The 72089-nt window shown below is 35.6% G+C and overlaps 1 protein-coding gene across 8 annotated transcripts; it reads left to right on the top strand.

Annotated features, from left to right (window-relative positions):
* The first annotated feature begins 24751 nt into the window (after positions 1–24751).
* On the top strand, positions 24752–56095 carry sds22 (protein phosphatase 1 regulatory subunit sds22). Of its 8 annotated transcripts, none has more exons than XM_089093550.1 (9): positions 24752–24795; positions 39109–39197; positions 41798–41853; positions 43133–43329; positions 44419–44581; positions 45650–45766; positions 50952–51143; positions 51790–51971; positions 55301–56095. In XM_089093550.1, exons 2-8 carry the CDS (start codon positions 39152–39154, stop codon positions 51961–51963), a joined length of 945 nt encoding a protein of 314 aa, XP_088949676.1. In that variant the 5' UTR covers positions 24752–24795; positions 39109–39151; the 3' UTR covers positions 51964–51971; positions 55301–56095. The 8 variants fall into 8 exon arrangements, with proteins under 8 accessions (XP_088949676.1, XP_088949674.1, XP_088949680.1 ...); XM_089093548.1 differs by lacking the exon at positions 24752–24795 and adding an exon at positions 24922–25059; XM_089093554.1 differs by lacking the exon at positions 24752–24795 and adding an exon at positions 25199–25219.
* The last annotated feature ends 15994 nt before the right edge of the window (positions 56096–72089 follow it).

Below are 72089 nucleotides of genomic sequence, written 5' to 3'. Positions count from 1 at the left end.
TTCGGAGGGGCCAAATCCTTCAAACCCATTATTCTGTGAGAAAAATCAGAAAATTATGGGAAAATGAAAAAAATCGCGAGATTTCGGGGGGCCCCAGGCCCGGAGGCCCCTCTCCCTGCGTACGTCCCCGAACATTTTTGAACATTTTTTCTGATTTTGTGTGACCACCCGGCGCCCCAGAGACTCCTGAGCCTCCATTATAATACTTTTTAAGGCTTTATTATATCTTTTCAGAACAAATTATTATTTTAGGGAATTATTTCGGTGAAACAGTTAGAGACATTTGAACGGTGTTGTGAGGTCCCTTACCACAACCCCAAAGGGCTCCGATCGCCCCACTCCAACCCCGCAGGAAGCCCCCGGACAGCCAAGGTTATCTGGACCCACCAAGGGCCCCCCGCGCCCCCCATGCCTCCTGAGTCCCCCAATATAAAACTGTTTAAGGCTTTATTATATCTTTTCAGAACAAATTATTATTTTAGGGAATTATTTCGGTGAAACAGTAAGAGACATTTTAAGAGATGATTTTAGAAAAGGACTTGAGGGTGAAACTCTGTGGTCGTTATAATACAGAAGTTCCATTTGAACGGTGTTGTGAGGTCCCTTACCACAACCCCAAAGGGCTCTGATCTCCCCACCCCAATCCCGAAGGAACCCCCCGGCCAGCAAAGGTTCTCTGGACCCCCAAAGGACCCCCGGCGCCCCCGATGCCTCCTGAGTCCCCCATTATAATACTTTTTAAGGCTTTATTATATCTTTTCAGACCAAATTATTATTTTAGGGAAGTATTTCGGTGAAACTCTGTGGTCGTTATAATACACAAGTTCCATTTGAACGGTGTTGTGAGGTCCCTTACCACAACCCCAAAGGGCTCCGATCCCCCCACCCCAACCCCGAAGGAAGCCCCCGGACAGCAAAGGTTCTCTGGACCCCCAAAGTACCACCGGCGCCCCGATGCCTCCTGAGTCCCCCATTATAATACTTTTTAAGGCTTTATTATATCTTTTCAGAACAAATTATTATTTTAGGCAATTATTTCGGTGAAACAGTTAGAGACATTTTAAGAGATGGTTTTAGAAAAGGACTTGAGGGTGAAACTCTGTGGTCGTTATAATACACAAGTTCCATTTGAACGGTGTTGTGAGGTCCCTTACCACAACCCCAAAGGGCTCCGATCCTCCCACCCCAACCCCGAAGGAAGCCCCCGGACAGCAAAGGTTCTCTGGACCCCCAAAGGACCACCGGCGCCCCGATGCCTCCTGTGTCCCCCATTATAATACTGTTTAAGGCTTTATTATATCTTTTCAGAACAAATTATTATTTTAGGCAATTATTTCGGTGAAACAGTTAGACATTTTAAGAGATGATTTTAGAAAAGGACTTGAGGGTGAAACTCTGTGGTCGTTATAATACACAAGTTCCATTTGAACAGTGTTGTGAGGTCCCCTTACCGCAACCCCAAAGGGCTCCAATCCCCCCACCCCAACCCCGAAGGAAGCCCACGGTCAGCAAAGGGTCTCTGGACCCCCAAAGGACCCTCGGCGTCCCGATGCCTCCTGAGTCCCCCATTATAATACTTTTTAAGGCTTTATTATATCTTTTCAGAACAAATTATTATTTTAGGGAATTATTTCGGTGAAACAGTTAGAAACATTTTAAGAGGGTTGTGAGGTCCCTTACCACAACCCCAAAGGGCTCCGATTCCCCCCCCCCCCCCCCCCAGGAAGCCCCCCGACCCCCCAGGTTATCTGGACCCTCCAACGCCCCCCCGCGCCCCGATGCCTTCTGAGTCCCCCATTATAATACTTTTTAAGGCTTTGTTATATCTTTTCAGAACAAATTATTATTTTAGGGAATTATTTCGGTGAAACTCTGTGGTCGTTATAATACACAAGTTCCATTTGAACGGTGTTGTGAGGTCCCTTACCACAACCCCAAAGGGCTCCGATCCCCCCAACCCAACCCCAAAGGAAGTCCCCGGACAGCAAAGGCTCTCTGGACCCCCAAAGGACCCCCGGCACCCCGATGCCTCCTGAGTCCCCCATTATAATACTTTTTAAGGCTTTATTATATCTTTTCAGAACAAATTATTATTTTAGGGAATTATTTCGGTGAAACAGTTAGAGACATTTTAAGAGGGTTGTGAGGTCCCTTACCACAACCCCAAAGGGCTCCGATCCCCCCACCCCAACCCCGAAGGAATCCCCCGGACAGCAAAGAGTCTCTGGACCCCCAAAGAACCCCCGGCGCCCCGATGCCTCCTGAGTCCCCCATTATAATACTTTTTAAGGCTTTATTATATCTTTTCAGAACAAATTATTATTTTAGGGAATTATTTCGGTGAAACAGTTAGAGACATTTTGAATGATGATTTTAGAAGAGGATTTGAGGGTGAAACTCTGTGGTCGTTATAATACACAAGCTCCATTTGAACAGTGCTGTGAGGTCCCTTACCAAAGCCCCAAAGGGCTCCGATCCCCCCACACCAACCCCGAAGGAACCCCCCGGTCCTCAAAGGTTCTCTAGGCTCCCAAAGGGGCCCCCGGTGCCCCAAAGACTCCCGAGCCGCCATTATAATACTTTTTAAGGCTTTATTATATCTTTTCAGAACAAATTATTATTTTAGGGAATTATTTCGGTGAAACAGGCCCTCATAGGTGTTTGTTGTCTTAAACCTATAGTTTGGGATGAATAGTTTGCTATTTCAAGCTTTTCTGAGCTAAGGTTTCTTAGTATTTCATAGGTGTGTGTTGTCTGAAACTTATAATTTGAGGTATGTAATTTCCTATTTCCGACTTTTCATAAGCAGATTTCTTAGTCTTTCGTAGGTATGTGGCGTCTGAAACCTATGATTTGGGATGTGTGGGTTGCTATTTTTTGACTTTTCTGAGCTGGATTTCTTAGCCTTTCGTAGGTGTGTGTTGACTGAAACCAATGATTTGGGAATGAGTGGTTTGCTATTTTTGACCTTTCTGAGTTAGATTTCTTAGCATTTCATAGGTGTGTGCTTTCAGAAAATTATGAATTTGGAGGTGTAGTTTGCTTTTTGGACTTTTCAGAGCTAGGATTCTTAGTCCCTCATAGGTGTTTGTTGTCTGAAACTTCTAGTTTGGGATGAGTAGTTGGATATTTCAGACTTTTCTGAGCTAAGGTTTGTTAGTATTTCGTAGGTGAAGCTTCCACGTCAGTTTTAAGTTCACCAAGACATAAGAAATTTAAAGTTCAGTTCTAATTTTTCCATAGAAGATAGGAAAAGTTATACTATTATTGTGATTATTTTCTATGAAGATAGAAAGTTTCACTTTAATTCTAAATTTTCTTAAATTCAGTTCCGACTTTTCTTAAAGAGATGAAAAAATTTAAAGTTCAATTTAAAATTTTCTCAACGAAGTCAAGGAAAGTTCAAGTTCCCTACTGAATTTTACCAAAGAACAAAATTCAATTCTAATTTATCCAGAGAAAATAAAAATCTTCCACTTAAGTTCTTTATTTCACAAAGACATAAAGAAATTTAAAGTTCAATTCTAAATTTTTCAGTGGAAGATAGAAAAGTAATACCATACTTGTGAATATTTTCACGGAAGATAAAAAGTTCTAGTTCAATTTTAAATTTTCTCAATGAAGTGAAGAAAAGTTCAAGTTCCCTACTGAATTTTACCAAAGAACACATTTCAATTCTAATTTATCCAGAGAAAATAAAAATCTTCCATTTAAGTTCTTTATTTCACAAAGACATAAAGAAATTTAAAGTTCATTTCTAAATTTTTCAGTGGAAGATAGAAAAAGTAATACCATACTTGTGAATATTTTCCCGGAAGATAAAAATTTCTAGTTCAATTTAAAATTTTCTCAACGAAGTGAAGAAGAATTCAAGTTCTCTTATGAATTTTACCAAAGAACACAATTAAATTTTAATTTCAACAGAGAAAACAAAAATCTTCCACTTCAGTTCTCTATTTCACAAAGACATAAAGAAATTTAAAGTTCAATTCTAAATTTTTCGGTGGAAGATAGAAAAAGTAATACCATACTTGTGAATATTTTCCCGGAAGATAAAAAAGTTCTAGTTCAATTTAAAATTTTCTCAATGAAGTGAAGTAAAGTTCAAGTTCTCTACTGAATTTTACCAAAGAACACAATTCAATTCTAATTTCTCCAGAGAAAACAAAAATCTTCCACTTAAGTTCTTTATTTTAAAAAGACATAAAGAAATTTAGAGTTCAATTCAAAATTTTTCGATGGAAGATAGAAAAAGTAATACCATACTTTTGAAAATTTTCCCAGAAGATAAAAAGTTCTAGTTCAATTCAAAATTTTCTCAACGAAGTGCAGAAGAATTCAAGTTCTCTTCTGAATTTTACCAAAGAACACAATTCAATTCTAATTTCACCAGAGAAAATAAAAATCTTCCACTTCAGTTCTTTATTTCACAAAGAAATAAAGAAATTTAAAGTTCAATTCTAAATTTTTCGGTGGAAGATAGAAAAAGTAATACCATACTTTTGAATATTTTCAAGGAAGATAAAAGTTATAGTTCAATTTAAAATTTTATCAAAGAAGTGAAGAAAAATTCAATTTCTCTACTGAATTTTACCAAAGAACACAAGTCAATTCTAATTTCTCAAGAAAAAACAAAAATCTTCAACTTATGTTCTTTATTTTACAATGACATAAAAAAATTTAGATTTCAATTCTAAATTTTTCGATGGAAGATAGGAAAAGCAATACAATACTTGTGAATATTTTCCCGGAAGATAAAAAGTTCTAGTTCAATTCAAAATTTTCTCAACGAAGTGAAGAAGAATTCAAGTTCTCTTCTGAATTTTACCAAAGAACACAATTCAATTCTAATTTCACCAGAGAAAATAAAAAAATTCCACTTAAGTTCTATATTTCACAATGACATAAAGAAATTTAAAGTTCAATTATAAATTTTTCGGTGGAAGATAGTAAAAGTAATACCATACCTGTGAATATTTTCTCTAAGATATGAAAAATTTAAAATACTGTTCCAAATTTTTCATAGAAGATAGAAAAGTTCAATTTCTCTTCTGAATTTTACAGAAGAACACAATTCAATTCTATTTTCTCCAGAGAAAATAAAAATCTCTACTTAAGTTCTTTATTTCACAAAGACATAAAGAAATTTAAAGTTTAATTCTAAATTTTTCAGTGGAAGATAGAAAAAGTAATACCATACTTGTGAATATTTTCCCGGAAGATAAAAAGTTCTAGTTCAATTTACAATTTTCTCAACGAAGTGAAGAAAAGTTCAATTTCTATTCAGAATTTTACTAAAGCAAATTCTTTCTTGAATTCGCATCCTGGATAAATAAAAAAGACATTTCATTCAAGAAATTATGACAAATTCTAAGTAAGTAACAAACTGTTTCTTGAATCCTCCTCCTGAATGAACAATACATTTATTTCATTTAAGAAATTACGAAAAAATTGTAAGCAAGTAACAAACTCTTTCTTGAATACACCTCGTGGATACACAATGCAGAAATTTCATTTAAGAAATTATCAAAACTTGTAAGTAAGTAGCAAATTCTTCCTCGAATTCGCCTCCTGGATCAATAAAAAAGACATTTCATTCAAGAAATTATGACAAAATTCTAAGTAAGTAACAAACTCTTTCTTGAAGTTACCTCATGGATACACAATACTGAAATTTCATTTAAGAAATTATAAAGAAATTGTAAGCAAGTAACAAACTCTTTCCTGAAGTCACCTCATAGATACACAATGCAGAAATTTAATTAAGGAAAATATGAAAAATTGTAAGTAAGTAACAAATTCTTTCTTGAATTCACCTGCTTGATAAACAAAAAGAAATTTTATTCAAGAAATTATAACAAAATTCCAAGTAAGTAACAAAATCATTATTGTTTTCACGACTTAGATACACGATGTAGAAATTTAATTCAAGAAATTATGAAAAAATTCTCAGTAAGTAACAATTTCTTTCTTGAAGTCAACTCTTGGATACACAATACGGAAATTTCATTCAATAAATTATGAAAAAATTGTAAGTAATTAACAAACTCTTTCCTGAAGTCACCTCTTGGATACACAATGCAGAAACTTCATTTAAGAAATTATCATAAATTGTAAGTAAGTAGCAAATTCTTTCTTGAATATGCCTCTTGGATAAACAAAAAAGTCATTTCATTCAAGAAATTATGACAAAACTCTAAATAAGTAACAAATCATTTCTTGAAGTTACCTCATGGATACACAACGCTTTATTGTTTTCACGACTTAGATACACGATGCAGAAATTTAATTCAAGAAATTATAAAAAAAAAGAAAAGGAAGTAACAAACTCTTTATTGATTTTCATCTCTTGGATACAAAAAAAAAGACATTTCATTCAAGAAATTATGAAAAAATTCTAAGTAAGTAAAAAACTCATTCTTGAATTCGCCGTTTGCATTCACACTACAGAAATTTCATTCAATGGGACCTCGACATGAGATTAAACTACATACCATTTGCTTGCCTTTCCTTGGCACCTTTCGAAACGAGCGGGGATTCCCCACTGGTTCCTACACATTGCACAAAAAGTGACATCTCTGTGTCGTCTCTGTATCGTCTCTTTGATGACACACACATAGAGACGAGACACGCACAGACACGACACACAAACAGAGTCATAGTGAGAGAGATATCCAAAAAAGTTGGGTTGATCTAGGTTCACTTAGAGTGGCGCGCCACTCTAAGTGAACCTAGATCAACCCAACTTTTGGATATCTATCTCACTATGACTCTGTTTGTTTGTCGTGTATCTACGTGTCTCGTCTCTATATGTATGTCATCACAGAGACGACACAGAGACGACACAGAAATGTCACTTTTTTGCAATGTGTAGGAACCTGTGGGGAATCCCCGCTCGTTTGGAAAGGTGCCAAGGAAAGGCAAGCAAATAGCATGTAGTTTCAAAACGTGTTTAATCACGTGTAGAGGTCCCATAGAATGAAATTTCTGTATTGTGCATGTAAACGGCAAATTCAAGAATGAGTTTTTTACTTACTTAGAATTTTGTCATAATTTCTTGAATGAAATGTCTTTTTTGTATCCAAGAGATAAAAATCAATAAAGAGTTTGTTACTTACTTTTCTTTTTTTTATAATTTCTTGAATTAAATTTCTACATCGTGTATCTAAGTCGTGAAAACAATAAAGCGTTGTGTATCCATGAGGTAACTTCAAGAAAGGATTTGTTACTTATTTAGAATTTTGTCATAATTTCTTGAATGAAATGACTTTTTTGTTTATCCAATAGGCGAATTCAAGAAAGAATTTGCTACTTACTTACAATTTATGATAATTTCTTAAATGAAGTTTCTGCATTGTGTATCAAAGAGGTGACTTCAGGAAAGAGTTTGTTAATTGCTTACAATTTTTTCATAATTTATTGAATGAAATTTCAGTATTGTGTATCCAAGAGTTGACTTCAAGAAAGAAATTGTTACTTACTGAGAATTTTTTCATAATTTCTTGAATTAAATTTCTACATCGTGTATCTAAGTCGTGAAAACAATAATGACTTTGTTACTTACTTGGAATTTTGTTATAATTTCTTGAATGAAATGTCTTTTTGTTTATCCAGCAGGTGAATTCAAGAAAGAATTTTCTACTTACTTACAATTTTTTCATATCTTCTTTAATGAAATTTCTGCATGGTGTATCCAAGATGTGAATTCAGGAAAGAGTTTGTTACTTGCTCACAATTTCTTCATAATTTCTTAAATGAAATTTCAGTATTATGTATCCATGAGGTAACTTCAAGAAAGAGTTTGTTACTTACTTAGAATTTTGTCATAATTTCTTGAATGAAATGTCTTTTTTATTGATCCAGGAGGTGAATTCGAGAACAAATTTGCTACTTACTTACAATTTTTGATAATTTCTAAAATGAAATTTCTGCATTGTGTATCCACGAGGTGTATTCAAGAAAGAGTTTGTTACTTGCTTACAATTTTTTTGTAATTTCTTAAATGAAATATCTGTATTGTGCATTCAGGAGGAGAATTCAAGAAACAGTTTGTTACTTACTTAGAATTTGTCATAATTTCTTGAATGAAATGTCTTTTTTATTTATCCAGGAGGCGAATTTAAGAAAGAATTTGCTTTAGTAAAATTCAGAAGAGAACTTGAACTTTTCTTCACTTCGTTGAGAAAACTATAAATTGAACTAGAACTTTTCATCGTCCATGAAAATATTCACAGGTATTGTATTACTCTTTCTATCTTCCACCGAAAAATTTTAGAATTTAACTTTAAATGTCTCTATGTCTTTGTGAAATAAAGAACTTAAGTGGAAGATTTTTGTTGTCTCTGGAGAATATAGAATTAAAGTGTATTTTTTGTTAAAATTCCAAAGGGAACATGAACTGTTTAATCTTTTGTGAAAAATTTGGAACAGTATTTAAAATTTTTCATCTCTTCGAGAAAATATTCTAAGGTATGGTATTACTTTTTCTAACTTCCACTGAAAAATTTATAAATGAACTTTAAATTTCTTAATGTCATTGTGAAATAAAGAACTTAAGTGGAATATTTTTATTTTCTCTGGTGAAATTAGAATTGAATTGTGTTCTTTGGTAAAATTCAGAAGAGAACTTGAATTCTTCTTCACTTCGTTGAGAAAATTTTGAATTGAAGTAGAACTTTTTATCTTCCGGGAAAATATTCACAAGTATGGTATTACTTTTGCTATCTTCCATTGAAAAATTTAGAATTGAACTCTAAATTTCTTTATGTCTTTGTAAAATAAAGAACTTAAGTGGAAGATTTTTGTTTTCTCTGGAGAAATTAGAATTGAATTGTGTTCTTTGGTATAATTCAGTAGAGAACTTGAACTTTTCTTCACTTCGTTGAGAAAATTTTAAATTGAACTAGAACTTTTTTATCTTCCGTGAAAATATTCACAAGTATGGTATTACTTTTTGTATCTTCCAACTAAAAATTTAGAATTGAACTGTAAATTTCTTTATGTCTTTGTGAAATAAAGAACTGAAGTGGAAGATTTTTATTTTCTCTGGTGAAATTAGAATTGAATTGTGTTCTTTGGTAGAATTCAGAAGAGAACTTGAATTCTTCTTCACTTAGGTTATAAAATTTTTAATTGAACTCTTACTTTTTATCGTCCTTGACAATATTCACAATTTTGGTATTACTTTTTCTATCTTCCATTGAAAACTTTAGAATTGAACTCTAAATTTCTTTATGTCTTTTTGAAATAAATAACTTAATTGGAAATTTGTGTTTTCATCTGGAGAAATTAGAATTGAACTGTGTTCTTTTGTAAAAGTCAGTAGAGATCCTGAACTTTTTTCTACTTCATTGAGAAAATTTTAAATTCAACTAGAACTTTTTTATCTTCCGTAAAAATATTCACAAGTATGGTATTACTTTTTCTATCATCCACCGAAAAATTTAGAATTGAACTTTAAATTTCTTTATGTCTTTGTGAAATAAAGAACTGAAGTGGAAGATTTTTATTTTCTCTGGTGAAATTAGAATTGAATTGTGTTCTTTGGTAAAATTCAGAAGAGAACTTGAATTCTTCTTCACTTCGTTGAGAAAATTTTAAATTGAACCAGAACTTTTTATTTTCCGGTAAAATATTAAAAATTATTTTATTAATTTTTATATATTCCAATGAAAAATTTAGAATTGAAATTTAAATTTATTTATGTCTTTGTGAAATAAAGAACTTAAGTGGAAGATTTTTATTTTCTCTGTATAAATTAGAATTGAATTGTGTTCTTTGGTAAAATTCAGTATGGAACTTGAACTTTTCTTCACTTCATTGAGAAAATTTAAAATTGAACTAGAAATTTTTATCTTCCGTGAAAATATTCACAAGTATGGTATTAATTTTTCTATCTTCCAAAGAAAAATTTAGAATTGAACTTTAAATTTCTTTATGTCTTTGTGAAATAAAGAAATTAAGTGGAAGATTTTTATTTTCTCTGGATAAATTAGAATTGAATTGTGTTCTTTGGTAAAGTTCAGTAGGGAACTTGAACTTTCCTTGACCTCGTTGAGAAAATTTTAAATTGAACTTTAAATTTTTTCATCTCTTTGAGAAAAGTCGGAACTGAATTTAAGAAAATTTAGAATTAAAGTGAAACTTTCTATGTTCATAGAAAATAATCGCAATAATAGTATAACTTTTCCTAGCTTCTATAGAAAAATTAGAACTGAACTTTAAATTTTTTATTTCTTTGTGAACTTAAAACAGACGTGGAAGCTTCACCTACGAAATACTAAGAAACCTTAGCTCAGAAAAGTCTGAAATATCCAACTACTCATCCCAAACTAGAAGTTTCAGACAACAAACACCTATGAGGGACTAAGAATCCTAGCTCTGAAAAGTCCAAAAAGCAAACTACACCTCCCAAATCATAATTTTCTGAAAGCACACACCTATGAAATGCTAATAAATCTAGCTCAGAAAAGTAAAAAATAGCAAACCACTCATTCCCAAATCATAGGTTTCAGTCAACACACACCTACGAAAGGCTAAGAAATCCAGCTCAGAAAAGTCAAAAAATAGCAACCCACACATCCCAAATCATAGGTTTCAGACACCACATACCTACGAAAGACTAAGAAATCTGGTTACGAAAAGTCGGAAATAGCAAATTACATACCTCAAATCATAAGTTTCAGACAACACACACCTATGAAATACTAAGAAACCTTAGCTCAGAAAAGCTTGAAATAGCAAACTATTCATCCCAAACTCTAGGTTTCAGACAAAAAACACCTATGAGGGCCTGTTTCACCGAAATAATTCCCTAAAATAATAATTTGTTCTGAAAAGATATAATAAAGCCTTAAAAAGTATTATAATGGAGGCTCGGGAGTCTTTGGGGCGCCGGGGGCCCCTGTGGGAGCCTAGAGACCCTTTGAGGACCGGGGGCTTCCTTCGGGGTTGGTGTGGGGGGGTCAGAGCCCTTCGGGGTTGTGGTAAGGGACCTCACAACACCGTTCAAATGGAACTTGTGTATTATAACGACCACAGAGTTTCACCCTCAAGTCCTTTTCTAAAATCATCTCTTAAAATGTCTAACTGTTTCACCGAAATAATTGCCTAAAATAATAATTTGTTCTGAAAAGATATAATAAAGCCTTAAAAAGTATTATAATGGGGGACACAGGAGGCATCGGGGTGCCGGGGGTCCTTTGGGGGTCCAGAGAACCTTTGCTGTCCGGGGGCTTCCTTCGGGGTTGGGGGGGGGGGAGCGGAGCCCTTTGGAGTTGTGGTAAGGGACCTCACAACACCGTTCAAATGGAACTTGTGTATTATAACGACCACAGAGTTTCACCGAAATAATTCCCTACCTTTCAAATAAAAAGTATTATAATGGGGGACTCAGGAGGCATCGGGGCGCCGGGGGTCCTTTGGGGGTCCAGAGAACCTTTGCTGTCTGGGGGCTTCCTTCGGGGTTGGGGTGGGGGGATCGGAGCCCTTTGGGGTTGTGGTAAGGGACCTCACAAGCCTCTTAAAATGTCTCTAACTGTTTCACCGAAATAATTCCCTAAAATAATAATTTGTTCTGAAAAGATATAATAAAGCCTTAAAAAGTATTATAATGGGGGACTCAGGAGGCATCGGGGCGCCGGGGGTCCTTTGGGGGTCCAGAGAACCTTTGCTGTCCGGGGGCTTCCTTCGGGGTGGGGGTGGGGGGATCGGAGCCCTTCGGGGTTGTGGTAAGGGACCTCACAACACCGTTCAAATGGAACTTGTGTATTATAACGACCACAGAGTTTCACCCTCAAGTCCTTTTCTAAAATCATCTCTTAAAATGTCTCTAACTGTTTCACCGAAATAATTGCCTAAAATAATAATTTGTTCTGAAAAGATATAATAAAGCCTTAAACAGTATTATAATGGGGGACACAGGAGGCATCGGGGCGCCGGGGGTCCTTTGGGGGTCCAGAGAACCTTTGCTGTCCGGGGGCTTCCTTCGGGGTTGGGGGGGGGGGTTCGGAGCCCTTTGGAGTTGTGGTAAGGGACCTCACAACACCGTTCAAATGGAACTTGTGTATTATAACGACCACAGAGTTTCACCGAAATAATTCCCTAAAATAATTATTTGTTCTGAAAAGATATAATAAAGCCTTAAAAAGTATTATAATGGGGGACTCAGGAGGCATCGGGGGCGCCGGGGGTCCTTTGGGGGTCCAGAGAACCTTTGCTGTCCGGGGGCTTCCTTCGGAGTTGGGGTGGGGGGATCGGAGCACTTTGGGGTTGTGGTAAGGGACCTCACAACACCGTTCAAATGGAACTTGTGTATTATAACGACCACAGAGTTTCACCCTCAAGTCCTTTTCTAAAATCATCTCTTAAAATGTCTCTAACTGTTTCACCGAAATAATTCCCTAAAATAATAGTTTGTTCTGAAAAGATATAATAAAGCCTTAAAAAGTATTATATTGGGGGGCTCCGGAGGCATCGGGGGCGCCGGGGGTCCTTTGGGGGTCCAGAGAACCTTTGCGGTCCGGGGGCTTCCTTCGGGGTGGGGGGGGGCGCAGCGGAGCCCTTTGGGGTTGTGGTAAGGGACCTCACAACACCGTTCAAATGTCTCTAACTGTTTCGCCGGAATAATTCCCTAAAATAATAATTTGTTCTGAAAAGATATAATCAAGCCTTAAAAAGTATTATAATGGAGGCTCAGGAGTCTTTGGGGTGCCGGGTGGTCACACAAAATCAGAAAAAAATGTTCAATGTTCCTTTAGTACCTACGCAATTAGATTAAAAATGAAGATATTTATGCAGAGTTTCAAGTAGCTATGGCTAAGTTTGCTAAAAGACCAGTTATTTTCTTGCGAAAACACACAAAATCAGAAGAAATAACTGAACCCTTGTATAACCGAAACCCTGTACAACTGAACCTCCGTGCTACTCGACCCCATTTAACTAATCCCCGTGTAACTGAATCCGCATGTAACTGAACCCTCGTGCAACTCAACTCCCTCAAAACACTTTTCAGCCATTTCTTGTTAATTTTTTTTATTTCTAAACTATTTAAAATTGACAACACTGTGCAAATCATCACTTGTGTATTATACAGTACACATTCATTCCATCTCCTCCAAAGCACTTTTCAGTCATTTCTTGTTAAAATTATCCAGTCACTAATTACCCCTTTTTTTCTCCACCTTCAAATGTTCCTTTAGTACCTACGCAATTAGATCACCCAGTTAACACTAAGATGTAAATTGAGTAAGCCTCTCGCAATAACGACGGTTTTTTTTTTTAAATTGAGTACATTATACCATGGCAAGTTTTTTTATAAAACCGACCAATCAAGTTATTATATTGGACTAACCACCAGCTTTCTCTAATCGACTGACACACAAAAAATCGATTTCATAATAAAAAACATGTCTGCGAAGCCATGTAGAGTTCATTGTAATAGTCAAATGGCCCTGGTAACCCAATTACTTGAAAGTATACACACATATCCATGCCTCAGGCTGGAGGTAAGACAAATTACACAATCACGTTTTGTATTCAGTATTGCCTTACTACTAACATTCACTAGCGTTTCACATTGACACCCTTACTCTTTTCGAACACATGTGGGTTGAAACAATACGCCCTTTCTCAGTGATAAATCATGTGTGCAAACAATCGAAAAATTTCATAATTTTAAATTGCCAAATAATTTGCCCCAAATAACCGTATTCTTTATTGTCAGTATTTTATCAATCATCCTTACGCTTTTTTCTTTAAATAATTATTTTTCAAATTTTATTTCTCCTTCCATATAACTAGGATGCACACAGCGGATTTGTGTTTAGTTCGAAATACCCCTCAGCATCCGCTGAAGTTTTACATTTAGACCCTTACTCTTTTGTGATACAATCAGGTTAGAACATTTTTCCCTTTCCTAATGACAAATCCTGTGTAGACAATCAAAAAACTGCATAGCCTCTAAATTGTCAAATAATTTACCCTAAATAACCGTATTCTTTCTTGTCGATGTTTTATAAATCGTCCTTACATTTTTCTTTAGTTGATTCTTCTTCTTTTTTAATTTTCTAGTCTGTCCTCAATTTAACTAAAGGCTAATGCTGAGAGCGAAACAGGATTCTTCATATCTTTCCGCTTTTTACCTTTTATGCGATTTTGTCATTTAAAATGAGGTGAGACCTTGAAACCGTGCTATTCAAATTTTGCAGACTCAAGTTAATGACCGCCTTCTAAACCCATTTGCATTCATCAAAAGATAACCGCCCCATTTTTGTACAGTAAAGGGCTGGGCACACGTAGCTGATTTCGGGAATTGATTTCCAAAACAGCGCCGATTTTAAAAGAAATTGGCGTCGATTTCTAGTTTTTCTAGTTTTCGCTTACGAAGAGTATGAGGAAAAAAAATTTCTAGTTTTTGGAAAATCAGCGCTGATTTTCATCATAATCATCACAAAAAAATAGGGATACAAATAAAGTCAGCCTGAGGTATCTGTGGTGAAAGACCCCACTACTGAGCTGAGAACTAAGCTGAGATCAATCAAGCAACTATTAATAAACTCCAGTTAACTATTTGTGTCCATGATTTTTGGTTTTGAAAAATTTGCGCAATAAATTTTTCTTTCAACAAATTTTTCTTACCACTATCGTTCGTCCACTGATGCTGAAATCGGTTCCCGAAATCAGCTACGTGTGCATAGCCCTTAAGATCTCGTCTGCATAGCTAATTTTCGGTAATCACTACGTCTGGCCTTAAGAAATAATAGAATCGGGAAGGAGTACCCCCGGTAATATCGGAGAACATGAAATAGAAACAGTACGATGCCATGGGTCGGTTTTAAAAAGGCCATTGCGGAAAAAATAAAAAGTTATGACGAGGTTGTTGAAAGAGTTTAAGAACATCGGCCACTAGTTTATCAAGAATTGAGTTAGCTACGGGAAAACGAGCTATATAGAAAATATATCGGTGAACTTGAAAAGCATATTGGAGATTTGGAAGTTGAACTAAATTTGACTCACCCCACTACGCGAGTAGGAGATATCGCTTATGAAGAGCATGAGAAGTTACGGAAGAAGAAACACAAGCCTATGAAGTGGCAAATAAAATTTTTAACAAAGTACAATTGGAAGTTATAGGAAAGAATATTTTACTAAATGAAAAAAAATCTAGAGCAAAAAAATTATACACCTCCACGTTAGACAAAAAAGTAAAAAAGCAAATAGAGGAGGAAAGACAAGAATATATAGAGGCAGATAAAGAAACAAATCGAAAAGAAGTTAGAAAAGCCACTTCTAAAACGGTGGGGGAGGACGTGCCATTTCGTTGGGAGATTGAGGAGAAGGAATTGGCTTGGCTAACCCGTCTAAAGGAGGACATATAGACAACTTCGATAACAGATAGAGAAAACTTGCCATTTCGTAAGTGGCTAGGCCACATAAGATTGAAAATAAAATGCTCATAATTGATTTTTGGGGGAAACTTTCAGACAACAGAGAATTTCAGAACGCTTTTATGGAAAAAGAGGCATCAACAAGCACATACCAAGGTGAAAAAATCACTGTGCCAGGGAAAATGAAAAGAAATTTATTGTACGCGCTTTTCCTGGTAAAGTCCGAGAAATTCTGTTCCAATATGAAAAACCAATTGTCGGAATTCAATTCCCATTTGATGAAGATTTATTTAATACTACGGCAAAAGAAAAGAAAATTAAAAGGGAGAAAAGAAAAATTAAGCGGAAATACAATGAAAAAAGGCGGTCAAAGGTGGTGGACACTGGAGTCCAATTCAAATTTAATGATGATTTATTTTGCTCCATTGAAAAAGTTGAGAAAAGTGAAAAAGAACAGATATATACAAAAAAGAGACAAAAGTTGGAGATTCAGCCTGCAGTGGCGAAAAATAAAAAATTAGATAGGCTATGCCAAGCAAACATAAATAAAATAGATTATAGGGGGGACAAAAAGGTCCAAGACCCACTGGTAAAATTACAAAACTGCAGTAAGACGAAAAAGCTTAGGAGGGAGGAGAAGGCCCATGAGCCACTAATACAAAATACAGATAATCATGATATAGAATTAAATGGACTGCAACGGGTTACGGATAGATTGGGAGATACTGAATTTTGGGTTGGATTGGAGAAATTTGGTAAGGAACCTGAGACTAGTTTTACTAATTCAAAAGAGATTTTGATCTCCTATGAGGGAGGCATCCCTTGGGCAAGATCCCCTGCAGGAAGAGGTGAAAGACTACCATTTACCTCAATGCACAACTGGTGGGCAGGTTGTGATCCCCTTACTGAGGTCTTACCTTTCTAGTCTTCAATTGACATCGCCGTTTATCCTTCATACAATTGTCTTAGGGGATGAGACCCAGAAAAAGTGATTCATGGTTCGCTAAAATTTTACTTCATTTCCCTGAACCTCTATCGTTTTCACTGCCCTTTTAATTTTTGGCCATACATGATTTCGAATTTTACGTTTTAATTGAGGTGTTGTTTCCACCGATGAAAATTAAGAGGCTAGTGTAGCCAATTTTACATGATGGCTGGCATCATCGAATGTGTCAGAATTTTTTACTTAATCATGCTAAGCATGATATTGGTAACGCTTTCTAATTAAGTCACTTTGGAATTTAGTAAAAATATTAAGACGCAAATACAAAAGTTCAGAAATGCCTCTTTTTATTAAGATAAGGAACATATCCTGGCAAGTTTATGCTCAACAGGAAATTGAGAAATTACCACTTTCTAGCTATGTGCGTCAGCTGGGTCCCGGAAAGTGTGGTCGAGGAAAATGTATAAAAGATATATTTTATGGGAAGGGGCGGCCAGATACTAACTTTATGACGGACTGACCTCTGGTCCGTTGATTTAGAAATACCTTGGAATATTGTCGGATTATTGTAAGGACTGAGATGCAGGACTTTGCATTTGTATGGATTGAACTCAAGCGTCCAGGTTGTTACCCACGGACAGAGGTTGTTGAGATCTTCTTGCGAAGAAGAGTAATTTTCATTAGAGGCTGCTAGACCAAAGAGTTTGGAATCGTCTGCATACAGTTCGAAGCCATTCTCGACCACCTCAGGAGCGTCAATTGCGTAGAGGTTAAACAGTGTTGGACCTAGTTTGGTCCCACGTCATGTACAATGTTAGTACATCATATAAGCATTTCTTACGACATCATATACGGTATCATATAAGTATTTTCCTATATGATATTATACATAGAATAAATAAGATCGTTGAGTTTACAACAAGCAATTAATTGCCTTAAAAGCAATAAAGCCCCTGGTCCTGATGCCATGCCGGCTGAACTTTACAAGTATGGAGGGACATCACTTGTCAGAAGGATTCATAAACTAACTTTTCGTATATGGGAAGAAGAGAGGGTTCCACAGGATTGGGGAGACTCAATCATCCTTCCAGTCTTTAAAAAAGGGCTAAAGACAAAGTGCAGCAATTATCGTGGGATTTCTCTCTTATGCATTGCGGCAAAAATATTTCCCATAGTGCTACATAATCCTTTTCGTATCCGGCGCAACGCATAGGCATTGGAACAATTGACCAACTATTCGTTTTAAGACAAACCCTTTAACACAGGGCAAGACACCAGAAACCAGCAGTGTCTCTATTCATAGACTTTATTACAGCTTTTGATTCTGTTCTAAGGGATGGAATCTGGAAGGATATGACAGAGGATGGAGTACCAGGCAAGATAGTCAGACTCATTCAAGCATACTACCAGCATACGCGAGTCAAAATTCAGATCGGTGGAGAACTCTCATTGACGTTCAAAATTGATTTTGGTGTCCGACAGGGATGTATATTGTCTCCTGTCTTATTTAATTTCGTGATCGACTGGATTATGACCAGAGCAATAACGACTTTTTCAGGCGTTGAAGTGAGTCCCAATTTTGTGATCACCGATCTGGACTACGCCGATATTTACTTGTTAGCTGAATCTCGTCCAGAAGCCCAATCTATGCTATCGAAGGTAGCTGAAGAATCCTTTCTTGTCGGCCTGAAAATAAGTTCCCTGAAGACAAAAGTCATGGCGTCCGGTATATCATCTCAAGACCCCCCAATTTTACTGGAACAGTCGCCCATAGACGAGATATATGAAATTAAGTACCTAGGCTCTCTGGTAGACCCAATAGGAGGATGCAGATAAGAAATACAGTCAAGAGTTGCTTCAGCATCTGGAGTCTTCACCCAGCTAAATCACTCTCTATGGAACCAGAAAAATGTTCGTCTGAAGACAAGAATAAGGATTTACCAGGCCCTTGTTCGGTCTGTCTTACTATTAATTAAAAAAACTTTTTCCACAAAATAAGTTTTTCAAAGAAAAGTAAAGAACTCCATTAAACAAAAATGAGCAAAAATCAAATCAAATAATCTACCAAGCGTGAAATTACCACAAATCAGCATTGATAAATAAATGAAACCCAAAACGAACAGAAATTAAAATAAATAACCGAGTCAAACTAAAAGCGAGCAGAAATTAATATAAGTTGGGCGCAAAACTCCTATACCTTCCCAAGGTCAGAACAAAATTTGCACTTTACTGAAAAAAATATAAATGTTTTTACTTTTATAACTTTAATAAATCAGAAATATTAACATTTTGATTACCAGATATCAGTATATGTATATTAAACTGACAATGCACATTCATTTGTATTTTTTCAGTAAAGTGCAAATTTTGTTCTGGATCCGGCCTTGGGAACGCATAGAGGTTTTGCGCCCAACTTATGTTAATTTCTGCTCGTTTTGAATTTGACTCGGTTATTTATTGTAATTTTTGTTCGTTTTGGGTTTCATTTATTTATCAATGCTGACTTGTGGTAGTTCCAAACTGGGTAGATTATTTGATTTTATTTTTGCTCATTTTTTGTTTAATGGAGTTCTTTACTTTTCTTTGAAAAACTTATTTTGTGGAAAAAGTTTTTTTAATTAATTTCTGTTGGTTTTATATTGACATAGTCTTTTCAGGGAAAAAGAAAATAATACTTTAAATCTTTTCCTTTTTTAAGACTTTAGAGTTTGGCCTGCTATTTGTATGCTGGAGAAAAATGTTCATCAATTTTTAACAACATACACCCTTTTAAAAATTTGGACACAAAGAGTACTGTTTAATTTAGTTTCATACCTCCTCTAGTTTACCTGAAATAGAAAAATTAAAACCATTCGCAAAAAAATCTGTTTACTTTCTTTGATAGCTTGGATACACTTACGCTATTTTGATTTGGTTAAATATTAAGAGCAGTAGTAGCCCCGAAATTTTGAACATAATAATCTCAGTCGTTCTTGGGATACTGCTGAGATGCCTTATTGGGAGCAATATCACTAGCAATATCACAGTGCATTTTTATTTAATCTTAAGGCAACATTTAGTTTTTAAACATAATGGACAAATGGGAGGGTGGGCGTGGGAGGGTGGGAGTGGAAGGGGGATTAGTTGCCCTCCAATCGCTTTTGACAGGTAACAACTATTAAAAAGGGTAACAGCCCTTTCCATTTTCAATCGAATGAGCCCTTATCGAAGTACCCACGACAACTCCTTCGATACGAAGTGCCCTGGTCTAAACAACAACAATAACAAAATATATCACCAGTCACTTTCAACTATTAAAAAGGGTACTAGCCCTTTGAATTTCAAATCGAATGAGCCTTTTTTCAAGTTCTAGGAAAAAGATTTCAATAAAAAACCTTATATGCCCCCAGGGCATAACTTATAACACTTGCCCTTTCGGTTGTGGGGGAGGTTCCTACTCAAAAACATATTTTCTATCTGGAAATCAACTACGCTGAAAAAATGGTATTTAAAAATTTTTGGATTGTATTTTTTTGGGTGAATGATGGGCGTGGGGGGGGGGGCTAGTTACCCTCCAATCAATTCAACTAATAAAAAGGGCACTAGCCATGTGAATTTCCAATCGAATAAGTTTCTTTGAAGTTTCTACGACAACGCCTTCTTTAAAGACCTTGTATGCCCCCAGGGCATAAATTAAAACCCTTGCCATGAGGGCTATGGGTGAGTATCCTCCTCAAAAAATAATTTCCTTCTTGAAATCAACAACGCCAAACAAAATGACTGTCTCAAAATTTTGATTGGATGTGTTTGGGGGAAGGATGGGCGTGGGGGGGGGGGGGCTAGCTGCCCTCCAAACACTTTCTACTATCAAAAAGGGCACTAGCCCTTTGAATTTCTTATCGAATGAGCCCCTTTTGAAGTTTCTACGACAACACCTTCTATAAAAACCTTATATGCCCCCAGGGCATAACTTAAAACCCTTGCCCTGAGGGTTGTGGGGGATTGTCCCCTTCAAAAACATATTTTATATATGGAAATCAACTACGCTGAACAACATGGCACTCTCAAAATTTTGATTGGATTTGTTTGGAGGAATGATGGGCGTGGGGGGGGGCTAGTTGCCCTCCAATCACTTTCGACTATTAAAAAGGGCACTGGCCCTCTGAATTTCCAATCGAATGAGCCTGTTTTGAAGTTTCTACGATCACACCTTCTATAAAAACCTTATATGCCCCCAGGGCATAACTTAAAACCCTTGCCCTGAGGGTTGTGGGGGAGTGTCCTCCTCAAAAATATTTTTTCTATTTGGAAATCAACTACGCTGAACAAAATAGCTATGTCAAAATTTGGATTGGATGTGTTTGGGGGAATGATGGGTGGGGGGGGAGAGGGCTAGTTGCCCTCCAATCACTTTCGACTATTAAAAAGGGCAATAGCCCTTTGAACTTCTAATCGAATGAGCCTGTTTTGAAGTTTCTACGACAACGTCTTCTATAAAAACCTTATATGCCCCCAGGGCATAACTTATACCCCGGGCCCTGAGGGTTGTGGGGGATTGTCCCCTTCAAAAACATATTTTATATATGGAAATCAACTACGCTGAACAACATGGCTCTCTCAAAATTTTGATTGGATTTGTTTGGAGGAATGATGGGCGTGGGGGGGGGGGGGCTAGTTGCCCTCCAATCACTTTCGACTATTAAAAAGGGTACTAGCCCTTTGAATTTCTAATCGAATGAGCCTGTTTTGAAGTTTCTACGACAACGTCTTCTATAAAAACCTTGTATGCCCCCAGGGCATAACTTAAAACCCTTGCCCTGAGGGTTTTGGGGGAGTGTCCTCCTCAAAAACATATTTTCTATCTGAAAATCGACTACGCTGAACAAAAGGCTATCTCAAAATTTTGATTGGATGTGTTTGGGGGAATGATCGGCGGGGGGGGGGCTAGTTGCCCTCCAATCACTTTCGACTATTAAAAAGGGTACTAACCCTTTGAATTTCAAATCGAATGAGCCCTTTTTCAAGTTCTAGGAAAAAGATTTCAATAAAAACCTTATATGCCCCCAGGGCATAACTTATAACACTTGCCCTGAGGGTTGTGGGGGAGGTTCCTCCTCAAAAACATATTTTCTATGTGGAAATCAACTACGCTGAACAAAATGGCTATCTCAAAATTTTTATTGGATGTGTTTGGGGGAATGATGGGCGTTGGGGGGGGGGGGGGGTCTAGTCGCCCTCCAATCAATTCGACTAATAAAAAGGGCACTAGCCCTTTGAAGTTCCAATCGAATGAGTTTCTTTGAAGTTTCTACGACAACGCTTTCTATAAAAACCTTATATGCCCCCAGGGCATAACTTAAAACCTTTGCCCTGAGGGCTGTGGGGGAGTATCCTCCTCAAAAAATAATTTCTATCAGGAAATCAACTACGCTGAACAAAATGACTGTCTCAAAATTTTGATTGGATGTGTTTGGGGGAATGATGGGCGTGGGGGGGGGGCTAGCTGCCCTCCAAACACTTTCTACTATCAAAAAGGGCACTAGCCCTTTGAATTTCTTATCGAATGAGCCCCTTTTGAAGTGTCTACTACAACACCTTCTATAAAAACCCTATATGCCCCCGGGGCATAACTTAAAACCATTGCCCTGAGGGGTGGGGGGGATTGTCCCCTTCAAAAAAATATTTTATATTTGGAAATCAACTACGCTGAACAACATGGCTATCTGAAAATTTTGATTGGATGTGTTTGGGGGACTGAGGGGCGTGGGGGGGGGGCTAGTTACCCTCCAATCACTTTCGACTAATAAAAAGGGCACTGGCCCTCTGAATTTCCAATCGAATGAGCCTGTTTTGAAGTTTCTACGACCACACCTTCTATAAAAACCTTATATGCCCCCAGGGCATAACTTAAAACCCTTGCCCTGAGGGTTGTGGGGGAGCGTCCTCCTCAAAAATATATTTTCTATTTGGAAATCAACTACGCTGAGCAAAATAGCTATGTTAAAATTTTGATTGGATGTGTTTGGGGGAATGATGGGTGTGGGGGAGGGGGCTAGTTGCCCTCCAATCACTTTCGACTATTAAAAAGGGCAATAGCCCTTTGAACTTCTAATCGAATGAGCCTGTTTTGAAGTTTCTACGACAACGCCTTCTATACAAACCTTATATGCCCCCAGAGCATACCTTAAAATTCTTGGTCCGATTGTAGTGCGGGTTGGTCCTCCTCAAAAACATGGTTTCTATGCGAAGAGAAGCCATGGTGGGCGAGCACGTTATTTCAAAGTTTCTAGATGGGGTGTGTGGGGGACACATGGGCGTGGGGGGGGGGGGGGCTTTATGCCTACTAGTCACTTTTGAATATTAAAAAGGGCACTAGCCCATTGAATTTCTAATCAAATGAGCCTGTTTTGAAGTTTCTACGACAACACCTTCTATAAAAATCTTATATGCCCCCGGGGCATAACTTAATACTCTTGCCCCGAGGGTTATGGGGGATTGTCCTCCTCAAAAACATATTTTCTATCTGGAAATCAACTATGCTGAACAAAATGTCTATCTCAAAATTTTTATTGGATGTGTTTGGGGGAATGATGGGCGTGGGGTCTAGTTGCCCTCCAATCACTTTCGTCTATTAAAAAGGGCACTAGCCAATCCAATTTCTAGTCAAATGAGCCCCTTTCGAAGTTTCTATGACAAATCCTTCGATACGAAGTGCCCGGGTATGGAGGAAAAAAATAATGATACATTGTGCCCACATCGTTCTTTACTTAGGCAGCGCTATCGCGCCGCCTTTGATACGGCTGTGAGACATGGACTATGAAAGCATCCGATATTCAAGCCCTCAACGTATTTGACCATTCATGTTTAAGGAGAATCATTGGCACTAAGCTTTGTGATCGTGCCAGCAATGTCGAACTCCGCAAAATCCGCTATCAGCGTTCTGATTTGGCCACTATAATTAAACAAAGAAGACTCCGATTGTTCGGTCATACACTTCGCCGCCCACACCACACCTTTGTTAATAAAGCCCTCAGATGTATACCTCTTTCGGGATGAAAAAAGCGACATGGCGGACAAAAGAAAACGTCGCTTGCCTGTATCAAGGCTGACCTAGACCCAATCGGTGGCTTCAAGAAGTATAGGTGAAAATGGGAAAAGCCCTGGCTCGATTTTATTGAGCCACTCGCAAACGACAGAGACTCTTGGCTTACTACAATGACGAAGCAATTGGACGCCAGGGAAAGCGGAGATGCTTGAGTCCTGCTACAAGTAAAAGCAAGTACAAGTACATGTCCTCTCAGCTTGGAGCAGAGTATTCTTAAAATTTTGTCGTGCTAGCTCAATGTCTCCCTTGGCAATCTCTTGGTCCCATTCTACTTTCCGCATTATCTCCCTGATTTTGCTGTAGTCGGTGTAAGTTCGTTTTGTGCAATTGTTGTTCCTTTGACTAAGCAGCAAGTCAAGGCATATTCAGACGTGGTCGCTGGCACCAATATGGGGAAGGTACTTAGTGTTCACTAACAATCCTGGGTTGTTAGTAATTGTAAAATCTAGGAGGGATGACGTTGGGTTATTTTTATACCGGGTCGATTGGTATATTACCTGACATTAGCTATTGCTATCCAAATATTCAACAAATTGGTTACTGACAACAGAGCTTTGTTGATAATCCAATCCATCAACCCATTTTAAATTCGGTAGATTCAGGTCTCTAAAAAGAATTAAGTCCTGATTATCATTATTGGATGCTTGTTCAGCCAACTGAATTAGAGCTTGGTAAGACACAAGGGCATCTGGACAACTGGGGCTTCTATTTATACAGCCTATCAGTAATAGTTTTCCCTCATTAATAATACTGACCAAAACATTCTCAACCCAAGGGGAATAATCATGATTGAAAAATAAACCTCTAACCTGTATTCCCTCCTTTGTGTAGATGGTGGTGCCTCTCCTGGGGTTAATAGACAAATTTGAGAACAGGCGATATCCGAGTATCCTGATATGGTTATCAGGATACTAATTAAGCGAGGTAGTTACAGCTTTTGAGACAGTTGATTCAATTATCATTTGGTTGGTGTTGTAACAATGTTACAACATCGACAAAGCCTCAAGCGTCAAAACGATCTGCTGACTTGCACACGTTTCGTGTCACCCCAACGAACGCCTCATTAAGCACAAATTTCTCGTTGAACCCCTTACCATCATGGCCTAGAAGATAAGGAGGACAATTTAAAAATTGGTGGTCACCCGTCTAGCAAAGTCTGGAGCCTATTGGAGATTTCCTTATATTCGGCCACAAGTTGGACAAGCAATGGCCAAAGGTTACTGAAAAATGGCACAAGACAGGCCATAATGGGGGACTCTCATTCTGAAGCTTCGTTCAGATTCCTGGGGAGGTGGGAACGCCTGGTCCCGCTGCAAGCACAAATATGCGCTAAATCGAACAAAGCTTCGAAATCATTCACAAAGTTTTAATTTGTCAATTGGGTAAAAAGTATATCTAATATTGGGCTGTGGTATATATAATATTCTAGTTGTGGTTTACTATTATTGTATTTAGCTCCATAGTTTTAAATAGGAAATGATCGAATTTTCAGTTGTTCATTTGGACTGCGCCTAATTAGGCTAGGCTGTAGACATGGGCGGACAGAAGAGGGGGGCAGCTCCCCTCTTTAAGTTCAAATTTATGGTAGATATGGCTGAAAAAGCAGTTGAGAAAAGGAATATGGCTAAAAAAGCAGTTGATAAAGGGTAGATGGTTGAAAAAGCTGGAATGACAGAATAAAAGTCAAACAAGAAGCAATTATCCATAATGTCTTGGAAAGATTTAGCTCTATTCCAAGAAGATTGATTAATAGTGAAGCTTATTGATGATTTTTTGGTTATTTACTTATTAATAAAGATTTCATAGGTATGATAAAACTTGCTGGCAATGTAAGGTTTTGTGAACTGCCAATATAACTTCAGCCCCTTGCCCTTCATCACAGAATTGGCTGCCCCCCCCCCCTAGAGAAGAAGATATATACACCCAAAGTATAAACACATACAACAAGTACTGACAAAACCTGTCCTCTCCTCACAAACAAGTGACCCTTTGTCCACATCTCCGGAGATGATTCCATACCTATGCAAACCTGGCAAGTAAATCACAAGTTCCATAGGTGATTAAACTCGTTCCTTAAAAGCTGTATTAAATTTAATTTATTGGCTCAGAGCAATTAAGTAGTACAACATTTACCCTCTAGAGGCGCTGAGGTACGTGGGTCACTTTTGGAGAGTTTTGTCAGTACTTGGTCAGTATCTGTTTATACTTTGATATACACCCATGGCTATAGACTTAGTTCTTTTGCTGTTTTCCCCATTCAGTTTACAGCAAAAGCATATAACATGTTTTAAATCAGACAAAGAAAAAGAAAGTCATAAGCCTAGAATTGGGGATATTGAAAAGGAAATATATTAAGAAAAATTATTTTTACTTCATAATATACATAAAAATTGTAGGCCTAGCTAACAAATTTTAAAGGTTTTCTACTACTTTACCTCCCCCCCCCCACTAAGGTACAAATATATAGCCATGTCTTTGCCATGCATCACTCTTGTAATGCTCCCTGCACCTGTCAATTTAATCAACAAAGTTTTTCTCTATATTTCTGTGGGTAAAGTATGAGAGAAGTACCTCTAAAATGGGTAACATTTGACTTCAGCTACTATTTGCAATCTTAGAAAGAGGTTGGGTTAGGGTAATGAAACTTTCAGGGATGCGTCTACAGGCTAAAGTATGTCCTGGGAAGGTATTTTGAACTACAATTTTTCAGTATATTATGAAGTAAGAATTGTTTTCTTAACATGTTTCTTTGTCAGTAGTGCCAATTCTAGTCTTTTACCAAAAGGAATTCTCCTAGGCTGTGTCTATAGGTAAACTTTTGTGGGTTTGCTGATAGGACTATTGGTGATCTGGTGAATCTATACAGATTCATATTATATAGCTAGGAATAGACCCAGATTTACCAAGAGGCCCATGCATAGGGGCAAACAAGGCCAGGGGCACAATTAATTATAACTGAATAATATTTTCCTTAACAAAATTTGGACTGATGTGATTTACTATCAAAGTGTCTGGTGGACTCTGCTGCTTAGTCACAGAAAAGTGATTTTAAAACAAATCAGGAATTCTGTGGCCACTTATACAACTGTCAGATGTCTCCCAAGAATGGCAGCTGAGAGTTCAGTGTCACCTCTCTTGCATTACTTTTTGCTCATCAGTTGTGTTCTGTTCAGCAGAGATTTTTGGTGATTTTCTTCATTAATTTGGTGATTTCTGAAAAAGTGGTTTAATTTCCATGCATGATTGGTTTTCACTGTTCTACTTAGGTGAAATAATCAGTGACTTTCATATTTTATTTCTATTTTTATTTGTTATTACTAAAGAATGGCATTATTTTGGGCTTCTTTGTATCCTTTTAGCAAACAGGCTCCCTATAGTTACAAATTTGGGTACTTGTGCATTATATCTCACCCACCACTATACCCAAAAGAAGTCAAGTTTTGGTTAATGCTAATGAAATAAAATAAAAGGATGAAAATATAATAGTCTAGAAACAAATTTGGACTATATATTTGCACATTAGGGGGGGGGGGTGTAAAGCATAGCATATATTAAAAACATCCTAACCCAACCTAGGTACCTTTCCACCACCACCCCCCCTCCCCCCCTAAACCCCAAAAATAACACTTTAAATATTATAAACATAATGAGAAATCACGCTTTGCAATCAATTTAGATAGCAAATACCCATTTGATGGGTTTCCATGTCTGGTTTCCTTGTACAGTTTATAATGGTGGGTGAGATATAATGTGCAAGTACCCAAATTTTCTTATGTGCAGAATCTTGACATGGGACAAGCCTAACTAGAAATGTTTCATAGTTGATACTACATTAAATTCAATTCTGATATTCCTGCTCTGGCCTATCATATTCATATTATGGGTTAGATTAAAGTCATCCACATTCCCTGTGCTTGCTGGACTTTGGGCTGAACTAAGTTCAGTATGGGTGTCCTGTTTTTTTTGTTTTTTTTTTATTCCTACAGTAGGCAGGTAATCTTGAGACAAAGAGAAGAAATATCTTTATTCCTTTCTTTCAAGCCCTTTTTCACTGTTGTTTCAGCCAAGTCATATTGTATTACTATTTTGTGCTACCCTTGTTTTATTTTGATTGTTTGTCTGATAGTCTTTTGTTTTATTTAACTTATAATCAAATAGTAAACCACCTTGCAATATTAGTAGAGCTACCTTGTTATACCTCCAAAAGAAAAAGGAAATAAATGGAGTTAATTTTGCACAATAATTGCAAGGTTTGCTGTTTCATTTCAGTAATTATATTAACTTGAGGTAACTTGGTTGATTAAGATGAGAATTTACTGTTTTCACTCCAATTGCTTAGCATCTAATGAAAGCAAAAGAAAAAAAAATTACATAGATACATCTTGTTTTTACCAGCTATTGGGTACAACAGATGATAAGTAATTATGTCTCTCAAACTCCATTCTCTTTCTCAAAATGTGATTAGAAAAGAACTTGTGCTCTTGGTATTTACCTAGTAGGCTAAAGACTTTTTTTTAGATAGACAAAGAAAAAAAAACAGGAAAATACAAAATCAAAAAGCTAGTCCTATGTTTTTTTACTTTTTACAATGAGATGCAATAGAAAAATTCCTTGTCATGTCAGTGTTTTGGCTAGCCAGACTTTATATAGTTTCTTGGGACAGACATTTGGTGTAAAACTTTGAGTAAAAAAGTATATCAACCTACGCCTAGTTCTAACCCTATATCTGAATTAATGGTATTTTTGATTTATTGTTTTATAGGATTTGATTTGAATTACAGATTCTGATTCAATATTATTTGAATATTGACAGATTTGGTTTCCTAGTGGATAATTTATACTGCCATTTAGGACAAGTACATGATCAATATAAGGTTTTGGCTAAATTGTTGTAGAAAGGATGGTTGATTAAAGAACTTAAATTTCTGCCTAATATGGAACTAATGAAAGTAGTAAATGGTGCTTTGTACTTCAAATAGTTTTGTCTTTGTCTCAAGTCATCCTTTTCACTTCCAATTTGAGGACAGGACTGACAGATAGCTATTTATATACTATAAGTATTCATGGTCCTTTTTGTTCTTTTTTTTTTTAATGTCTGCTCTGCTTATTTAACTTTTTAGCATAAAGATAAACTGTAGTATTAGACCTAAAATTCTTGAAAATTCAAATTAGGTCTTGGTAATTCATTCCTGAAATCACAAGCTGACACATTAATTAACAGAACTAGTAAATTTTTTTTAGCACAAGGGGGGGGGGGCCCTTCCAGGTACAGTTTGTGAATTTGTGAGTTTGCAAAATGACTGCTGTTGAAAAGCCAATGATGAAATCTGTTTCTGCTGGCTTGTAGACTTGCACGCTCTCTGGCTCTTGTGATTCTTGCCAAGATGCTTCTTTTGTATGATACCTCCAAACCACAGTATTTAGGTGATTGATCAGAGCAGGGGTCTTATCAAAGGAACCAGGGGAATAAGATTTATTACCCTTTATCTGATATTTCAGCTTAGGCTTGATCCACGACAATTTTCTAGAGGTGTAACAAATATATAAGAAATCGACACCATTTGAGTGTCTTTTTGCAAAGCTGATGTTTATCATTAAGGATGCTAACTGTGGCACGGGGGTTAAAAACGCTCATAAGCAAATGAAATTCGATTTGAGGACAAAAAAGGAATATTGTGGTTGTATGTTTAAATTAAAACAAGAAAAGTAAACACATTTTTTGTAAACTTTCTAAAGTAAAGGTTTTGTAAAAAAAAAAAAAAAAAAAAAAAAAAGTTTAAAGTAAAAGTAAAGAAAGTAAAGGTTTTGCAAAGTAAAGACAAAAACAGGCAAAATAGTAGTTGAATAAATAAAAATGCATTTTTATGTCCAGAAATAGGATGTTAGATCCCAATTTCAGTTTTTGGTTTGAATTCCGTTTTTTTTTGGTATAAATTCTCTTCCTTCTTGAAGTAGTTAATGGCCTTTGAAAAATATAATGTCTTACCTCAGGGTGTCCAATATATCTTTTTGGTGTAAACCCTATCATTATTGACCACTGATTTTTTGGTGAAATGCTGATGATTTTCTTGGTGAAAAGCTAGTAATTTTTACTTGGTTGTGGTGGCAACCCTGCTGTTCAGTGCTCCCATGTCTCCAAACTCTTGGTCAAAAGTTTCAAAATATGTTTCTAATAAAAACTGTCTAGTAAGAAGAACTTGCCATTTTTCGTTGATTCAGCAGTAAATATTCATATTAATGGAGTATTCAGCTAGCTAAGAAACAAATTTACCTTCAGAATCAGAATTTCATCCTGTATCCAAATATAGTATTTTTCCCCATCCCAAATTCAATTTTAAGCCACTTACAAGCCCTAAAAGATGATACCTTTTTCTCTTGTTTTAGATATGGCCTATATGCCTGTGTTAGCATCAACCTTGTTAAAACTGGTTTACCCATAAATTGAATCAATGGTGACAAAATCAAGAATAAATCCATGGGAACTATATAATATGGGATATATATATGGGTAAGGTAAAAAATGAATGATTAGATTAGGTTAAAACTGAATTTGCAATAGAAAAAAATTCTGCATTTGGATTCAGGATGAAATTCAGATTCTAGAAGTATGTTTGTTTCTTAGCTATTCAAATACTCTATTAACATAAATATTTACTGGTACAGCAATGGTAGTTCCATTAGTTTTTATAGGAAAATGTTGTTTTGAAAACAAATTCTTGTACTATTGTCCCAGTCCAAAAAGGGATCTGTCAAGGAGCTATCTCTTTGCCACCTCTTTACAATTACAGTGTAGCTGAAGTTCAGCATGGGATTAAACCATGCTTTCTGTATATTGTACAAGATCTGTCTTTATTGAACAATGCTGATGGTATTTAATATCCAACTCAAATCTTTTCTGTGTTTCAGAGAAAATTTTTGCAGCTTTGAGATGGTCATATGAGAAAATCTTCTGTCTTTAAACATGGCTAAAACGGAGTTTATCATCTTTAATTGTAAGGGAAGTGATCCTGCCCTCAAAGTAAAACTTGGTGACAAGATAGAAATACCTTTGTCAAGATAGTGCATTTTGGTCTACCTCTTGGTTGTAATGTTAAGTCACTCAATGGAATAATTTCTGTCAATTTTAAGTTTTAATGTTGCTCCTTACTTTCAGTTGAAAAAGCTTGTGGTTTTTAATTTTACTTGGCATTCTACTTTAATACAGATTTAATAAGAACTAATTCTAGGCCTAGTGTAAATTATGCATTGTTTGTTCTTGAATTCTCCAATTTGCCATGTGCCCTTGGTTGTTTTTCTTCCTTCTTTTGCAGTCGAGGACTGCAATATTCTAGTATTTGATATATTTTTTCAATATATGCTGATTGTTTGATTATATAAACTGTTTTTAAAATATTCAAACATGAATTGGTTGAGTATCTGAATTAAAGTGACCAAATGAATAATTTGGGGAATATGCTTTAAGCTTTAAACTAACTAAATAAATTTTTGGGGAAAAGCTTTAAATTCTACTATATTTTACTCCTAGCCTCCTAATGCCCCATGTATTTTGCCATGTGTCACACTAGTTTTCACTTTGTACCCATAAATTGAATCAATGATGACAAAATCAATAAACACAAAATATGCATATAACTTGGGCTATATACTTCCACATAAAGGAGGGGGAGTAATGTTTAGAAGAAGTGCCTTCAAAATATGCTAAAACAATTTTTTACATATTATAAAGTAATAATAGTTTTCTTAACATGTCTCCTTCTCAGTAGCCCCAATTCTCGGCTAATACCATTGTAGTGCAAAATAATGCATGTTCAGAAAAAAAAAGAAAATATAAATATATAGTCTTAGGCATTACCTGGCCTACCTTAAATTGCAGCTTTGGGCAATCTAAAAATTTCTCCTTGTAAATGAATTTCTCTTTGTAAGATTCTTGTAATGGATCCTAATTTTCTCCAAAGTGCAAATTAAGGTAATTTAGGTAAAGCTCAGGAGATGAAGATTTGAGTTGTTCTCAAATTAGAAGAGTTGAAGATTTGAATTTCAAAATTACCTGGCCTATTAATGGATTTCCAGGTAAGTGAGAATTATATTTTGAAACAATGCTGAAACTACTACTAAAAACTCACTGCAGCACCAAGCCACCTGAGGCCAACACAGCTACGCACGCTCCTCCTCCATCTAAATCTATTCAAAACCTCCCTTTTTACACCCTCCCACGAAGTTCCTATTTCTTTTAAATCTTTCTTTATGACGCCCCCCCCCCCCAGACGAGGACGACCTGCTTTTCGTTTAGCCCTAGACAGTTGGCCGAAAAGAACAATCTTCGGCAATCTGTCATAATTCATCCGCACAACGTGCCCTAGCCACCTCAACATTTCTTTCATTATAGCCCTAGAGAGTGGTATTGAACCACATTTTTCGTACTGCCTATTGTTTGAAATACGGTCAGGCAGCTGGGTACCCAGAACAATCCTTAAGCAATTTCTCTGGAAAACATCTAGCAAATCTTCATCCACTTTTCGAAGCGCTCGTGCTTCAGAGCCATATTTGACTACTGTCATCACTGTAGCTTCTAAAATTCTAATCTTGGTTTGCAGACTTATCTTCTTATTCTTCGAATGTTTGTTTTAATTGTGAAAAAACACCCTGAGCCTTGGCTATTCTACTTTTAAGATCTTCACTGCTCCCATTATCTTTACTAATAATGTTACCAAGGTAAGTGAAGTTGCCCACTGTATCAATCTTTTCGTAACCCAACGTCAACTTTTAATTTTCACTTATTCCTAGCCTTAGTGACTTAGTCTTCTTAACATTTATTTTCAAACCTATTCTAGCACCCTGAACTCGCAAAGCCTTTAAAAGTTCATTCATTTTGCTCACACTTTCATCTAGAATTCTTAAATCGTCAGCATAATCTAAGTCCAGGAGACTTTTTCCTCCCCATTTGATTCCGTGGTCTCTCATTGCCTTTCCTGTGCTCCTTAACACAAAATCCATCAAAATAATCCATATAAAATGAGATAGCACACAATCCTGCTTAACTCCTGATTTAATACAAAAACAGCTGGTAAACCCCGTTTCCTACCTTAGCTGCAGCAGTGTTAATCTCGTACATAGCACTAATCGCTTTAATGTATTTGTCTGGTATACCATACAAGGATAAAACCTTTGCTAAAGCTCTTCTATCAACAGAATCGAACACTTGCTCATAATCTATAAAGCTAAGGACCAAAAGTGTTTGACAACTCAGGAACTTCTCAATTATTAACCTAAGAGTGAAAATTGGTCGATGCATCCTCTACCTTTTCTAAAACCGCACTGTTCTTCTCTTAAAACTTTGTCTACGGCATCTCTCACTCTAAAAAGTATCATATTACTAAGTAATTTGCTACCTACAGAGACCAGACTAATGCCTCGATAATTATCCCACTCACTTTTATCACCTTTCTTGTAAATTGGCTTAATTAAGGTTTTCCTAAAATCATTTGCTACTTCCCCTTTTTCAAAAATCATAATCATAATCTTCAGTAACTTATTTCTAACCTCAGAGCCACCATATTTAAGAAACTCATTTACTACCCTATCAGCACCTGGAGCCTTATTATTTTTCAATCCTTTTAGTACTGTCGTTAATTCTTCCTTGCAGAACAAATCTTCCTTCACATCCGAGGTATCACAAACTTTTTCATTTTCCTCTATATCTTTACCTGCAACTCTATCTCGGTTTAGCAAATTCTCAAAATGTTCTGCCCATTTTTCTTTTATTATTTCCTTACCACTAATTGTGGCCCCATTCCCATCTGTAATTGGGCCAAGTCCGGATTGAAACAGGAATCAAATAAAGCTACTCTTTTGTTACCGCACTACTTATTTCATATTTGGGATCTTGGTTCAAGATCACTATGTTGTCTAGGGTATAGCTGCATCATTGAACAAATGCCTAAGCCTTGTCATTTATAGGACATAAATTAGATCCCTAGAAAATAAAGAAATATACCATTTGATTCCCAGCGTAATCTTTTTTTCTAACATTATAGGCCTTATCACAACTATATCTAGCCTAACCTATGTATATTTATTATTTCGTATATTAGGGGGGGTGCCCACTCCACAATACCTTACTCTTCATGCCAAAGTTCTTTAGTACTTTTAAAAGAGCTTCTTATTTTAATTAAATGGTCCTTCTGTTTCAGGAGTTTGTCTGGACAAAAAGCCAAACTTTAGTGCAAAGAGCAAATTATTAAGGAGGGGGCAACCTCCTAATATACAAAATAATTTCTGTTCGTTTTAAGTTTTGATATTGTTCCTTACTTTTCAGTCGAAAAAACTTATTTTTTTATTTAATTTCTTATCGTTTTTCAAATAATACTGATAAATCAAGTTTCCCCCTGTCGAAAATTTGGCCCCCCACCCACCCACCTGGAGAATACCCCCAGATAATTCCATTGTTGCTGAAATCTCTGTAGGAAAATGTCTCATTAACGTTTTCAGATCACGTTGGAAATCCCCCTCCTTGGAAATTTTTCTTGGAAGTTTCACTACCCCCAATGTATTGTTTTATGTCAAAATTCAAATCTCGCCTCTTTTTCTTTTTTTCTTTTTATTCTGTTTTTTTTTTTTTTTTTTGAAAAAATAGAGAATAAACAATTTTGAACCAGTAACCACTCAAATTTCAGGCAAATGCTCGACTACAAGGCTATGAGCTATACACAGTAATTACAAAAACTTTATGTGAACAATATGGGCAAATTTCACAACTTATAGCCCTTTCCCCAGGGTGCCCTCTAACCTTCTTGCTGACTTAAAAAGGGCACTAGAACTTTTAATTTATGTTTAAATGATCCCTCTGACAATCTTCTAAGACCATTGATTCAATATGATTACCCTTATATCACCATAATTGCACAACTTGTAGGCTGACCAAACTCTCCCAGATCAAGGGAAAATGTCAGTGAGAAATAAAAAAAGACCTTATAGTACCATAAATTCAAAGAATTACTAAATGAAACTGGCCTGTTTCTCCTAATTATGCTGGCTTATGTTAGTTTTGACCAGATTTTCGAAGAAACTAAGTTTCAGATGGGGGGGGGGCAAACTAGGGTCAGGAAGGGGGCAGTTGCCCCCAACCTCATAAAGAATTACGCCCTGACAAAAAAAAAACATTTGGTGTCACTTATTAAGTAGATTAAATAAAAAAGCAAGTTTTTTTTTTAAACTGAAAGTAAGGAACGATGTTAAAACTTAAAACGAACAGAATTATTCCGTATATGAAAGGGGCTGTCCCCTCCTCAACGCCTCGTTCTTTACGCTAAATTTTTTAATGTTTAAAAAAATAGAGTAGTGAGAAAGTCAAACTTTAGCGTAAAGAGCGAGGCGTTGAGGAGGGGACAGCCTCTTTCATATACGGAATAATTTCTGTTCGTTTTAAGTTTCAACGTCGTTACTTACTTTCAGTTAAAAAAAAACTTGTTTGATTTTGGCTCACCGTACATGAATAATTACAACAAAATTGTTATGTTAATTTTACTTTTATTTGGTTAAATGGCTTTCTCGAAACTTTTTTAATTGTATTTACGAACGCTTTTATTAGTAATAAATACACGTAACTTACGAAATAACTTACGTAACGAACTTCTATATTCATATATTTTTAATACGTATATTAGGGGGTTCACCTCCTAGTGGGTTCACCTCGAGGACTATGGAGGTTCATATCATCACCAAAAGCATATTTATTGGAACTTTGAATTGTGCTGAAAAATGGTTATTTCAAATTTTTGATTCGACAACTTTGGGGCTGAAGGGGTGGGGGGCTAGTTGCTAATAGCAGATCCAGGATTTTGGGATGGGGGGGGGGGAGTGCCTAGTTGCAAAAAATCTCCCTTCTAAATTAATCCTAATTTACTTATTGAAAGTTGCGTGCCTCTGCTTCTACTTGTCATTTAGCTGTCAGTTCTGTAAAGAAATCCACAAAATCACGTTTTAGAAACACTATCAATATTTTATAACAAATTTTCACCTCCTATTTTCACTATTAGCAAATCTATCAATCATATTTTTTATACTAATGACAATATCATGGTGAACATGAATAAGGGTAAGCCTGGTCAGCCTTTTCTCTGTCATTTTATTTCTTAGCCATGTTTTTAATCTTCTCAAGGTAGAAAAACGTCGTTCAACAGACGCCACACTGACAGGTAGGGTCATGGGGATATGCAAGAGCACTGAAATATTCAGGAAAATATCAGCATTGCAGTTGTGTTTCTGTAAAGTTTCCAATAGTGTTTTAGGTATTCCACATGTGTCTGCATTGCTTTCTCTCAGATGAACCCACCAATATTTCCATATTGTCACTTCTTCAGTTAGGGCAGATTCACAAAACAATTGGTAGGGGAAACCAACTACTGACCGGTATCATGCTTATAAGTCTTGAAGTGTATCAGCAAATTGTTTTTTTTTTTTTTTTCCATAAAATGTATTGGCAAGAAAATACTGAGCTTGAAATTGTCCAGCGTTTCAACAGAAAAATGGCTTTCTAAGTCTGAAGTAATCATGTCCAATAGGGGAATAGAAACTGACTCTTTGTAATATTCTTCGCGTGAATTGAATGGCACATTAACTCGATTTGTCTGCTTTTTCGCTATCCTTGGGAGTGTTATTTCTAAATCTTTAGTTACCTTTTTACTATTTTTTTTAGTTACCTTGTCAATTTTTTTTTTTTTTTTTTTTAAATCGGTTTCATTCTCCCAATGCTTGATTTGTAGCTGGGTAAGAAGGTCCTTAACATGGCTTAATGCAGACCCAAGGTCCAAGCTCTCCTTCTGAAATAGCCTACTGATTTTAGGGAGCTCTACCACAAACTGCATTAAGGAACCGTGCCATTCGATCCGGCGCGTTTCACACATGCCAGATAGCTGTGCTTTCATTACTCTGGTTAAAACATAATTGCGCTTTGCAGAAGCACCAGAAAAAAAAATATTTTTTGTATTACGCCAAGGCAGTTTCTAACCCTCTGGACAGAAGAAGTTTTTGACATAGAAAGATTTAGAGCATGGTTGAAAACATGGCCAACACGGGGCATTCTTTGCTACCTTTTTGAAGTTCTTTTACAGCATGGACAAAGTTTCCAATGTTGTCCCAATAACATGTTTCGTGTAGGTCTAAAAACCCTCACGTCTTGTGCAATTGTAATTGTAGCAAAGGGCAATACTTAGTTGTGACTTGTGTGACACATCTGTTGTTTCATCAACAACCACACAGTAAAACTTGGCAGAAAGAACTTATGCAAGAATTTCTTTAAGAATCTCTTAACCACAACATTCAATTAATTCATTCTACATTGTTTTGCTGATATAAGTAGCATTTATGCCTGAGCTTTCCAAATGTTCTTTTAAAGTGATGTGACCACTATTTACATGGTACCTTAAAAGTTCTCGAAAGTTCCCTTCGTTTGTCAATGGGTCCTTCTCTGCTAATAATTCTCCATCGTCTCTATGACCCTGGAAAGCAATGCTCTGTCGACCCAAGAAAATAATTGGTTCGGTTCTCGAACCGTTTAAATATTTTTTCACGTCAAAATCCCCCCCTTCCTTTCTTTTTTTCCACCTTTTTCTTAGATAGAAGCTTGAAACCACTACAGAAGGGTTCTCTGATATGCTGAATCTTATGGTATGATTTTGTTAAAGATTCCTGGACTTTTAGAGGGTGTCTCCCCCACCCCGGGTTTTCGAAAATAAGGTAGATTTTCTGAGACTTGTGTCTTCTGATGGATTACACTAAACTTAAATCTAATATATTTGGAATCAGCATAATAGGCCGATTCTTTTGATGCCTCTATTGATACTTTGCTACTATTGATCTGTGTCTCTCCTTGCTACAGTTTGCTACCATGAACTGTTTGATTGTAATTTATTAGACTTTTACAAATTGGGAAACCTGCTGAGCTAGCCTTTGCCAAAAAGAAAATTAAAAATAAATCTACAGTCTGAATTCAAATATAGGAAGGTATTCATTACTACACACTCTGATGCCATACCCCCACCCGCCTCCAGGAAAATGTCTTCTCATGAATTGCAAAGACACACTTTGATCCCCCCCCCCCTCTTCCAGGAAAATGTCGTTTCATGAATTACAAATACAATTCAGGAGAAGCAGATTCTTAAATCAAACTTTTTTAAATTTAAAATCCAAATGAAAGGTTTTAACATCCTGGAAAGTAATTGAGTTAGGTGAATGAAACATTAAAAATGTTTCCAGAACTCAAGTTATGCCCGGGAAGATTTCTTGAAGTATCTATCTCCATATCTTCCCCTCCAAGGAGCACTAACCTTCAATGAGCTTAGACAAAAGGGCCGTTTTTTCACTCATCAATGTGCTTAGATCTTGCATATTTTGTCATGAAACGCTTAAAAGTGAAATCTTTGAACTAAGATCTTACATCTTTTGTTGTTTTTATACAAACGTCTTTCATCATTCTGCTCTGATCAGTGGTCTGAGAACAATGATAGTATATCGTCAAAGTTCTTTCATTATTGTTCTATATGGCAGAAAGATGGCGTCTTTCATGCTTTTTGCTAACATCAGCTGTAAGATCTTAGAACAAAGATGAGTTGAAAAACGATAATCCTTGCAGAAAGATGAAATATCTTAGTGCTAAAAAACGGCCCTAAGCTTTGTGATAGAAAAGGTAAATTCGAAAATAGATCTAAGATGTGTATTGAATTTAGAAAAAAAATCCTAATATAGCTTTAACCTTCTCTTATCATTGAAATTATGTTGTCGAAATTCATAGTTTAAGGAAAGTAGACTCGAACCAAAATTGAGCAAAAACATATTTTATTTCTAGAGTTAAGATGGGTGAAAACCTGTATTCCCTCTGTCAGTAATTTCCTAAGACTGAAGAGTAAATCATAGAATTTAAAATACATTCCCAGATGATAATTTGGATTTTTATTTAATTCCTGAAAATTTCATTCTCCTGAAAAAACTATTTTCCAAGATAGCAAAAGCCCCTAATTCTGTCTTTCCAAGTTAAGACAGGTAGAGGCTAATCGTTCTGGTATAATCCTCAAAACCTTACAAGTAGGGAAGAAGTGAAGCGTAAAGACACTTTCTTGGGCCCTAATTTTGGCTATAGGTTAAATCTTTTCCTGTGACTTTGCACAAATAAACCCTATTCAGGTAGCCTAGGCCTGTCCTAACAGTTCGTCAAGATGAAAAAAACAACATCAAATCCTTTTCTGATAGTCTTTGGGCTCAGGTTGAGCTTCACTAGCAAAACCCTAGCCAGGGTTTGTAAGCTGAGTAAATACAAAGTCTAGTAGGCTGTAGGGTAGAAATCATATAGGGAAAAATGCCATTAGAGGCAAATTTGCCCTGGTTGACCTCATCTAAATGAAACTTACCAATGAAAAAAAAACAGTGCTATTATGCTTCTTATTTTAATATCTTCCCAAATATCTTGGTTCCTTCTCTGGTAATGCACCCATCCCCCTATTGGTCCCAGATATAGCCCTAGGATACGTAATAAACTAAAAGAAACCACTAAAACAATGATATTCTTACTGTATAATGAGCAGTGTGTTTCTAATGATCATATTATCATGTTTCCATCCATTGCTGTATATTTCTGTTCAACAAGAGGAACGTTGGGCCTGACAACTTTGTATTTTTTTCTCTTAAAAGGCTTATACTTTTAGCAAATTCTGCTTATACTGCACAAGTCAGATTTATCTTCCAAAAATGCCAGTTGAAATTGCTTCTTCAGATGAGGAACATACTCCAGATGGTAGGTTATGACCTTTTTTTTACTAATGATCTTATTACCATTTTTGTTTTAAAACTGTTTATGGAGATAATACTGGTACATCACCATATTTATCAGCATATTTGGATTATTCAACATACACATGCTCCTAGAAGACCTGTCCCTTCCCCCTGCGTAAGGAAGGCTGTTTGAATATCTTGTTTGAATATATTGTTAAAATGGTGGGCTGAACATTGCATGTTATTGACATGTTGATTCATTTAATTAAATGTTGATTCATTTAATTAAAATTCTTTAAAACGAAGTTTTAAAATAAATTGATTGTCAGATAAACATAGGATTTGCAGTGAAGGGAAACTATACTCTATCTTTTAGATAAATTAAATACAAAAGCAAGTTTTTATTTCAACTGAAAGTAAGGAGCGACATTAAAACTTAAAACGAACAGAGATTATTCCGTATATGAATGGGGCTGTCTCCTACTCAACGCCCCGCTCTTTACGCTAAAGTTTGACTCTTTCTCACAACTCTACTATTTAAAACAATAAAAAACTTTAGAGTAAAGAGTAGGACGTTGAGCAGGGGACAGTCCCTTGTATATACGGAATAATTTCTGTTTGTTTTAAGTTTTAATGTCGCTCCTTACTTTCAGTTGAAAAAGCTTGTTTCTTTTCTGAACGTTTTTGAATTGATGCAGGCCTTGAAGATTGCTCACCGTACGTGAATAATTTAAACGAATTTGCATATTAGTTTTACTTTATTATAATAACCTAAGTTTGATTTTTGTTCCAGTTATTTGGCATTCCCCCTCTATGGAAAATTCCAGATCTAGTGTTTGATCTTATTGGAGATACGGCAGAATGTGCTTGAATGCAATTGCAACATCACCGGTGTATATAGGCCTACTATTTGTAGGCAACATGGCAAGCGTTGACGCACAACACAGAAAAAAACACACCAATAAAACCTACTGGAGTACTAAAGACCGTTTAGTTAGAATAATAAAGTCTTGCAAAAGTTCTAAGAATAAACTTCAGCGTAAAGAGTGAGGTATTAAGGAGGGGGCAACCCCCCTTATATAGGTAATAATTTCTGTTCATTTTGAGTTTTAATGTTGCTCCTTACTTTCAGCTGAAAAAAACTTGTTTTGTTTTTTTAATTTCTGATTGTTTTTTTAAATAATGCTGGAAAATCGGGCTTACCCTCTGTTGAAAATTCACTTCCTCCGTAAACAAAATTATCCATGAAAAGATCCTCCCACGTAACCTTTCCCCCTCCACCAGAAAAATCCCCTTTGAAAAGTCTGTATACTTCCCAATAGCCAATACTATACACTGCAATGGGCAAAGTTCATAACTTGCAGCCCCTCCCCTGGGAACTGTGGGGGGGGGGGCTAAGTCATTCTCAAAGTCATAGCTAGTAGAGTTTTCGACTATGCTGAAGAAAAATGATCAGGTGACTTTGGGGGGGGGGGGAATGAGCGTGGGAGGGGGATAGCTGCCCTCCAATATTTTTGATCACTTAAAAAAGAGTACTAGAACTTTTGATTTCCGATTAAATGAGACCTCACCCGATCTTCTACGATCACCCCTGGAAAAAAAAAATAATGAACACGCATCCGTGATCTTTCTTCTGGCAAAAAATGCAAAATTCCACACATTTGTACATAGGAGCTTGAAAACTCTACAGTATAGTTCTCTGGCATGCTGAATCTGATTGATTGATTTTCATTAAGTTTGCTTGATGTTTTCAGGGTGTTTCCCCCTCCCCCTTTTTTTAAAATTTGGTAAATTTTCTCAGGCTCGTAACTTTTGATGGGTGCCATTAAAGTTAGTGAATTTTACATATTTTGAATAAGCATCAAAATTCGATTCTTTTGATGTATCTATTGTTATCTAAACTCTGTTTCTTAGAGTTTAGGTCACTATTGAGCCGCATCGTTTCTTACTTACAGTTCGTTACGACGAATTGTTTGAAAATGCTAGTGGTTCTAAGATTGTGTGGATCTTATTTGGTTTTTTTTTTTAATATTAATAGTTATCTGTTGTCTACCTCTGTATTTCTGTTGCATCCCACCTTTTTCTTCATTAGTTACATAAATTTACATCCACAGAATTAAAATATTTTTTTAATTGGAGTGGCCCAGAATGAATCTTATGAAGTTGCACCTGAAGAAAAGAATGAAAATGTCAAAACTAGTTACAGGTTGTTGGCTTCAGTCAGGATGTTGGCTTTTATTTGTTTGCTAAATTTTGTGTTTTCAACTTAAAACCGTGAAGGCGCGTTGGAAATCTAATATACAGTTTTAAGTATGTCTTGATATGATGGATTTACTAGAAAAAAAAGAAGACAACCTAGGTGTTTAAAAATTGAAGAATAGGAGGGATGGCTAAATAATCATGAAGTGATTTTTTATTATTTTAAAGACATAGTGCTTCTCAAAATTCAGTGTTTTTGTTCCGGCAAATTTGATTCTTATGTAGTGATAATTGCAAAATAGGGATTTTTGTTTGAAGTATAGAACTATTGAAGAATTGTTCTTATTAGCAGATTTTGTAGGGGGAAGTTTTGATACCTTGTCTTTCTATATAAGTATAAGTGTACCTTTATTTCTTTTACAGCTCAGCAAAACGAAGAGGAAACCAATGAACTTGTGATCTTGGACCCAGAAACAGAGGTTACTACCTTTTTACGGTTATCTGATTTTCATTTTTTTAAATGTGTTTTAACTGTTTCAGTATGTTTGTTGGAACTTAAAAAAAGTAAAACTGGGAGAGAGTGAATTTTTTGTCAGTCATCAGTCCAGAATTTTAAATATGCTTTATCACTTTTTATTGATAGACTTGTATAAGTTTTAGTGAAAACTGCACCGAGAGTTTATGCCCCACACTAAGGGTTTTGAGGTTGATATTTTACCCTTCCAATGTACCAACTTGTAACCTTCAGTTACAGAATTCCACCAGCTGCCCAAAGTTATATAGCGTGTCATTGACCGTGTTGTTGATTATCCATGGTTTGTTTATTATATTTTGCTGGTGGGTGGAAAATAAAACCATGAATGCCCTTCTACTCTTTTTAAGTGACTAGCCTATAATGGAAACGCCCATTCACTATGCAGTGGAGAACCGTCAGCATGTGACTGTCCTGCTTTGTAAGTAAAAGTTATCAGCATTCTCAGACATAGAATTACTAGTATTTATCCCATCGTTAATGATTTGGAAGCTAATTGGGGAGTCAGCAAATTCTTAAATAAATCATATTGGAATTGGATATAATGATATTTAATGGTATTAGATTGTTTTGAACAGCAATGGCTGTCGTTTATCAAATGTCATTTTTCTTTCGTTTTTTTTTTTCATTTTTCTGTAGCTTTTTTCTTTTTATTTTTTTTCTAATATGTTTCAAGCATTTAATCTAGTTTTTATTTACTCATCTCTTTTCTTTCCGCTGAAAAAAGGTTTCTGGATATGAAGCCAAAATATTCAGTCTTGTATTAGGACATGTATTAAAAAAAATACATTTTTTCTCAATATTCACTGTATTAATTAAAAATTTTACTGATTATTATATTCTCATTTTATTTTAGTTATAATTATGTATTTGTTAATAAGAAGACATAGTTTTTAATAAGAAGACGTAGTGTCTCAGCTTGGCTAGGATGATGTGAAGTCTCCCAAAAGGTTTAATTAGCTAGAACCGAAATTCAAATGAAGATTTTGTTTTCTTAAATAGAAACCTTAAATAGAATGATAAACTTCCTTGAAAAATGTTTTTTTTTTTGTTTGTTTTTTTTTACTATGAATTATGGCATTGGATTAATGTTCATAGGTAGTTGGGAGGGGGCTAATTTGAATAGCCTTCTGAGTTCTAATGCCCTTTTAGGTTGTGCAACAGAATGTGTACACAACTGCTGTTTTACGCTTCTTAGCTTGTAATGCGGCTGATATATTTTCCAGGATGTCGATTTGAATCATGGCCGAATAGCGAAAATAGAAAACCTGGAAGCTTTGCAATCCGTGAAAACATTGTCGTTGCGTTGGAACTTTATCAAAAAGATCGAAAATCTTTCGATTTTAACAACCTTGAAAGAGTTGGAATTATATGACAACCAAATCACTAAAATAGAAGGCCTTGAATCTTTGGTAAATCTTGAGTAAGTAACTTTTTACAATGGACTTTTTACTGTCACCTTGAAATATTTTGGACTACCTTCTACGGTATGATTTGTTTGTAAAGCTTCGTTAAAGAGTATATGCATTCCATATTAAATTATTTGCTTGCTTGATAGGGATTTCAGAGTGTCATCAAATTTGTAATAACTATTAAGATAAGAATTAGATAATAACGTTGAAAAGATTGGGTAGTACACTGCTACCCTAAAAAAGTAACAAGATGCCAATTTGAAATGATATCTAGTTCCAGTGGATGCAAAGCAACAGTAAAAGAAGGCTGAATCTAAACTAAGAAACAAGCAAAATTTATCTACTCGAATTTATCTTTGATGGGTAAATCGGCCTACAAACTTCTATTCTTTAAAAATGCCTTACTTGCTCAAGCTGATTAGTTGATATCCACATTGCTTTCTAAATTTTCTAAGACTTTCTAAACTTTCTAAGATTTTGTTTCTTTGGTGAATAAGCAGTCAGTGTCGTCGCTGGGGGGGAGGGGGTAGTTGGGCTGGCTGTCCCTGGGCGCAGTCTCTGCGTCATCTGAGTTTTTCTTGGCCAATATTATGATCTAAGTATATTGGGGTAGTAGTGGCGGGGGGGGGGGGCAAAGCCAACATTTGCACTGGGCACTGAAAACCCTAGCTACGCCTCTGTAAGCAATACTCTGCCACGCATAGCGCAAAAATGTTTATCTGTTTTTAAGGTTTTTTTTTTTAGTTTTATACATTTTATAAATTCAAAGGGTTCAGTTGGCAATACTCCTGAGCAGAAAAACCATACTTAGTGTAGTTTCATCTTGCTGATCGCCCGAAAACTGAGTTTATTGATATACGTGTTTTGCTACCGTTGCTAATTTTTAATGTTTAGGTTTGCTATAAACACTAGCTTAGTGTATGTGTTTTAACAAATATTAAATTTTTCTATTCAACAGATTATTTGATGGTTATAAATTGCCAAATGTGCGTTCTAGGATACAAAATTGATAAATTGCAATGGCTAGAAATGACTAAATTTCTTAATATAGACAAATTAAGAAAGACAAAGCAGGAATAATTTATAGCTTTTGTTTTCAGGGTGCTGGATATATCTCATAACCGCTTGAGTAAAATTGAAAATCTTGAAGGTCTGACTAAGTTGAAGAAATTGTTTCTTTGTTCAAACAGGATATCGAAAATAGAAAATGTTGGTCATTTAAAGCAATTGGAGTATTTAGAACTGGGAGATAATCGTATAAAAGTTAGTCTTTTCTTCTCTCTAAGCATTTTAGTGTATATCCTATGTTTCTATCTACATAAAATCAAGTGTAGGCTGTTTTCATTGCATCAGGACATATTAGTGTCCAATTTCCGTTGTGTAATCATTATTTTTCCTTTTTTCTTTCTTTTTAGTGTATTATTGCAACCCACATTCTTCAATCACCAAACGTCAATTGTATTTACGAGGCTTTTTTTCAGTTCCAAAAAAGCTATTTATTTGACTTAATCCAACTTGATTGCTGTAATCACTTCAAATAACTAAGAATACAATACTCAATGTTTGAGCTGCGTATGAGACAAATTATAAACTGAAATTATAATTTTAACGTTTGGCTTGAATAGTATTCCCTCAAATGCGATTTATATAAATTGTCACCGTGTTATATAAATTGTAACCATTTATTTTGCGTTTTCTAAGCCCCGTTCACAAGTGTGGATAGCTAAATATTAGTTTCTGGCCCCATCACTTTGGACTACTTAGAGCTGCTCATAAAAGAGAAAGTGAGTTATCACTGGTAGATATTGATTATTCCAAGAGATTGATGTCTAGCTAAAATACGTGTGAAATAGACTTTAGGATTACGACTGTAAGGGATCACGTTCATGCCGTTTCATGGTGCTATGCCGTAATGTCTGTGATATTATTATTGTTTCTGAAACCCTGAAGATAACCAATCTTAATGAGCAGTTTAAGTAACCATACCACACTAAAATGCTCCAGACACAGGTGTAGAGATGTTCGAGCCTTGGGGGGGGGATAAGAAAAAGGGAATAGTTAGGTTTAAGGGGCATTTTTTGGTGGGCTACGAAGCTATCACCACTTTGTATATTTGTCTTGCTTCTTTTTTCTTTTCTGTGTTTTCTTCGTTTTAAATGTACGTTGATTTTGAAAAAGTAAACATGCTCCAGAGCCGTCACTGATTTTTATTTCTTCATTACTTTTATTCATTTTTTTTTTTTTTTAATTTGTATTGATGTTTCTTTTTAAGTTTTTTTTCTACTTCAAACTAATAATTTTTCTTTTCTTTTTTTCTATTTGTTTTTTTAGGTAATCGAAAACCTTGAAGGGCTTGGCAATCTGACTTCTCTTTTTCTTGGAAAGAATAAAATATCAAAAATAGAAAATTTGGATGCGGTTAGAAGCCTGAAAGTACTTAGTTTACAGGTGAATGAAAATTTATTTGAGTTCTTTTTAACTTTGCTTTCCCTATTCAGATAGTAATGAATATTATCATTATTAAAAAAAGATGTATAAATTATATGTATGTAATCGGATTAATTGGAACTTGATGTTAGTAACATAAGAATGAGGATGTAGACAACCAGGATTATGCCTGTCAGCAAAATGAGAAAGTCATATAAAGAATCGACGCATCCTTTAGATTATTATTATTTTGTTTTTTTGTATCTGTGTGTCATTGTTATTTTGTCTTGCAACAGGTTAAAAGAGTCTATATAACACAAGCGCATAATTTTATAGTTGAACTAGAGCAAGGTTTTTAGACTTTTAGTTAAAATAGTTTTCTCTTTTGTGTCTTTTTTTAACATCCTTTTTCAAGGAGTCCAAGGATTTGTGTTAAGTATTCTCAGCTAGATGTATCACTATTTTTTACCTCAGTCGTAGTGAATGTTCCCTATCTTCAATGAAGTAAACACACCTCTGCGAATTTGAACAATGGATGAAAAACCACTTAAAGAATTTGTGTTGCTTTTTCACTATTTCTAACAAAGTTTGGGATTCCTCTTTCATTTAGGCCATAAGGGCACCTCAGCTCTGAAATATTTTATTACGCAATAAGTGGATGCACAAGGGTGCTCGATACACAAGAACAAGGGTTCTCGCAGATAAAAAACTTTGTGGGAGTGTAAGGATAAAAAATCAACACCACCGATATGGACTTTCAAGTCTGATGTGTAGCCTTTGTCTTTTTTACCCTACCTTAAGGGTCAAAGAATGTAGTTTCAGGCCTAAATATCTTCATTTCTGCCCCTTTAGCATGATAAAAAAAAACAATTTACAGGTTGTTGGGTAAATCTCAAGGATGAATCCTTGGAATCCTAGGATGAATTTCAAGGAGGGAGAAGTCCTGCCCCTATCATGCTTTTGAAAGGAGTGACACTAAAACTTAAACCTGAATATTGTGCCTGTGCAATATTATTGTGGTGTTTCACTGTGACAAGAGAAAAAAATATTGAGAATCAAGCAAGTTGGCTTGGGAAAATGTAATAATTTAATGCTAACAGCAGGCATTTCGGTCTTATCCCAGTAAGTTACTGTTTTACGCTCTATTTATGTAAATCGAAATTTTGGCAAATCAGAATTAAGTAGGTTGCCTATCTTTTAAGCGAACATTTTCTCCATAGATGAATCCCCCTTTTAAAAGTAAGGATATTCACCTATACGGTATTACCAGCCAACAAGCATCTTGGACAACAGGCTTAAAAAAGTGAAAAAACCGTAGCGTGTATTATTTTATGAAAACTGCAGGAAAGATATTTTACCCCTACCCCCCGCCCAAAATAAAAACTTGAAAACCCCAAATCCTCCCTCACGAAAACAAGAATCTCCTAAAACTTTCAACTCGACCTCCCAACCATGAGACAAAACCTTACCTTGAACCTTATATCCTCCTGTGCCACCAGAGGCACCCAGGGCATCCACGAAGAGCCGCCAGTCGTCCTGCATGTGCGCCGCCGCCAAAACATCTTCCCATTGGGGTTGTATCGTCGTGTGAATGTTGGACAGGTCCCGTCTATATCTGCGACACAAGGTGTTCTTTGGTCGACCTCTCCTGCGGTTTCCCTGAGGTTACCATTCCAAGATCTATCTTGGGATCCTCTCGTCCTTCATACGGATCACGTGCCCAAGGTATCGCAACGTACGTTGTCGAATCATGTCCGTAACCAAAGGCTGGCCTGAGATAGATCGGACTTTCTGGTTTGTGACGTGATCTCTTCAGTTGATATTCAGAATCGTCCGAAGGCAATATTTTTCGATGGCAAGAATCCGTCTTTCCTGTAAAAGACAAAAGAGACAAAACATGATACACTAACATGAAACTGCCAATTATACAAAGTAGGATAATATAAAAGCAGAAAAAAGGCCCAAGATTTGATTTAATATTAAAATTTTAATAAAGAAACTTTAATTATTTTTCCAGGTTCTTAAAAAGCTTTTATTCTCCAACAAATAATGCTAGTACACGCAAATGCACAAATATAGACACGTAAATACGTATATGTGTACACAATACCACAGTACACTTTAATGAGCCGCCAGTGACCATTCACAATATGTTCGCTTGAGAATTTCTGAGAATAAAAGAGCATGAACTCCCGTTGTGTCTAGGAATACAGCTTTCACCATGTATAGTTTCCCTCTATATATAGACCCAAAACCCAGATTACCTTAAGTCAGTCATGTAACAAGGCATAATTAATTTTAGAAGTACAAAATGGATAAAATATGCAGGATTAAAAAATGCCCTTTTCTCAGTATTAAAACAACAATTTGAAACCAAAATTGATGCTTGTAAGACGTAATTCCTGGCAAAAAAGAGGGCTCACAATCAAGAAAGACAAACACGATGTTAAATATACCATTGAATGAATGGATTTAAAAGGAAGAAATCATTATAGAAACATATTAAATATAAAACTAAATTGGTTGTTGCAAATGTACTCGTATCAACAACAAAAAATTCCTAGAAGGTTGAGTACTATTTAGCTTTTTTGCGTTATAATGAAACAAATATTTGTATAAAAAATAAGTTTCTTTTCAGTTGGGTAATGATTATTCGGATTTGGGAGGGGCAACACCACCCTTAGCTGTAGTAATTTTTTTCGTTTTCATAATACAACTTATTTTGATTTTGGACATCTATATTTATGTAATTAGCCTTACATTATTAATCAACTAGCTATTAAACCCTCAAATACCATTTTACTAGAAAAAACAAATAATAAGTTGCAGGGATTACGGTTCCAAGGATCTCATTTTGGACGTTTCAATCGCACAAATTTAAAGTCCTCATATGACTGGTTTCAACGAAGCGTAAAAAGTCCATCCTTCTATTAAAATATATCTACTCCTTCTTATATTGGCCGTTTAGGATTGGCTAAACAAGCCTTTTAATATAAGGAATGTATTTAGTTCCCAGTAAAGTGCAAATAGAAATATAACCTTTTGGGGGTCTGAGGGGTGATAACACCAACATTTATTTATGGTAGTTTATGTGTGTTTTAAGTTTGGCTTCATTTTCAGTTGCGATTTCTTTTTGTATTAGGTTTCGTTTCTTGATTCATAGTCATTTCTGCCAGTGTTTCAAATCTAAATTTTCTTTTTCCCTTTCATATGAAAACTTATTTTTTTTTTTTTTTTTTTTTTTTTTTTTTTTTATCAAAAGATAGATTTATCATTCAAGTTAGAGAAGGTGCTATATTTGCTATAACGCTTAATTGGCTTAACTCAAATCTTACCCCAAAGAAGATGAACCCTTCAACGAATTCACGATCTTAGTTGTGCCAGTTTCATTAATACTTGATATGAAACTTAATTTAAAACAAGCAGGGGGTATGCTTCCCAGATGACGCTCTAAAATTAGCCATATACAAGTAGAAATAGATTCGCCAACTTTTCCAAGATTGAATGTTACAAATCGATGCAACTAAATTACTCTGTTCACTGAGAATTCTGTGGCCCTCTCTACATACCCTGTAAATGTCAGGCTGATCGGGGACAAAAATGGTTCTCGGCCCATTTTTGGGCATTAATAAGTCCGTTATAAATGGGACTCAAATAGGTTTCTCTGGTATCTCTACGCCAAAAATTAGCACTTAATAGAGACACCGGAGAAACTTATTGGAGTCACTTTTCCAAAGAACTTATTAATACAGATTTTTCTCCTTTAAATTACAATATTTCGCAACCTAACAAAATTTTAGGTGATACCAGACCAGGTAAGTGATTGTTTTTTAAAAGGCATTAAATAAAATAAACTCAGGTTTATTTTATTGATTTGCCATTCAATATCAGATTTTTTATTCAGTTGTCTTTTCACCGTTACATGGAAAGGGTCCGTTTATTTTAGTGGTTTTGTTTTACGGTCTTTTATTATCCTTCTATCTTTGCACTGAGGACGGCTGAGCGGAGATTTCCGCCGAAATATTTGCATTGCATTTTCGCTTTTTTCTGGCTGGAAATATCTTCGTTTTTTCTTCTTGATTTTTTTTCTCATCTTGTGCTGTTTTCATACTTAGTGGGTGCGAAGTTTGAAAATAGGAAATTGTGAAAAATCAGCGGAAAATAATTAAAAAATAATATAATCATGGAGTTTAAGAAAGTGTAATTTTCCTGATTCCTGTAGAAAAAGGCAAAACCTACCATAAATCAGCGGTAAACTGGGTAAAAAAAATAGTGATTTGATAAACAGAATTATGCAACAATGTAAACCTAGTTTCTTGTTATCAAATAGGAATGGAAAAGAAATGTATACATCATTGAATAGCAAAAAATACAAGATATGTATTAATATATGTATTATTAAAATTATTCAAGATTGAACACTTCAAATTATTAGTTAATTGACTTATCTACAAGAACCTCTTTTTGGAAAGACCTGTTATTTATCCCTTTAGTGTTTTGACTTAATTCATTGCTGTTTTTTTTTACCAGTGCTGTTTAGATTAATTTTGTATTATCTATTTTCCTTGTTTAGAAGTTGATTTTCTTTTTTTTTTCTCCTTTAATCCGCTTCTTTTTTGCATTTTGTAAGCGGGCAGAAATAAACTCATCTTAAATATTGAATTCATTATTTTACTTCAGAACCAAGAAAAAAATTTCAGACATGATACGTAAACCACTTCTTGAAAAATAACCCAGTTGTCTTGATCAACCTATTTGGTTCCGCCCGTTGATATGTGATAGGCAATTAGACTAGCTTAAAACTGCAGTAACAGGAAATTCTATGTGAGCATAAGCTACTGTGACTGTAAAAAAAAAGAAGACATTCTTAAGACTTTTCTCACTTGAACGATTATTTGCAAATTTCTATAGTATCTTTGAATTTTTACGAACGAAAACTGGTGTCGAGTTTACCGAATTAGTGTGCTTATTGTTTTTCGCCGTTCGACTTTGCAACACTGATGAAACTTAACACATCGCTTCCATCCTTTAATATTTTGTAACGGCCCAACAGTAAAATCGTAGAAAATCATAGTTTTTAGGTATGAATAGATCTAAGTGTGACTAAGGTGATCAAAAATGTTTCCATTTTGATGTCCTTGGTACTTAAATTAATATCATGTGGAAATAAAAGTAAAGTTTTAAACTTATTGCAATTTCATTTCAGAGTAACAGACTATTAAAAATAGGTGGATTAGAGAAATTGACTTCTTTAGAAGATCTCTACGTCTCTCACAATGGGATTGAAAAAATAGAAGGCTTGGAGAACAATTTGGCTCTAACTACATTGGACTTATCAGGAAACAGGATTTCCAAGATTGAGAATGTCAAACATCTTACAAAGCTGACGGATTTCTGGGTACAGTTTCTCTCTCTCTCTCTCTCTCTCTCTCTCTCTCTCTCTCTCTCACCATCACACACTATCACTCTCTCTCTCTCTCGTTCAATGTCATATTTTCTTTATTGTTTCTTTTTTTCAGTGATAATAGAATTTCTTGGTCAATAAAAATATTATAATAACCCTTCCTTACTATACAAGCCATGTTTTTGAACAAATTTTTCTATGGAAAGTGAATAAGTCACCCAGTTTGTGTGATGGACATTGTTGTATAATTTTGAACCAACTTCCAGCTTAACTCCAGATATTGTGACCTCTTCGACTATTGAAGTACGCGGGAAAAGGTTATTCCAAGTTTCTTTTCAAAGTCTTGGTTTCTCTGTTTAGTTTTGTCTTCAAAACAGCTATAATTAGATATTTCTCTTTGCTGAACTTTTGTGTCTATTCATTATCATTATAGACAAATAAAGCCAATATAAGTAATTGGGACCTAGACTCTGAATTTGACTCCTTTTTCGCTAATATATTGTATTCCACTTCAGGACTCTGTTTTTTTTTATCAACGTTTACAGGTTTACAGTAGGCTACGTTCTTTAGAAAACTCTAGCCCTCTACCACTGAAATGAATGTATAAGAATAGTTATTTTATCTTGTATCTTTATTCTAGTTCAACGATAACTGTCTTCAAGACTGGTCGTGCTTAGAGGAGCTCTCGGAGGCGAAAGAATTGGATACGGTGTATTTTGAAAGAAATCCCATTCAAAAGGATCCAAATTACAGGCGAAAAATAAAGTTGATTCTTCCGAGTGTTAACCAAATTGATGCTACGCTGTGTCATTAAAACTGCTGGTGAGTTTTGTCAAAAAAGGTCTAGACGAACCCAATGCCATGGATAGGGGTTAGAAGTTAGTTGGGGGTTAGACTCCCTATGGGTGATTGACTTGATCTAGGAAATTTTCTTTTTGTATGCATATCAATTTCTGATTCTAAAAATACTCTAAGTCTTGATGCAGTATTGTCAGAAGTATTTCTTAATTTTGGCCTACTATATCCCTTTTTCATATTCTGAGACAAAAATTCTTTATTTTCTGAGCCTTAATTAGGCAAGAGGTGTTTATTTTGATTTAAAAAGCTGAAAAAAAGAATCTTATTGCCTATGAAATTGGGCTTAAGTACTTAAATTTTATGCTTTTCTTCCAGTTTGGTTAAATAATGTCAAAGAATAGACAAAAAGAAGAAACAAAATTCGGTTTATCTGTAAGTTAACTCTCGTATATTTTTAAACAGTTTGTGGTAACGAACTGTAAGTAAGGAGCGACCCGGCTCAATATTAACCGAAACTCTAAAAACGTAATTTTGATACCAATAGATACATCAAAAGAATTGGATTTTTATGCTGATTTCAAATATATAAGTTTCGTCAAATTTAGTCTTACCCATCAAAAGTTATGAGCCTGAGAAAACTTGCCTTGTTTTCGTAAAAAAGGAGAAACACCCCCTAAACGCCATACAATCTTAATGAAAATTCCACCATTAGATTCAGGATATCAGAGAACCCTTCTGTAGAGTTTTGAAGCTCCTATCTGCAAAAATGAGGAATTTTGTATTTTTGTATTTTTTTTTGGCAGAAGAAAGACCTTTTTTTTTTTTTTTTTTTTTTTTTTTTTTTTTTTTTTTAGGGGTGATCGTATCGACCCAGTTGTCTCAGAATATCTCATTCGAGGGAAATTAAAATGAGAGGGCTCATTCGAACGGAAATTAGAAATTCTAGTGCCCTTTTTAAATGACCCAAAAAATTGGAGGTTGACGGGGCCCCCTCCCACGCTCATTTTTCCCAAAGTCACCCGATCAAAATTTTGAGATAGCCATTTTGTTCAGCATAGTCTAAAAATCTAATAACCATGTCTTTAAGGAGGACCTAATCCCCCACAGTCCCCGGGGAAGGGCTGCAAGTTATGAACTTTGTCCATAGTTTACATATAGTGTTGGTTATTGGGAAGTATACAGACGTTTTCAGGTGTTTTTTTTCTGGTGGGGGGAGGGGGGTTGGAGGAGAGGGTTGTGTGGGAGGATATTTCCATGGAGAAATTCTTTATGGGGGAAGGGAATTTTTGAAGGGCGCGTCGGATTTCCCATTATTATTTAAAAACGATCAGAAATTAAATGAAAAACAGGGTTTTTTTAAGTGAAACTAAGGAGCAACATTAAAACTTAAAACGAACAGAAATTATTATGTATATGAGGGTGTTCGCCCCCTCGTCACTACCTCGCTCTTTATGCTAAGTTTTTTTAGCACTTTCAAAAAACCTATTTATTCTATTTAAACGGTCTTTTTGATTCAGGGATCATTCTATAAGAATTGGAACAAAATTTGAACTTTAGCGTAAAGAGCGAGGTATGAGGGGGGCGAACCCCCCTCATATACGTAGTAATTTCTGTTCGTTTTAAGTTTTAATGTTGCTCCTTACTTTCAGTTGAAAAAAACTTTTTTTTTATTTAATTCTCTTAAAATTAAAGTGTTCATTGCATTATGAGCGAACAAGGCCAAACGATAAACAGGCAAAATTTATGATCCTGGTTTATTTGATAAATCAATGAAATGACGGTGCAGTTGAAACTAAAACTAACGTTCTCATTTCTATAATATAAATTCTCACAACATCTAACATGGAATGATTAATTTTTTAATTCCCTCCGCTAAAGACACAAGAGGCCCGTATTTGACCATTGTAGGTAGAATATACAAGTGATTTTCTTACTGCGAGAAACATTTATATATCCTTCTAATTCAAATATATAAAAAGATGGGAAGTACTTCGTTGTAAAATGTCTACACTGTGTATAGTAAAAACACTACCATCTTCCAGATGTCAACCCTGGCCAACGACACTGAAGAAACGCCTGTTTGAGGTATCAGATATTGTTGTTTTTTTTTGGAGGGGGGGGGGGCGCGTGGGTGACTATAAAAATTACACATATATTTATCGCACATTATTTTACAATAAAAAATTTAATCAAAATGTAAAGCGCGGAAAAATTTTCAATATTCTTGTATTTTAAGAATATAACATTTTCTTTTTATTTTATTGTCGTTTTCAGTAAAGTGATGGGAGTAAACTTATAACGGTGTTGAGTTACCTTACTAATAACATATATGATACGTGTAGAAACTGATTCAAAAATGTAATTTTTCGTCTTTTCTTAGCCAATGTGTCTAATGTTTACTCAACTAAAAAAAAATAGCAACAGTTAGTGGTCGCTTTTATTTTGCAAATCTCTATTTTATTAGGGAAAGGGGTTTAAAACCTTAAAAAAAAGTGAGCTTTAAAGATACTAATTTATATTTTCCAAGTTGTTGTCCCAGTTTTTTCTTATGAAAAAAGTTGTGGGAGGGGGGGGGGGGGCTATCCGCATTTTTTACTAGTCCACTCTTTTCTTTTCCTCCTTAACAATTATATAACTCGTTCAGTAACACTTTTTGGTGATATTAATTTATAATTTATGTAATGCAACCAGTGATGACCGTGGAAAAAAGGAACTCTGGGAATCTATTGGCATGGGGCCACTACGTAAAATCGCGTCAATTGTAAAGACCGATATTTGCAACAGATGATATCGAAGAATTTGCACTTCGAACTACACAACGTCACCTTTTATCCCAAAGAGAAGAAATCACGTTTAAATCTGTGTTACACGTTAAATCATTTCTTACCTGTTAAATCTGTTTTTTAAACAAAAGAGGAAATTCATTTCTTTTATTTTTATTGTTTTGACTAAAGTTTTTATTAGTGTTATTTTTCTTAGTATTTTGTCCAATAATTGATGTCTTTACTTTGCTTTTGGTTAGTTTGCCTTGACACGTTTATGCTTTTGTTCAACATAGAACAGGAATTGACAAGTTTAGTCTGCGAAAGTCGTTTTCTATCACTATTACTATACTATTAAGAGACTAAAGGATACATCGATTCTTTTTTCTATTTCGCGAGAAATTAATTGAGCTCTATTGTGTTTACGGAGCAGAATGCAAGAAGCCTCTCTTGTTTGCCTGAGTGGATGATTCCATTCAGCTCAATAGATGAAGTTTCTGACTTCCCGTTCAATTAGTTTCACCGGGCGTAATTCCTTAAACTTGATTTACCGTGAATATAAAGCTTCTTAATTTTTTCTTCTATTTTTAGGTGACAATGAGGCAGCCAATAAAGTATCAAGATGTTGTTTTTTCTCTTCTACGTTTTTTAACTGTTCCTATATGATTTCTTAAAGTGTAAAAGTGCGAGCCACGGTTACAGAAGATAAATCGTTTATTGTTTCTAGTATACACCAACTTATTTTTTCAAGAAACACGTTAATGTTACTTTTTCGAATGAAAAATTCTGTCGATCGTCTCCTTTTTTAGAAGAACAGCAAAAAAAGACAAAAAAGACAGTAGTAATTGGTAGAAAGTCTCTTGCAATTATAGATAGGGTAAAGAAAATAAATTAGGAAAAACCATTAGGGGAAAAAATTGCAGATGTGGAAAAGACTATAAGGTAAACGGACTATTAGCTTTTACGCTAACTTTCCACTTACACTCTTGATGGGACTATGATGGGTCATAATGATATCTCCTTTGGGTTATTAAGAATTAGAATAAAAAATTTGAAATTTGTATTATTATTTGGAAGTTGTAAATTTCCAAAATTTGTCTATGTCTACACCTTCCATTAGCAGGAACTTGAATTTTAACGGACTTTAAGTCAGACTATGTTATTTAAACTTAAAGTCATGTTTTTTTAGTGGGTGATATGTGCTACGTTACCTTATAAGTGGTTCACTGAAAGTGTCTCCTTACCTTTATTGCTACTGATAAATAGAAAGCTCATAGTATTGATGGGGTAATGTGTATTAGTCCCTTCTTTAGAGCTGTGTATAATTGTTTCTTTCCATGTTTTTTTTTTATTTTCAATCGAACAATTAAAGCCATATTGATCTTATAGTCTTGAAAAAATTATAATTTAAAATGGCTCTGAGGCAAATTATGGTACATAAGTGAAATAATTTGTGAGACTTAAGTGGCTAAGCATGACGAAGCGAGAAGATACAGGAGAACGAAGGAAAAATTCGATAAATCACAACTAGTGACGAAAGAGAGAAAAATTTTGGTCGAGACCTCTGCTCAACCAACACACCTACTTATAAACCAATAGATTTTGACACCATCGATAATTTCCCCCGAAAAAAACAAAAGAACTATGAAATGTGAAAACCAAAAGACTTGTTACTCCAGAGGTGTATAAAATACTTTATCCTAAAGATTGCTCCACTCCTAGGTTTTACGATCTCCCTAAAATTCACTAAGAGGGAGTTTTTCTACGTCCATTTGTTGCTTCTTATAGCTCTCCAGCTGCCAGATTGGGCAAATGGTTGTCCATAATTTTTCGTCCCTGTATGCTTACACAAAATTCATATGTAAAAAATTCAGTACGCCTTTGAGAAAATGAAAAAAATACCTTGGCACAAAAACGGCAGGATTTTGGCTAGTTTTGGTCCTACTTCTACGTATACCTCACTTAGGACTACGTAGGACTATACTTACTCACTTAGGACTATACCTCACTTAACTATGTCACTTAGGACTTTCTTGACATATCTTAATATAGATTGTAATCTTTGTTCACCCTAGAACTAGATTTTAGTCGTAAACTGCCTTTTCTGGTCGTTCTAATTTTCAAAGTCTCTCAGCCTTGAGTTTTTCATTGATAGAAAACCTATACGTAACTTGATATTTGCACTTTTCTTGCAACCGTTCTCTTTGTGTAAAAAGAGGATTAGTGATATCCTTAGCTGATCGGGTGCTATGAATATGTTCTGAATCTCGCATATTCGTAATCCCAGAACTGAACTATCTCAAGGAAGTCTTATTTTTCAATGGATATTCAATCAGACTCATGCAATCCATCATATTCGAACGAGTCTGAAGTGTGGAAAAAGTTGCACCAGTATCCAACTAAAAGCATCCCTTTGGTATGCGATATGAAAAACTTCACTTTAATTTACCCTACATTTCTAAACTTAGCAAAAAACTGGGAGGAATATTAAAAAACACATTAATCTCAGTTTCGAAATTTAAAGAAGCTAGAAAGTAGTTAGTAAGTAAGAGTTATTGTGCTAAAAGCCCTAGTGCCATGGCGATACAAAATAAAAAGGAAAATTCACTTTTAAAGAAATGTAATTACATAAACATTACATAACACAAAGAGACACAAATTACAAAAATCTACTTTTTTGTTCCATTGCCAACCTGAGAAATCGTCCTAAATTTTTAGTACTTGTAAAAAGCGTTCGTGCCTCATTACATTCACTAGCCATCTCTCATCAGACTCACACTTTCCATGCACTTCATTCCTCTACACACTCGTACATCACACGACCCACACTCATCCATGCTTCCACACATCGGGCAAAAGTATGGACCATCTTGCCCTCTTCTCCTCCCTAACTAATTTCTTCTCCCCAAGTGGTAAACTATTCCCCCTTAATTCAATTATAAACTTCAATTGCTCTTTTTTCAAATTCACCTTAAACAAAACCCCTTCGCCCCATATCTCCTTCACGGACGTGTAGAGGCGCAGGGAATCAGAAATGCTTCTTTCATGCTGCTGAATCTGTATCTCTTGATCTCGTAGAATATTACCTACCATCTTTGTAACTTCTTTGTCTACCTCTAATCCATAATTCCACATTTCCCCCACTCCATCATCTTGTAAAATCCTCCTTACCTGGTACGGCCATGAACTTGGAGATTAATCTCTAAGAACTTCTAAATAAGCAAATGTAAATAACCACACATGTGGCATCTTCACTATACACTTCCGCAAACTAACAATAATCACCAGCTTACAACTTCTCAGCGAAAGAATCCCTAGATCTCCACTAGTTACTAAACTATTCATATTTCTATTAACACCTAGCCATCTCTTATTATATCCTAGTTGTATCCTTTCTAACTTGTCACTTTTCTGTAATCTCCAAACTTCCGACGTATAATTCATCACCAATATCACCTTATTCCCAAAAATCTCTGTATCCTAATATCTTTTATATCCCTTATCTGGCTCTTTAAAATTATATTCGAGCACATCCTACTTATTTCCTCATTACGTCCTATATGCCTACTAAATAATTTACCCTTTGCCTTAAATGTAACCCCTAAATATTTCTATTCATCCTTAATTTTGAGCTCTCTGCCTCCAAAAATAAACTTATTTTCCTCACTTAATTGACGATCATTCCTAAACACTGAAACTACTGTTTTACCAACATTCAACTCAATTTTCTTATGCAATAAAAAATCCTGTAATAAATTCAATAACTTCTCACCTCAATCTGCAACTAAAACTACATCATCTGCGAAAAAGAGCATGCATAACCTTGACACATCTAACGTAAACATTGGGGCTCCCTTCTCATCCACAAATTTTTCTAGACTGTTTATGTAAATACTAAATAACCTAAACAAGTTCATACCAATCCTTACCACTAATTTCGTTGCCCTATAAGCTTCTGCTTAAATAGCTACAAAAACAATCAGAAGACCCGCCTCTAGTAGACTCTCCATAAGCAGCACTCTACATTGTCAATCGCACCTTTCAAGTCCGCAAATGCTGCTTACAAACGATCTTTTCTGGGTTTCCTATATTTATTCTCTGAAACCTGCTTGGACCTTACCAAGCACCTCTTTCCAACATAACTATCTTTTCAACCTACTATCTACTACCTTACAAAATAATTTTGCTAAATTATCACCAAACGAAGAGAGATGAAATATTAATTCCTTCATTACTCCCCCGCCCGCACACATACCCATACCTGTATAGGTGTGAAGGCCCGTGAAGAGTTATATACAATTTAGGCATTACAATGCGGTCTTTCAGGCATGTGATACCCCCTGCACAATACCCTACCCACTATAGCTTAAAAAAACTTTCACATGCTGACCAATGGTCTGTGTTGCGCATGTACCGATCTCCTCATTCAATGCCTTCGGTCAGGAGTGTAATGTGTGATTGGGGGGCAAATGGAATCGATTGCAGCTATTCCCACATATAAATGGTTTAATAGTAGGTATTCACTTGAATGATAGGATCCCGTTCAGTAAACGAGTCAACACTGCATATACAGTCCAGGTCCAAGAAAGTTAGGTGCAATATAATTCACAAGTTTTCTTATACTTGCCTTTAGGGAGTGAAGAAGCAAGAGCTCAGATTGAAAAAACTATACTGAATTCGTTGGAGAAGTCAAACAAGTGGTTGATGAAGTCAAAGTATGGCGTTGTTTTGTACTGTCCAATTTCTAACATTGGTAAATGTAGCCACTTGTCAACAAACTTTTGCTTGTATGTTGTCTTTTGAGAATTTTGACCTGAACCATGCTTTCTTTTTGGATAAGTAACAAGGAGGCGAAATTCGGAAATATCGTCATGTTCATCATCCAGTTGTTTTTTGAGACTAGATTTAGTTTGAAGATTATTTTCTTCTGAGTCCAATTTACATAGAGAACTTTCCTTTCTTGGAAGGATGGTGTTTTATTAGGGTTACCACATGCCATTGAAAAAAACAGGATAAGGAGATGAAACAAAATTGCAGCATGTAAACATGGATATATACTGCTCCATTAGGGGAGTAGTATATATCCATTAGGGGATATATACTGCTCCATCAGTCGCTATTCAGTCTCTGACCTGTTAAGACATATTTATTCTTTAAAAGGATTAAATCCCAGTTTTTGAACAAATGTGAATTAAAAGGATTATATTCGGACTTAATTAAAGACTAAACGCTAGTTTATACTAAACCACAAGAATGACTACGAGAGTGTGCCCTGATTGCTGTTGCAGGGCGACGTTAAACGGTTTGACATGCAATGACTGTGGATCATATTTCCACAAACAATGTGCTGGAATTGAATGTTTCCAATGGACTAAAAGTTGGCTATGCCTAGATTGTTCTGTGAAAAAGGATAGTTTAAACAAGGATAGTCCAAAAAAAGGTAATTACTTTTGCCGATACTTGTTCCAGTCAATCGCAGCCTGTCCGATTTATTCCTCCTCATTGTCTACTGGACAATGACCTGGCAAGCATTGTGATGGAAATTCGATCATCCTCTCTACCTCCAAACCTTTAAAGTATTAACGACCATCTTAAAGTCAACAAATCTAATGTCTCCTACCAGAATTAAACTACTACTTGTGACAATTTCTGTTCTAATCCCCTCTGGGACTTATCACTCCTTTCCCCTAGAGACATGAAAGATGAGTTAGAATTAATAAATAAAGAAGTTTCTGCCACCATAGATTTAGAGTTGCGTCTTAGTTAAACCCCTAATAAGTTTTTTAATGCTAATGATGATCAAAATGATTAAAGAGTCACTAATAGATCCCACTCTGAAAAATATGTAATTGTTTCCTGTAACAAAGATGTGTTGAAGTAAACTTGTATTATTCACAAGTTCAGTTACATTTGAGATTACTTAGTTAAGAGTTCATCTGACCAGGAAACTTTAAGTCGAATGCTAATGAATATGAACTAAAGTTCAAGTCAATTAAGATAAGCGGTCATGAACTGACTACACATAAGGGAGTATGCAGATTTGCCAGGAATGATATTTGCAAAAATGGCATAAAAATTTAAGTATCTGAATGTTTGCAAAAATATTAATATTGGGAGTGAGTTTAAGGTTCTGACTGTCAACTATTCACCGGAAAGTTTGTTTTAAGTTTGGAAGTGGTCGTTGTTTTGGTTGTGACCGGATTCATATGAATCATGGCTATGGTGAATTCAAAAAACTTTTTAATAATACCAGAAAGAGATATCATCAACTGTCAAACTCTCTCCCGTGTATTATCACTATGAATATTGAGCAGCCAAAAAACGAAGTTCGCCACACCAGCCCATTGTTCCCACCAGCCCTCAAAAGCGACATGAATCCGAATTATCAACGGCACCGAACAAACCCATTCAGAAGACCTCCATGTTACGTTCCAGCTCCCTCCCATCTAAATTGCCAAATCAGTCCCGTTATTTACATCAAATGAACCCAAGAACTTATAACAAGTCTACAATAACAAATCAAGAAACCCTGGTTTGATACATTGCTGCTCCTCCTACACATTTCCCAGAATCCTTCTAGCGAATGTAAGGTCACTGGTAAATAAAATGGATGAACTTCAAATTAGTCTTGACAAAAACCAGATTGATATTGCTTGCCTTACCGAAACATGGTCTGAAACTGAAGACTTTTATTCCATTCCAAATTTTGTTTCCCATTTTAAGCCCAGGATAGACAAAGATGGTATCCCTCTATCTCATGGTGGAGGAGTAGCTTTTTTTGTTGGTCTACCCTTCCTAATTGAATTCTTTCATTTTATGAAATAGTGAACAAATCCAAAACTAAAGTTCTATGGCTAAGAACCAAGCCCAAAAACCTTACAAAAGAATTATCTTGCATGATTTTTTGTATTATTTATTACCCTCCTCGTAGTGGATTTAAGAAGGAGCTGACGGTATATCTGCAACTTTATACTGACAAAATTCGCTGCAAGTATCCTTATGCTGCAATTATGTGGTGATTTTAATTAGCTAGACCAAAAGTTGGCTTAGCTCTGTTCTTAGCCTTGATCAAATGGTCAAGTCACCTATCTGCTGTGATAAAACCCTAGACTTAATTTTTACCAACATTGAAGATTACTACTGTGTCCCCAAAATAGCCCCTCCATTAGGGGAAAGTGACCATCTATGCATCTTTTGGACCCCTTTATCTTCCTTTCCTCCTAAGCAATTGATCAGTTACTCGTATAGACCCATTACTGACGAGAGGGTCGCCCATTTCAAATTAAAACTTAGTTCCAAATCTTGGGCCAATATCCTATGTCTTACCTATGGTAATGAAATGGCTTCTAAGTTTTCAGCGGAACTTTTCCAGTTATATTGTGACACCTTTCCAGTGAAAAAAGTTACTCGCAAATCTAACTGCAAACCCTGGATAAATAAAAAAATTTGTACCTAATAAATGAACGAGATAAACTCTTAAGGAAGGATTTTTCCAAGAATTTCGAAAGCTTAGAAACATCGTTGTTAGCGAAATCCGTAAAGCAAGAAAGGAGCACATGCTCAATAAGTTATTGTATTCGGACCCTTAAGAAATTCCACAAAAGTGTCCAAGATCTCATGGGAAAGGTCTCTTCAAAATTTTTCTTACTGGACAGTAATGGTGACCCAGTGGGTGCGGATGTCATAAATGATCATTTTGCTTCAATTTGTAAAATTCACCCGCCGTTCCAGCATATGCCGGCCAACATTGGAGTGAGTGACATTCCTCTGATTGAAATTCATCAGACTCAACTTAAACTTGAAACTCTTGACACAAATAAGTTAGTATACCCAGGTGATATCCCTACCAAATTGATTGTGGAATGTGCCCAGTATTTAAGTGTACCTCTAACTGTTATTTTTAGCCAATGTTTTGTAGATGGTATTTTTCCAGTGTGTTTTAAACGAGCTATTATATCTCCTAAAAACTAAGACCCCAAAAGTTCCCTCTGACTTAAGAACAATTTCAAAAACCCCCATTCTCTCTAAAATCTTTGAAAGTTTTATTTACCATTTCCTTTTTGACGATATTCACGATAAAATCAACCCAAGTCAGTTTGGTTTTAGGCCTAATCATAACACCACTCATTGCTTAATTTATATACTTGATACTATTTTTAAACATCTTGAGTTGAATAGTTCCTACGTTGAGGCTGTTTTTGCTGATATTAGCAAAGCCTTCGATAATTTGGATCATTAGACAGTTATAGATAATGCAAGGGCTTTAGGTGCAAGATATTTTGTTTTACGTATGTTAGCTAGCTTTTTGTCTGGTCGTCAGCAATGTGTAGTCCTCCTTAACGGGGATTCATCAGGTTTTTCCTCGATTTCCTGTGGAGCACCTCAAGGGACTAAGTTAGGTTTTTTAGCATTTTTAATAGTTTTTAATAATGTTTTATCAAGTTTTGACTACTCTTTTAAATTTGCGGATGATTTGACATTACTGAACCTTTGTCAAACATCTAATACTTTGAATGTTACACTCGATTCACTAATGAACAATTTAAGGAATAATCTTGTCAATGTTAAACTAAACTTAAGCATACCCAAAAGCAGTTTCATGTTATTTTCTTTTTTTAAAAATATACCCCCTATTATTAATTACCTTCGCATACCAAATTTAAATACTATTAAACTGCTTGGTGTGCAGTTGGACAACGACCTTAAATAAAACTCCCACATTTCCCACTTATTTAAGTCAGGTTGTTTTCTCCTTAAATCTTTCTCTCTTCTCAAACGTTTATCCACATCAATCCAAAACCTGAAAACAATTTATAGTTCTTATATAAGACCCGGTTCTGGAAAATACTTGTCCTGACTTGCACCTTGGGTTGACCGAAGACCATTGTTCTGAAATTGAACGTATTCAAAAAACAGCAATAAAAATTATTCTGGGGACGGCCTATACTACATACGATGAAGGTTTGGCTAGACTTGAACTTATTACATTGGAATCACGACGTCACATCCTTATCATGAACTTTGGTCACAAGTGCCTTAGTTCTGACTATCATCGACGTTTTCTCCCTCCTTTTAAAAAAAATACCCCAACCCTTCCCAAATACCCAATTTGAGTTGCATCCCAACAAGTCCGCCGCGATACGCCGAAACTATTTTGTTTCACATTTTGTTTTCCATTTTAACAGTTTATATAACTTTTGCTTTTTGTTTATCAAATCACATCTGTTTTATTAATTTTTAAATTTTTTGTTTAGTATTTATAATGTAACATTTGTTTTGTTATGCCAATATTGACGTGCTTATGCTAGCTTTTTTGCTATTTTAGCCAAAAATCATATTCTATTCTATAAAGTGAAACAAGAAAAACTTTTGGAGCGAGTTACATAAGCATTTTAGATTGTTTTAAAGTAGTTTTCATAATTTTATAAGGTTTAGCGGAAACCCTATAGGATTATCTTTGGAAAAAACATTCAATGACATAGGCTATTTCTTTTCATCCTATCTGACTTCTGTCCTAGCCTTTAAGTAGCCTTAATTACTGGTAAGCCCAAAAGGCTAAATGCATTACCTTATTTAAGAAGGTGTTGTCTAATAAGCAACGTTCACCATCTCAGTTCGATTGAATATTAAGAAAGTAGGATGCAAAAGGTTACTCAAATTAGAACAAATGGACCCTATTTATCAATTCAACCAAGGTTATTGGGTGTGGAGGCAATGGTCCATAGCAGCCTGATCTTCAGATTGTTGGTCCACTTCTTCTGCCATATTGGATTCTTGAGTTTTAATAAAATTAACATAACTCATTCTTACTTTTTGGCTACATTACTTTCTGAATATACTACATCACTTTTATTTTGAAATTTTTTGCTGTTACAAATCAAAATATGGCACCAGCTGCCATTTTAAAGAAAAGCTTATGTAAAATATTCATCGGTAAAGAATGACCTGAATATGGATTTAGGTCATCAATGAATGTGTTACATACGCTTTTTGTTTACAAAGGCAGCTGGTGCTCTTTCTGGATAGTTCCCTGTGTATTTTTAGATGACCACACTAAAAAGAAGTGATTAGCAGATTGACAGAATCCCAAGTGCACATATATAGGTTTCATGCTCATAATCTACAATTACTGCACACACTAACCATTTTTTCCTTATGTCGGCAGTTAACACCAATCAAAGGCATTGCTTAAAAATAAGCAAAACTTTACACTTCCTAAATTAGTAAATGCCTAGTAAATGGTTGATTAACCGTCTGCACATTAGCTTTTTCGAACTTCCCTGCTGATCTTCACAATGTAAACCAGTGCTGCAGCATAAGATTTTTGAAGAAGACTGAGCATATACAATCTATGATAATTTTTCAGCCTCCGTTTGATAAAATCAAACTATTCCTAAATATCCCTAAAAACCTTAACTTTACCCCAGATTCCGACGAATCCTTAGGTACAAAATGTTTGTCCCTAAAAGAGGTGGTTTTCCCCTATAATAGGGAGAAATCCCAAGAAGTAGAAGCTCAGAAGGTACTACAAGCAACTTACTATCGGACAGCCGGCATAAAAGAAAAACGTATACTCTCTTGTAAGGACGGATGCCTACTAATTGTAAAATAATAGATACTCGCTTGGCGTAAGGTATCCACTGCATAACACCAAGTGATTTTTTTCAGAAGAGTGATCGGCTGAAAGTTACGGACCCTCAGTGGCGTCGTTTAGGGGGGGGCAGTTGCCCCCTAATAATTTTCAAAAAAACTATAATTTATTAAGTAGCTTTAAAACTGTTGCTTGTTTTAAGTGTCGAATTTTCTCTTTATTTTGAGCAGATAATTTTTTTTTAATTAATCCATGCTCGTTTTTAATATAAGAAAAACGCAAAAAACAGGGGTCAATTACACTTCTTAATATTTTCCATGTATGAAGTGTTTCTAAATATATTGCCTTTGAAACCATATTTGTGTGTAACCATTGAAATTACCCTTGACTAAGGAATCGATCATGCTCTTAGTAGTAAGTCACATATCCCTTAAAACTGCACTGAAATCACAATTAGCAACAAAATGAAGCATAGGCCCATAGTTGTTTTTCATGATCTTGCGTTTTAATAAGATTAGCATAACTCATTTTTACTGTTTGGCTACATTCATTTCTGAATATGCTCAATCATTTTTTTTTTTTATTATTTGCTGTTACAAATCAAAATATGGCACCAGTTGCCACTTAAATAAAGCTCCTGTAACATATTCATGGGTAAAGGGTTGCCATCGGTAAAGGGTGACCTGAATAGGGGTTCAGGTCACAAGTGCATGTGTTACATAAGCTGTTTGTTTACAAAAGCAGCTGGTGCTCTATTTGGATAATTTCCCTGCGGATTTGCAGATGACCACAGTAAAAAGAGGTCACCAGCCGATTGAAAGAATCCCAAGTGCACACATATAGGAGAAAAGACACCTCTCGTGAGGTTTATTTCAAAAGGTTATTTTATTTTGTTTCTTTTTTTTTGCACTTGTTGAAATATCTGCTTATTTTCGTTTTTTTTTCACTGGTTAGCATTACCCTTTTTTTCCTCGCCCATTTGATTTTGTTTTGTTTTTCCATTTGTTAGTTTTTTTTCTTCTTTGCTTCATAAGACCAAAAAAAATCCCTCCCCCCATGGAAATTTTCCCTCGTGCAAAATTGACTAACAACAGAGCAAGTACAAAATAGGTACCTCAAAAAGTCCATCGTATGTCCTAAGCGGTAAAAAAAGGACCAGATATCAAAAATAATTTTAGGACAGGGGCTGGTTGGTCTCCAATCACTTTGGACACATAAAAAAAGAACTAGAACTCTCAATTTTTTATCGAATGAGCATTCTCCGAAGATTTTTTTTTCGACCACAAGGGGGACGGGGATGAATAAGGGGCAGCCCCCTCTTACTCTCAATAAATTCTGCTAATTTTAGGGTTTAGTTTTACTCTTTACTTTCAGAAGACCAGAAATTAAGAGAATTAAAGAACAATTTCTAACTCCATCCCCCCCCGCCTTTTCCTTAGAACTAATTCTGTATTTACCTGAAGGTTCAATGAGAGTTAGTATGTTTTGGCATTAAAATGCACCTTTTGAGGCATCTTACCTCCTCCAACGTTTATATGACTACCCTCCCCGTAAAAACCTTATATCTTAACAATGGGCAATTTGCATAGTTTACAGCCCTTTCCCTGGCAACTGAAATCGGGGGGGTTTCAAACCCAGGGGCATGGTTATTTGACTTTCGGACAATTTTGAACAAAATAGCTATTTCAAAATTTTGATTAGATACGTTTGGGAAAAATGGGACTGGGAATAAAACTTCTTAAAAACTTCTCTTTTCAAAGATTCCTGACCCAAGATATAGACCGCTAAAGATTAGTGCTTTGGCTACACTTTTTCAGGTTGGGCTTTTGACACGCTTGTTAAAATACTTAACCTCTGGAATAGTTTAGTCATGCATGTGCCTACTTGTTTTCTACCGGCGCTAATTGTATTGCAGGAGCAAAACTTTGGTTTTATCCTGCTTTTTTCGGTCCGCCGGTTTCAGCTTATTGCTAGAAAGTGGTAAGGGCCTTACACATGGGGTTTTTACGGAAAATATGAACATCAAGCTGGATTGATGAATATGAAGTTACGTTTTGGAAAACCGTGTTAAATTTCTACTTGGGGCAAAAAGGACGTTTTCGCTAGTAATTGAACCAGAGCCTACTGTCTGTTCGAGTTGAAGTGGAGTTTTATAGTCTGTGAGAAGACCACAACTTCAGATGCTTGGCTGCATCTGGAGTTATGCAGCCAAGTTTTCTTTCTATCAAGCCATGTTTCTGCTTTCGACTGGAAAGCTCCGTTCTAGCAGGCAGACACTAGCTTCAATTCGAAGTTGGACAAAAACTAAAAGCGCATAAGACGTGCGGCGGCTATCAACTTTCGAATCAAGTCAGATAGATTTCTGTTTTTTTTTTTTTTTAACTCTGAGTAATAGTCCTTCAAGAGCTAATTGAAGTTCATGGCGTTAGTTGTTTCATACATCAATCTGTTCAGGCGATACACAGTTTTAAAATTTAGAGGGGTTGACAACTTCAGTTGTGTGGTACATATTAGAAAAAGCTACTACTACTAGTGCTACTACTAACTCACTACATCACCAAGCCGGCTGAGGCCAACACAGCTACGAACGCTCCTCCTCCATCTCAATCTATTCAAAACTCCCTCTTTACACCCTTTCAGGAAGTTCTTGATTCCCTCAAATCTTTTCTTGCGACACCTCATTCTTGGAAGATTTGCTTTTCGATTGGCCCACATGGGTAATCTTTGGCAATGTGTCATACTTAATCCGCAAAAGCCATCTCAACCTTTCTCTCGTTATAGGCCATGAAAGCGGGATTGGACCACATTTTTCGTACAGCTTACTGTTTGAGATACAGTGGTTGAATTTTAAGACAGGTGAGGGACTTGTAAGTAACAATTGGCTGTTATGTATTGATTATTTTTTGTGATGAGGGTTTGGCATTTTTACTTGTTGGTGTGCATATTATTTGCTTCCGATGCATTTGAGGGTGCGATAAATTTGGTTTCATGTCTGTGTCCGTTAATCATCTTCTTGATTAAGAGGTTAGAAAACTTTGCAAATTAGTTTACCTTTTATTTGAGCAAAGGAACTGGGAAAACAGAATTAAATGACAAGTGAGGGAGTTTTAATTAAGTGTTGGTTGCTAGACCATTGTCGTCTTCATGGATGCCGTTCTGTGTACTTCTACTTACTGATGTACATTTTTTTTTTTTTTTAACAACGCCTATCTATAGTAATATGATTATAGAAAACGACAGATAGCTTTATAGTAGGGGCGTTTTTTCACTCATCAATTTACTAACATCTTACATCTTTTGTCAGAAAACGCTTAAAAGTGAAATCTTTGAACTAAGATCTTACATCATTGGTCGTTTTTGTGCAAACGTCTTTCATCATTCTGCTCTGATCAGCGGTCTGAGAACACTGATGAGTAGATCATCAAAGTTCTCTCATCATTGTTCTATAGGGCAAAACAGTGGCGGTCTTCACACTTTTTGCTAATATCAGTGAGCTGTAAGATCTTAGAACAAAGATAAGCTAAAAAACGATAATCTTTTCAGAAAGATATAAGATCTTAAATGTAAGATCATAGTGCTAAAAAACGGGCCTAGTGTCAACTAGATTTGATAAGATTATATTACAAGTTTTTAGCTCTTTCACGGGACATACCATTTAAAACGTTTCAACTTCAGTTCTAGTGTATACACTGAAGGAAAGGATTTGTATTAACAGTATGACACAATTTAGAGACTTGAAAGTAACTTTCAGCTGTTAGACCGTGGTCATCTTTTTCGATATTGAGCTTGCAACTTTTCCTAGTTGATGTACCAATTGGTGATTCTGATTCAGCTGCACAGGTTCCCTAGAGCTTAGTGACTAACCGCTTTTATGTATTTTGTTCCTTTTTTTCTTCTAATAACTAGTTCTCTTCTTCTAAAAAAAGGTCGTAGTTTTGAATTTTAATCCGTAATGATGCCAAAGATTAAAAAGCATAAGGGTAAACTGGCTACAAAGTCAATAAATATGTTTTCTTTAATCCATTCTTATGCGTGTACATCTTCACGATGAGAGGTCGGCATCTTATGCTTGTGGGCATACCTATTATTGGCTTCTGATGCAGATAGAGATACGATAAATTTGATTCCATGTCCGCTACTGAGAGGGACGTACAAATAAAAATAGATTGTTAGAGCACGGTTATCATACAGAAAAATAAGGTGTTAGAAAGTTGTGCAAATTAGTTTACCACTTTTTTATGTCCCAACTAGAATTGGCCTTTTGGCGAGTACTACCATACCCAGGGGCGTCCTGGGGCTCATTTTATTTGGGGGGGGGGGGCTATTTTCGTAAATTTTACTGAATCGCTACCTGATTTAAGCCGAATTTTCTGTTGAAATCAAGAATTTTGCTAAATTTCGGCCGATTTTGCAAAATTTTACCGAAAACCAAAAAATTTGGGGGGGCGCCCCCCCCCCCCCCGCTCGGGACGCCCCTCCCCATACCCTCTCTTGTGAAAACCAATGAGTTGTACGAACTGATGCCCTAGTCATCCTATTTATAAGTAATCGATAGTTAAGAAACAAAACTAAAGCAAGGGGTTAGATACGTGTGTCAATTTGTCTACATGTTATTTAATTCTTACGTGTAAGGGCATATTATATAAATGCATTTAAGGTTCAACCGGTTACAAAGTCAATATAATGTTTTTAAATCACTTGCTCAGATTCCTGACCAAAGTGTTGCTCCCGCAACACGTTTATTGGCGAGGCCGACAAAGTATTGCTTCAACTCTTCACGTTGTCTATGCAAGGTAAATCTAGTTTCTGATTAGAATTACATCGTCTACTTTTTATTCTGTATTCAAATAATCGCACTGCAGCCTTACCTATTTTTCTTTTCAATGGAAATTTCAAAATCCCGTCGTGATAGTAAATATTTTAGTGGTGAGGGTAGAAAATAGCACTATATTCCCTGAAAAGAACTTCTCTTTTTGAACTTCCTATTTTAATTATAGGTGGATTTGACAAAAGAAATTAACTGGGTTCCATAATATATGATACCTAGTTTTAGGTGCTTCTTCTTGTCTCTTTCTTTTCAAATAAAAAAATTCGAGGTGAAAACTTCCAAGACACCACATTGCAGTTTGAGTCAAGACTTATAAAAGCATTTTAGACATCAGAAATTTATAAAGCACGGTCGAAACTGTGAATAGCCTATCTAACTCAAAACTGAGATATATTAATAAAAAAAATATTAATTTCGAGGGACCGCATGATGTTATCATAGACTTGTGCGATAGACTTTTAAGCTCGGAAAACTTTTTTTCATTCAGTATGTGTGTCTTTGCGTACGAACTGTATGTGTTACTGCATTCTTCATCTCATTGCAAAGAAATTTTAAGAAGTTGTTGAGTACACTATTACGAAGGTCTTATGCATAAATCTCCCCAAGGGTCTCCTAATACTTTTCGCGCTGACTGAAATTAGAGACCTTCAAAAATGAATACTTGACAGTTGCCTCTGTTCACATTATTCACGTTTTCTGGATATTAATTATGACAACACCCGAGGGGTAAGTTAATGATCGCAGCCTAATTCTTCAAATACTTTTAATTTTCAAAAAAAGCCCTTTATTTTAAGTATGGGAAAATTTTCCAAGGGGAATGGTCGAGGGGGGGAATTTCCACGAAGAAGGATTTTCCCGCAGGGGGGAGAGATTTTTTGGATACTTTTAAATTTAAACATACAATTGTTATTAAGATACGACGGGGGAGGGGGATTTTCCGTGGGGTAAATTTCACGAGGGGGTTGGGATCTTCCGTAATTTTTTTTCTTTTGAGATTCTAGCAACGCGCGACAGGTAAGTTAGTGTGTCGAAATAAAAAATTACCATAATCTCGAAAATTAAGATTTTTTTTAAAGGTATTAAAATTAGTTATCCAGCCTTCTTTAACTCTAGGCTATTCTTCACGCGATATGTTCATGCCGCAATGCATGCTAATTCTAGATCTGGATATTTCACGATTTCTAACCAAGGATCTGAGGCGATAAAGAACGAATTTCATGTTCTTTAGTGTATTTTTAAAGTCTAGATAATTATTACAAAACGTCAATGAAAGATTGGAAAGGAAAAATTAGACAATTCATAAATAATGTCAATGCAACAACTACAAATATTTCTCAGTTTAAAAAAGCCACTTTTTCCAATGCATTAGTTTCTATTTGTTATTGCACTACTTGACAATACTAGATGTTCCTTTTTCGGCAACTGCATTCTTGGAAGCTCTTAAGTTTCAGACGCTCCTTATTGTGAAAATGCACTATGCCTAAATCTATACGCTTTGCTTCGTAATATGCCATCTCCCTCTGATACATCAAAGCTCATAAATGACGTCGAAAATTATTCCAATTTTTTCCACTGAGCAATCTCCAAACATCAACAGATCACTAACATCTTTCCAAAACCCAGACGAACAAAATAGATCCCCAGGTCCATTTTGATGTCCTGAAAAGGCCTCAAACCCTATCGTGTTATATTCGTAGGAGTTCTGAATACCATGAAGGAAAACCCACAAGGCACTAATAGTTGGGTCGTTCATCAACATGAAGAAGAGGAGACACTAGTTATGTTATGAATCTAGATATAATTGACTATTGCATAATTCCAAAATAGATCAAGCAAAATCAGACATCACGCTCAGAGAAAAATGAACTTAGCATTTACCAAACCTAAGCAATTTTGTTGAATAAAAAGCCTATGTGGCAAATGCCAATTGTGTGCTGGTAGTTTTGCATATTAAGGTGTTT

Source organism: Artemia sp. Qi Xiang Cuo, chromosome 8, assembly GCF_049724085.1.
Source record: "Artemia sp. Qi Xiang Cuo chromosome 8, ASM4972408v1, whole genome shotgun sequence".
NCBI classification, from domain to species: Eukaryota; Metazoa; Arthropoda; class Branchiopoda; order Anostraca; family Artemiidae; genus Artemia; species Artemia sp. Qi Xiang Cuo.
The sequence above is the reverse complement of the archived record's forward strand: the minus strand, read 5'-3'. Positions and strand labels throughout refer to the sequence as shown.

Excerpts from the sequence above, each read along its gene's own strand:
- sds22 (XM_089093548.1), top strand. The coding sequence starts at position 24,947 with ATGGGCGGACAGAAGAGGGGGGCAGCTCCCCTCTTTAAGTTCAAATTT. Across the intron at positions 45,767-50,951 it reads TGAAAGTACTTAGTTTACAG|AGTAACAGACTATTAAAAAT; the intron begins GTGAATGAAAAT and ends ATTTCATTTCAG. Across the intron at positions 51,144-51,789 it reads CAAAGCTGACGGATTTCTGG|TTCAACGATAACTGTCTTCA; the intron begins GTACAGTTTCTC and ends TCTTTATTCTAG.